The sequence below is a fragment of the Rhipicephalus microplus genome, chromosome 10 (assembly GCF_043290135.1).
Source record: "Rhipicephalus microplus isolate Deutch F79 chromosome 10, USDA_Rmic, whole genome shotgun sequence".
NCBI classification, from domain to species: Eukaryota; Metazoa; Arthropoda; class Arachnida; order Ixodida; family Ixodidae; genus Rhipicephalus; species Rhipicephalus microplus.
The window spans coordinates 47151479-47223567 of record NC_134709.1 but is presented as its reverse complement, the minus strand read 5'-3'; the positions used below and the strand labels follow the sequence as shown (position 1 = coordinate 47223567).

The following is a 72089-nucleotide window of genomic DNA, read 5'->3' as shown; positions in this document are numbered from 1 at the left end:
TTAGCTCTTGGATGTGCATTCATTGTTAAACATAAACCACAACTAGCCTACCTAATGTGCACATATAAATATGGACTATCCTTCTTGGCAAGGCCGAAAGGAGCTCAGTCGACAGCTTATGCTCTCACGAAACACCGAATAAATTGCATTTAAAGCTCAAAACATACTATGCAACATCAACTGCAGTTGCTGCACAGGTGGCTTTTTGTGCAGCTCTTCGGAATACCTCTGAAAATTCATATATTCGTGGTCTATTGTCTGTCTTTGCAAAGCAGCCCTACAAAGTTTGCGTTCCGGTTCTTTTCACGGTTGACATGAGCAGCTCATTGTAGAAATCAGGCACCTTCGTCATGAAGCCATATGGAAAGGACCGAACATAATATGTTGGTGATTACCAAGTCACAGTTGCATTCAAGGCAATTATATAGCGGAAGCAGATGCCCGATGCGCCCACTATGACTTCAACAGTGTCGCCATGCCGTTGTCAAAAACAGACGCCGCAAAAAAATACTCTGGACTATCAGTTTATTTAACGCCGGACCACTAAGATTCGCCCAATTACAAGCTCAGGGCTACATATCTTAGACATGGGTCTCGGATTACAAGTCCTATCCAACCGATTACGTTTGATTATATCCTGCTGGTTCATGCCTAGCTTGAAGCTTTTTTTTTTCGATTGAACATTTATGCACTATTGGAACGCCTGATTGCCCATTGGGTAACCTTTGCGAAACCACCGAAACCATCAACCAACATTTCCTCGACTGCACCCCTTTGACTCTCAAAGAGAAGCTCTTTCAGCTGGATTGTGTCAGCTAGGCAGACGCCCTCTCACAGACAACAAAATACTAGAGCTCTGGCCTACCGAGGTATCAACGTAAGTGGTTATTAGGCAGTTGCTCCAGTTTTTTCGAAAAGTCGGAGTACGTGACATGTCATGACTATAGTCTCAGACAATGCCTTTACACCCCGGTGTAACGGCTATTGGCATGCTTTTGTAGTGTCGTTAGAGACTGTTACCTCCTACTTACTTTTTCGCGCCCTCTTTCCCCTTTTCAAAAGGTAAAGTAGTTCCTCCTCGTTAACATTCAGTATTGCCTCTGCATGTAAGTGGATTTTATCTTCAGAGGAGGGTGAAAATTCGAATGCCGCGAAAGAGAGACAAGACGAGTATCTCTCCTTCGTGGTGTCTAAATTCGCATTCTACTTTCAAAATGTTTCACCATTAGTCTCCTCACGAATTATATGAGCCCATTTCGTTGTCCTCCAACCGCCCCTCATGTCGGCTGGTGTTTCACTTCCTATGGGATCAGCCTACCTTTCACAATGTGACGGGTCACGTGAAAATAGAGTTTGCTATAAGTACACTAGAGGGCACTCTATCGCTAGTGTCTATAGGAGCTGCAACAGCCGGCGCTTCAGGCAGCGTGATAATGATAGATAGTACACAAATTTTTATTTGTCTAATCTTCTTCATTCGGCTCGCTTTTGCTTCGCGTTGCCTGAATCGGCTTTTCAGCAACTATAGGTTGAGCAGCTACTCTGCACCGCCTTGTACTTATCAGGCTCACCGACTGTAATAAGGCACCGAAGGTCACAACGGTTCATTTTTATTCGAAACAAAACTGAAACACGGCAATAAACTAAACCACAAGTGCGTTTGAAACCGCAAGCAAGAAAACTAACCAAATTAGTGCACTAACCATCTTTCTCATGGCGGCAGAACAATCGCTGCGCCCGAGTCCCCTCTAGTTAATTCTCAGAAACTATATGGACGACGTCATCAGAGGACGCCATGATATCAGGTCATAAGAACGCTTTTAAATAGTGGAATTTATCGCGTCATGCTGACATCACAGCATGTCCTAAATGATGTGTACTCATGTGACTTTTAAGTTTTATTATCAATTTGTGTGTTACGCGTTGATTATGATGCCGCATTTGTTGTTTTTTTGTTTTTTTTTGATGAGTTTAACACGTTTTTCGTCTCGTTCGAGCTATGAGCATTTATTGCATCAGGTTAATATATACGCTAACAGACCCAATATAGTCAGGCGCAAGAAAAAGAAACACGGTGTTGCAAAGCAAGTTGTCTGGTACAAGCTTTTAACTTGCTCTGTTAAGCATATGACGAAATGGTAAAGTATGCTGTTGAGATTACAAAAACGACTAACATCGACCTCTCCAGCTGCGGCACCCTTTGATCATCTGTCGCCGAAACGACGAATACAGTCTAAGACGTGTCGCAGGTGTTCGTGACGCACAAGCAACTGTCCAGTGAGCCGGCGAGTGTAAACAGCTATCCATGATTCTATAGCTTCTATTCCCGGCGCTCCATCTACGCGACGAGACGTTCAAGTTCGGGTAGTAAAGGAACACGAAATCAACTCTTATACGTTGGAGATGGAATTGGTGCAAAGCTGACAAGACACTACATAGAAACTATGATCCGTCTCTCTTGGACACCTCCACGCTTTAGCGTACATCGCAGAAGCGTAGCTAAGTGCCTTCCAAAAGCTTCCGTCCAGATTATTCTGTGTATTTGCATCGGAATCTTCACGATAAGTGTCACAGTCGACAGACACAAGGTTCTGCTAATACGACACGTCCCGGACAGTTTTGTGATGCGAAACTATGCTAACGTCACAGCCAACGGTTCTCCGCTGATCAACGACGGCACGTTGATCAACGACGGCACGTGTTACTCCACGACCATATCTAGCGTAAGTGAGATGGCCGGGACAAGTACGACTTCATCGTACCTAATATCAAAGAGCACAGACGTGTGCAGCCCTCCAGGTGGGGCCAATGACACGCTGGCTGTGGTAGCAATTTTGTCGGCGAGTGAGCACTACGAGCATCGCTCGGCTGTGCGGGCCACCTGGGGTGGCGTCTTGACGACGATGCCTGGCTTCAAAGTTGTCTTCATGCTTGGACGTCCCCACAGCGACACCATCCAGAATATAATCGTTAGAGAGGACGCCGAGCATGACGACATTGTTCAAGGAAACTTCTTGGACACTTACAAGAACCTCACTCTAAAATCTCTGATGATGCTACGCTGGACTAACAGCTTCTGTCCGAACACCAGGTACCTGCTTAAGATCGACGACGACGTGTTACTGAACGTGTGGGACTTCGTCATCACTCTGTACCGCCTGGCGGCCAACGAACAACGGCGGACGATATGGGGAACGGTAATCAGCCATGCGAGACCGGCTCGAAGAAAGAAGGGACGTTACGGAAAGTGGTACGTCCCAACGTGGATGTACGCGAAGGCGACTTATCCGGACTACGTCAACGGACCGGCTTACGTAATATCTGGCGACTCTGTACCACTCTTGCTTCGAAGCTCGAGTGAAGTGCCGTACTTCTACATTGAAGACGTCTACCTGACTGGCTTGGTGGCAGAGAAGGCCGGAATCAGGCGCGAGAACGACCGCGGGTACGTGCTTTATCCCAAGCGCAACATCCGACCCTGTCAAAACCCTCGAGTCGTAGTGAGTCATGGTTGGAATCCGCGTAACCTGCGGTTGGCCTGGAGACAGATGGTTGGCAGGATCAACAGGACTCGATGCAGGTCCTTGGGATTACAGCCTTGGCAGGAGGGTGTGAGTGAATGAATTCGAAATCATCTCAGCTTTCAGACACTGTAAATGCAGGGAGATAAAAGTACCAAGAAAGCAAGGATAGCGAATGCCAAGAGATTAAGCTGACTAGCTTTCAGTTTGCTGCCGCCGTAAAGTGGAGTGAAAGAATCGGAATTGAATATAGAATAAGATGGAGATGCAGGCGCTGCAGGCACACTGCATGAGAATTTTTTTTTGTTTACTGAGCCAGTGTGTCTCTGGATTGCGATAGATCAGCGCACTGGCATTTTTCTGAGATTACTTCCTGCAGACGAAGACAGAGTCTGCAGGAAGAGACAGAGCCTTGTGATGATTTCCAAAAAGTGTCCTGTGAACCTTAGATAAAACAATACAAGTGATGTGCGGTTTCTTGATCAATAGACCCCAGCGCAAATAGTGTCGAAGTGAAACTCACACATAGACCCTTTATTAGACCGCTCTCTGACCGCCACATCATCCTCTCTGGGCTGCGATATGGGCGTGTTTCTGAAAACACACTGCCGAAATAATGACCTCGGCGTTTGTACTCCTTCGTGCCGCCCAGCACGACGGGCTTATATACGCTCCTTAAAAGTATAATCACGGTGCGGTTTGGCAGCGAGCTATTACCGCAACGTCACCATCAGGTACATGGGAATTGGTGATAGTAATCACCACTCATCCAACACAGCATGCTTATCGAGGCCCCCGTGAATACCAATTATACAGGTATTTATAGCTAGACCTAAATAAAGCATACCCGCTTAATAATAGTCGTAAACTTACGTTTCTTCGAATCCTCTCTGTATGGTTACCACAACCACAATTGGGCAAGTATTTGTCACAAAGCTTTAAAAGACGATTCAAAACAAAATTCAAATATAAATTACCTTTTACCCTTTTGTAACTGTTGCTTTTTATTCGAAAACCCGTCATTGCTGTCGAGTGGTTGTGGTGCTCGACCCACAACTTTGACAGCTGGACGATTCAAGCACGTTGCGCCAACTTGAAGGACGCATAAATTGAACACACATCTACGCAGTATAAGTGCGAACTAACAGTGGTCGCAGTTGTCACTTTTTCGTCTTTGATCAGCCCGCTCCTTTCGCAAACTCCGCCGCTGCAGCGAGTGACGTCACCTTCGTGCGCTTTTGTAACTTCCCGCAAACATTGTGGTCAAGACGCAAGGCGCACAAACCACCCCTCTTAAGAGATAAGCGCCGGCGCACGGGCGACCACGCCTCGTAAAGCAGAGTACAGGCGTCCACGTATCGCATTGAGCGGGACTAAACCCCGTATTCTAGAACGCCCCTTCCCTCAACGCTCCACCTTCACTTGAGAAAGCCGATGGGAGCGCCATCTCTGGGCAGGGCAAGTCACTACATATCAGTGATAATTTGCTGCTATTTTTGAGTAGCGCCGCATCAATTTTCAGCCGAGCAGCAGCGCAGTGCGCGACTCTGTCGAGTGAGGGGTGAAGGTCGAGTCGAGGAGCGTTTGTAAATACGAGGGTAAGACCTCTAAAGCGTGCACTTCGTGAACTGGATATCATCTTCGTTGAATACGGCAACGTGCTTAAGTGCCCTAGAACTGCGCGTACCGCAAGTGGTAAATGGTGTGCGGGGATAGCTCGCCATTACTAAGCCGAGTCCCTTAAATCCACGTGCTATGCAGCAAGAGGTCATGGTTTGGATTCCCGGCGATGGAGCTTTTTGTTCTAGAATTTTTTTTTAATCATCGGCAAGTATATATTTCGGAATGTCACATCCGTGAAAGTCTTGGTGGACCCTGACATAATGGAGCCTGACTGAGTGTGCCTCCTGCTAAGGTCGTCTCTGTCGTTGTTGTCAAGTTTGTAACTTTTCATTTGGAAATTTCAATGCCTTTAGAGAAAATCAATTTTACGAAGCATTCTTCACTATACCATTTAATAAACGAAAGGGCTACCTCTTATGGACGTGTACATTGTTTTCTCATCCGAAACATTCACTTTATTTGGATGGATTTACCGTGGAAGTATATGAAAAGAAAATTTTGATAGCTGTTTTCTGAGAGCAAATTCTAACTTTTCTTTTACGCTGATCGTTGAAGAAACTATCGCTTGAAAATTATTCCTTCGAATCAGCATCAATGAAAAAAAAACCTTATATTTAGTTAGGCTGATGAACAGCAAAATAATAACGTGGGTTGCTTGTACGGCGAATACGTCCTTGGTGTTTTCATAGATATGTCGTGCGGCTGGTATGGTATTTTTCATCAAGCATATGCAAAAGGACAAGTAATTGGTTTTTAATCTGAGCACAGAAATGTTCTTTTCAATAAGTACAGGCTGGTTTTCATTTTAGTTTCAATACGGTATTTTTTTTTATGAAACATCTGGTCGAGTCAGCAGCTTAATCGAGGCTATACGATGGTCGCTGTTCCACTCGTTAAACGGTTCGACAAATAACTTTTTTTTACCAATCTCCATGACGTGACCTATTAAAATTTTGTGCTTGCGAAAAATGACAAATCTTATTACGCTATCGAATGACAAAGCATGCCTCCGCACTTTGATTGGTTTGTTGAAGCAGCCTGCATCGGAAGAGATAACGTACCAAAAGGACTTGTTTTTGGGCTAGTTGGTGCATACTTGAGGCAGAAGACTGAGGCGCAAAAAACATGACGTGAAGCAGGAAGAGCAGGAGAGAAGACAGAACAGCGCCGACTACCAACTGTTTAATGATCGTCTAGGAAACAGAGGAAGGGCATTTGCATTGGGTCACGGGTAGCACCGATTTTATGTGACGTCTTTTTATCATCCCTTGACCACGCACTACAAAGTGTTTTTACATCATCTCATTCATATATTCTCAAAGTATTTAGATATGTCAATGATTTTTTAGTTGTTATTGACAATAGATGCCCTTTTCCTTTTCCTGTGATGGTTGAGCAGGTTTTAGATGTTTTTAGAGCAAACGCTAAAGGGCTCACGTTTACTAATGAACTTTCGGAAAATAGCTCCTTGCGGTTTTTGGACCTTAACCTGACAATTTCGGCTGGTCACGTAAGCTGTGCGTACCTCCCTCGGAGTAAGAAGGAGTTGTTACTTTACGATTCAGCGCATTCAAAGACTGTGAAACGCGGAATCGCTCTACTTTGCTTAGAGTAGGCACTACGCAGATCGTGTGAGCATGTTATGCAAGCTAGCTTTATGCGTCAACTTCTAAGACTTTCCAAGGCCGGCTACCCTCAGTCCGTAGTTAGTTTCGTGGTGGAATCCCTGCTGCAGAGGGTGAAAGGCAGAGTGTCTAATGCAAATGTGCGCCCGAAAGCGAGAGAGCGGGTTAAGCCTGAGGTGGTCCCGTATATACACCGCGTGAGCCATAACCTCAAGAAGGTGGCTTCCCGTTATGGTGTTCCGGTTGTTTTTTCAGCTCCCAACAAACTTGCTCAATTGCGCCCACGTATCACATGCGATGAGCAAAGGGGCTGCCAGAAGCAGCACACAAGACTTTTTAGGCGCTGTGCACAAGGCATGGTATATGAGACTCCCCTATAGGCTGTGGCAAGTTCTATATCGGTCAAACGGGGCGTTGCAATAATGACAGACTGAGGGAGCATGCCAATAGTTTAGGCAAGATGAGCATGCGCATCTTACAGCGCACTGTAAAGCCTGCGGATGTGTGCCATTGTTTAAAGGACGGCGATTCTTGGTAGGAGCAAAAAACACCCAGCTAGAGAGTTCTTGGAAGCCTATTTTATCAAAAAGAAAGGGCCCGATTGTATCAGTGATACATCTGTTGTGTTGTACGCATCAGAAATGCATTTTTTTTTTGATAACTTAGTGCCTTGCTCATGACGCTGTGCGATGTTTGTTGGCTGTGCACGCATGCGCGGTTTTGTCTTCTTTCCAGTGCGTTTCCTAGACGGTCATTAAACAGTTAGTAGCTGGCGCTGTTCTGTCTTCTCTCCTGCTCTTCCTGCTTCACGTTATGTTTCTGCGCCTCAGTCTTCTGCACCGAGATAACGTACACTAACCCTGATAATGTGCAATGCTGTAGGAAGACTTCGAAGTGGCGATGCAGGCTATAGCACGAAGAGAGAAGCAAAGTAGTTGTGCTACATTAAGTAAGCCCACAAAAATTCCCACTATATATTTGCACGTTTAGTTAACCAAATATATGATACTCTCATGTTGTTGACACAGGGTCTTATTCAGCGTACTTATTATTAAGATGTACGGAACACTCTGTTTTTGAAGTGGTCCTTGTCAAAAAAAATTGCCCGCAGCTTCCCTCGGGGGAACACTGAGGAGGATGCGGACCATATAATTGGTTAACGGGGTGTTAAAGTGCGACTTACTTGGGTCGATGGCTAAATTGGTTAACGTGGTTGTGAAATGGGGTGTTAAATTGCGACTTACTTGGGTCGATGGCTAAATTGGTTAACGTGGTTGTAGGAGGGGGTGTTAAATGAGTGAACACGTACACACGTATGCGAAAGGGCGGCGCTGGTCGAAGGGACGTCGATCATTGTGTTTGTGGATTCGTTGGAATTCATTTCACCGCGACCTTGGACGTCGACGCGCCGTACAAACCAACCGACGAGCGGCAACTGAGCGAGCGAGCGCCGACCTTGAGTATATATACAGCACGACGGCGCATGCACTGTCAGCTGTTGAATGTTCTCGAAGCGCGACGCCACATGCGCGTCCACTGGAGAATCAGGAGAATTGTAGATGTCGAACGCGGTGTGTAGAGGAGGAAGGGTGCACAGATGGTGGAGGAGTGAAGCGCGCGCGGTGTGTAGAGGAGGAAGGGATGCACAGATGGTGGAAGAGTGGGCGACGGCGCGACGGCGCATGCGCGCGCGTCAGCTGTCGAATGTTCGAGAAGCGGTGTGGACGGCGCGGACGACGCGGACGGCGCACTACAAGGCGCGAGTATAAGATGCTCCGCATCTAATAAATTAATACCACTCACGAAAAAAAAAGAACAGGTATTTTGTAAAGACGGCCGCCTACCCTTACTCGTTGCCACTGCATTCGTTATTGTTGCTTTAAAACTTATGTCTAGGCTGTAACTACGATTGTGCAGAGTGTGACTATTAGAAGCGGCAAGTTTTCTGGATTCATTTTAGTTTTATTTATTTTATTTTTGCTAAAGCAGCCCGATTTGTGCTACCGCAGGACTGTGCCGTCCCTACATCAGCACACTAACAGAAAGGGAATGCAACCCTGCGTGCAAGTGAAACAGAAAGAAAAAAGAAAACAAAAACAAACAAACAAGAATGAAAATTCGAATAAACAAAGTGTCAATGAACGCATTCATTTGGTAAATGTTCGAAAAGCAATCATTTAGTGGACACAGGTTATACATTCTATTTTTATAGCGTGCGGAAAGAAGTTGAATTTGAATGGGTTATAGTAAGTGGATAGAACGATGTAAGGTTGAGTTTGTGGCTACTCTTCATGGGTTTCAGGTTATTGGAGATAAAAATACAATACCAATATAATTTGAAAAAGACAATACCAATTTGAGTGGTCAGTGATTGCTAATATCATACCTATGGCTCCTGTCTGTCAAAATTAGAGTAGGCAACTGAACATAGTCCTGTTAACTTCCCGACCTTTTCCACAGTACTTCACTCTCTCGCTCTTCTACAAAATTATTGCAATAAACAAGATGGTAAGGAGTGAACTCGGCTTCTCTTTGTCATTCACTCTTGAAAAAAAAAAGGCAGTGCTACTTTCTAACCTTGAGGTAGTAAATTGTTGTCACAACATTCACTACCTAAGTAGTAACTGTAGGTAGTACACCACAGACATTTACGACCTCTGGTTGCTTCTGAGGTAGAAAACGTATGTGAACTACTACCTGCAGTTACTACTTAGGTAGTGAATGTTGTGACAACAAATTACTACCTCAAATTTAGGAAGTAGCACTGCCTTTTTTTTAAGAGTGTTCACTATATGCAGGCTGACAGAATAGCCTGAATCTGTTGGTTTTCCTCAACCTTTTCTTGACGCAAGCATACGTGAAAACATCATTTTTGCAGTAGTGGTCACTTTTGCGACATTCGAAACGGTCGTGTGACAATAGTATCAACTGTGTCCGCTTAAACAGGAAACAGCGGAGCGCCAAGCGTGAACATTGATAAGTGCTCTAGTGCCTTGACGGGTGTACCAGAATTCCGGACACCTAACTCCCAGCACAATGCCTCATTGCTTATACGCACGTGTACGTGCACGTTCCTATATTACTTTCTTTTCGAACACATTGGGCACGCTCTTCAACGCGAGAATTCAATCGCTGGAGGCGTCCGTAGCTCTAGAAGATAAGCCTTTATCGTGTATACGGCTGACACTTCACTAAGGAGCCTCGCACCTCGTGGGATGGAATCGCAGAGACATTCGATGGTGAGGCTTAAACTTCTGCATTCCCTCACAAATCCTTTTTTTTTTCATTGGATTATCTAGAAACGCCAACGTATTATTGGCTAGCGTTGCCTTAGAGAATAAACGGCCACGAAAGCCTGAAATTTCGTCGCGGAATCGGGTGCAAAGGCAGCGGCAGCAGAGAGGCCATCACGACTGAGAATTAACAGGGAAGGGCGGGACGCGTTAGCGTGGCTTAAGAAAGTTTGCCGAGAAGACTAAATGCGTCCGACGTTTAGGCATTAATTGTAGTATTCGTATTGCGAAGAAATAGGCTTACGTCGTACACGGAACATCAGTAATGGCCTGCCAACAATGGAACCAGCATTCAAATTGATACCACGAAAGAACACGTTCCATGTATTTGTTTTTTTTTTGTTCTTCTTCGTAACGTGATGAGCGGCGACATAGGGATGCAAGAGAGGTCCTGCAGTAAGCTACCACAATAATAACAAAGCTACCTCAGCAGTTGACTAAATATATTCCCAACACGTTTGTAATTGTCCATATTCTACGCAGCATATCGTCATCACGGCAATAAAAATAATTGAAAGCAGCTTACCATTTTTTTTATGTTTGGTTCATTGGCCTACTTGAAAACAAAAAAATCATGGCTGATTCCTCCGTCACAGGAAACGGTAGTATATATATATATATATATATATATATATATATATATATATATATATATATATATAGCATCTAAGGCGTTATTCGGAGGTCGTAGGTTCGATTCCTGCTTCACGGCAAGTTTATTTTTTCACACATTTTTCTTTTTTCTCATTTACTTTACAGTGGTTCTAATAGCTTTCCCCATACATTCCTTGGCATTATTGTCTATTGGATCTCATTATTATTGTGTCAAAACACGAAAAACCAGCCCTTATATATATCTTTATATATTATATATATATATATATATATATATATATATATATATATATATATATATATATATATATATATATATCGCACAATATGACTTAGATGAATCAGCGATAACGTCTAATGGCACATCTCCAACCAGCGACTAACGCCCCTGATACCTATTTAATTGTTGTGGGGGGCAAATCTGTGAACATAAACCAGCAGGTCGTGATTTCCGCACTAATATAGCATCGAGAACATGATGAACACTGCTACTAGATATGCACTGCTTCAAAGCGTGGCCAGTTGAGGGGAGAAACTGCAAGGTGTGCGTTCTCCAGTAATATGGTTGGGTGAGTTTGTTATCATGTTTACAATACCACACAGCCCCGCCGCGGTGGTGTAGTGGCTAAGGTACTCGGCTGCTGACCCGCAGGTCGCTGGTTCGGATCCCGGCTGCGGCGGCTGCATTTCCGATGGAGGCGGAAATGTTGTAGGCCCGTGTACTCAGATTTGGGTGCACGTTAAAGAACCCCAGGTGGTCGACATTTACGGAGCCCTCCACTACGGCGTCTCTCGTAATCATATGGTGGTTTAGGGACGTGAAACCCCACATATTAATCAATCAATTACAATACCACACACTGCCTTCAGGAACGCGGAAGGCAGACGTTCGCAGCTTGAGCGGTGACAGCGCAAATGCGTATCGCTGGTCTGTGTCTGCCCCCTCGTTCACTCGTGAATGTCGGTGCGTTTCTAGTGCTCTAAATGCAGGAATTCTACTGGTCGGTGCTATCGCAATAACGAAGCGCGTGGCTAAGAAACTCCGACGGCGCATGCGCAAGCTACACTACTCTGACTACGAGCCGTCAAACGATAACGCGACACGAGAGGCGAAGCACTTAACATGGTGTTATTCATTGGCAGATTCGTAGTACTTCCGGTAAAACTTTCTTTTATATGTATTATTTATTTATCATATGCTCAAATGTGTCGTATAGTAACTTGTATCCAGGGCCGGTGGCCCAAAAAAGTCGTTATCAAAAGTAATTGTTAGGATACAGCTGACCCTGCTTCTTGGATAGCATTCTTGAAGAGCTCAGAATCGCGAATGACTGCCGTCTCTACCGAAGCGCCATTCCAGTATTAGGTGGTGCGCAAGTAAAATGACTGCTGAACTGATGTGGTGTGAGCACGAGGTGGAATAACAGTGTTTGTATGAATTGTGCGATGAACTTGATGGACTGCTTGAATGAGCTGGCTGTCACGTCTGGCTGAGTGAAAGAAGTTGCGGAAAACACCGACACGTGCAATACGACGACGAACAGTGTGGGTAAGAAGCTTTTACTGGTTTTCAAATTGAATGTGCTGTAGTAACAGGAGTAATCTGAAGCAATGAATCCGGCTGCTAGGTTCTGGACAGGCTCCGGAATTTTTATTCGATTAGTTTGGTAGGGGTCAAAGAGGGTAGATGCATATTCAAGTTTAGGTCTGACAATGGCGATAAAGCGAGTAGTTTAACCGAAGGTGGTGCCATGAAACTTTTAGGGCGTATCTAACCAAAGGAGATTAGCAGAGAGAACTATTTGATCAGTGTGGTCACTCTACGATAGGTCGCTCGGAAGATGCACACCGAAATATTTCATCGAGTTAGTAGCAGCTATATGCCAGTTGCTGATGGCGTAAGTAGCCGGCTCCATGCTGGCAAACAGCAAACAGGCTTTGCGGGAAACCGCAAGCCACAGAACGTTTCCTAGAAGTGTGGCAAAGTGTATATAATTTTTCCTAAAGCTAGCGTACTTTTTCTCAACATAAAATATAACAAGTGTTTCTGTGCCGCTTCCAAATTTTCTGACTGCGCACGTAGGGACCAACGTTATGGCCTACTTAAAATGCAGGCCTTCGCGTGGTAGTTCAGATTCTTTTTTCCGCTGTATTTGTACTCGTTTGGCCCAGAATCTAATTTTATTCGTCCGACTGTCAACATTGCCTGGGAAGAATCACATAAACAGTCAGCTCACTGCAAGCTTGGCTGAATGTGAGGCCTAGCACGCAGCGAGTGTCACAACGTTTTCCCTGGGCAGTGAAAAGGGAAATAAACGGGAGGTTGCGAAAAGAACTTTATTTACTTACTCATTTGGGAGACGTCTGTTGTGGGAGACATGGTTCCTCGGCCGTTGTGCAAGCACCACTACGGAGTAGGTTTACAAAAACCTCTTTAGCGTGACTGCGACTGTCTGCAGACTAGCCAACTGACTCAGGATGTCCCAAAGTACATATCGCGGGAAATTGGAGGCTGTGTCTGGCCTCTATGTCAACATAAGCCCACGTTTGCAAACTGACCTGAAATCCTTGTGGATGGCATCTTAGCGAACAGTTGCCTCTTCAAAGCTCAGTGACCTTTGACACATGACATAATACGGCAACAGTACCGAATTACGTCAACCGGGTAGCAGTGCCTTATAAAATAATGTCTTTGAACATAGGAGTGTGCCGTAGATTCAGTACTGGACATAAAGCTAGAGCCCTAGCTGAAATAGAGGTTTCCGCAAGACTGAAGCGGTCGTTTTCCACACGCGCCTTCATATGTGTTCTCAGTGATTTGTTTTACGAGTATCAAAAGGTTTTAGCAATACGACTGGCAAAGGAGAGTTATCGGGAGGTGGCTTCTAGAGGTCAAAGTCACTGACCGTGCTATACTTGAGCGAATAACTTGAGGATGCCACGCTTTCTTGGGTTGGGTGGAAGAAGCTGAAAGGGTTTCGACACAAAACTGATTGTGCCGCGCCGACTTTCAATGAGAAGCTTTGCGCTTTTCAAGTATATAGTATGAAATACACGCAAGCCGAAGTGGCACAGATGTTGATTGCTTTTCGGGAGAATTTGTTGGCGATCTGCGAAATCGGATTAAGAGACCTCATGTCATAATAGGATCTCTAAAATATGGTAGGGCTACTCTCACCCAACCTAAAGTCCTGAAGCTTGCAGATGAAATGGCGCTTCGTTACTTCTACAAAGTAAGTGTAGTGAGGATTTATTTTTTAAATTTTGAATTGCTTAAAAAGAATCCGTTAGAAATAAAAGCTTAGAAATAATATAAAGAAAAGACGCATTGAACGAGGCAGGTTGAAAGACTCAATAATCTACTCAGTGTTGATTGACGCGGGATAATGGTTTAGTGATCATGTTTTCCGCTTTGTTGCGTATGACACTTTTTTTGCTGCGTTGCGTTTCTTTTATTTTTTACTGTATCAGCTCGTGGGACTAAAGCTAATTGGTAACTGTTTTTAGGTGTTACTCACGAAATTCACAATTAAACTACAGGTCACACGGGAGCGTACGACTCAAAATTGTATTCAGCCTTTTGGGAGGCCCTTATGATGCGCCCTAAATTCGCTAATCAAGGATAATTCTTTTTTGCATTTAACTAAGGTGAAAAAGCGGCCACCAGAGTGGGGATCACGATCGCTACCTGGCACGTCGCTAAAACATAGCAACTGTGTACGCTCGCTTAAAAATTCAGTCAACGCACGATGGTGAAATCGACTTCGTAAAATTAGCGGATTGGTTTTTTAGCGCTACTTTATTTCTTTGTTATTGATGTAACCAAAACTCTGACTTAAAGTGTCGATTCATTATCATCAGCTTTACTACGTCCACTGCAGGACAAAGGCCTCTCCCATGTTCCGCCAGTTAACCCAGTCCTGTGCTTGCTGATGCCAATCTCTGCTTGCTGCTGCCAAACTTCTTAATCTCATCTGCCCACCTAACCTTCTGTCTCCCCCTAACCCGCTTGCCTTCTCTGAGAATCCAGTCAGTTACCCTTAATGACCAGCGGTTATCCTGTCTACGCGCTACATGCCCGGCCCATGTCCATTTCCTAATTCGGTTAGGCTATGTTTTAAATGATGCCTAATGACTTAAAGTCAACTTATATTTTTCTCTTTGATCGCATGACAAAAGTATGTGATGTATTACCCAACAGTAAGAACAGTTCTGCTTGAGGGCTCGTCCACAAAAGAGAGAGTTGAAATTTTGAAAATATAATTATATTTTCAGGGTGAAACTGTGTTCTCGTTAATAAATTGAATGCTCTCACTTGAGTAACATGTCTTGTTTATGAAGTGCACCCAAAAGCACTTTCCATTGGCGTGACACGAGCGTTTGATATTCAAGACTGGGTGTGTCTAAACTATAAAGATTGTTGCCGCACATACGCCACCCTGCTATGCTCGGTTACAGGAAACGAGGTTGGCGAATAAGCGCGACGCCCTTTCACTGTTTGCATACACAGGCTCTTGATGACAACAAGCTTCGCCCACCGTTGTGCCTTAATAGCATCGGTGGGCAAGAAGAGCTTCAGAAAATAGCCTGCTGATATTCTACACTTTCCTTTTCTTACTTGACGAAATATACTCATATAAATGTTCTTTTGAGATACCTAAAAATTATATATGAGATTCTCTTGAACATTTTCTTCAAAACCTAAACATTCCTTCAAAAGCCTAAAGGAACACATTACTTATCTTAGAACACTTTGTTGAAAGCGTGCTTTTAGTTCGACGTTAGAAGCTGATAAATGAAATGACCGCAAGTTTTTTTTTTCTTCTTTGAGTACAACGCTTGCAGCCTTGAAACCGCCTCCTCATGACAGTTTCCCTGGGACGTGCAAACGCCTTTACTCTTCCAGATCTTTGCTGAAGTTCGAAAACACGTAAGTAAGCTGTCACAGGTTCGAAGTGTGGAACATTGATTCCACTTCTTTTCTTTGGCGTTTCCTGCAGGTTCGCTATTTTCTCGCTTTCAATGATTCATCGCGTTGGCGCCAAACCTGTTTCGTGTTCGCAATACTCCTTTCACTAGGAACGACAAGAAGAAAGCATACATACAGCCAAGGAAAGGAGTCTCTTTTCAACGTACCGCGCGTTCTCAAGCACGTCATCTGGTCAATATTCCCCTTCAATGAAATAAACTACTTGTCATGGCAACGATTGAGCATTTTCTTGGAAAAGAAGTGTGGACCTGCAACGAATAACTATGCCTGTCGAACAGCTCTTTGATTCTTTGTTTGATAACCGTGCCTGTAGAAGAGCTCTTTGCGTACACACGCATAGATCTGCGTGTGTTTGCGCTCTTTTTTTTTTCTCCCCTTTGCTTACAGTGCGTCGATACTTTCCAAGGGGAGACCTCACGGTCTGCTAGTCTCTGTAGAACGAGGTGGGAAATACAATGATCTGGCTGAGCTGGTTCATGGCTAGTAAACCCGACGAGCCCAATAAAGCAATGTGGTCGCCAGAAACATGACAGGACAGGTCAAGTTTCTTCCGCTGACTCTATTGCAAGCTCAAAAAGAGAGAACAATAAAGCACAGAGGAAAATTACCACACACATACAAGCAAAGGTGCAATCGATGCGGCTTTAGTGATGCGCATGCGGATTACAGCGGGGAACAACGTTTAAGTTGAGCGCCATATGCGGTGCGACAGGAACACAGAACAGATGCAGGAAATTTATTACAAAATATGCCATGGTTGTGTCCTCTTGTTAATTTTATTTTGGGGCTGAGTATGCCGTGATGAACTAAAAAAACGCAAGGCCTGCGCGGAAGGTGCAGCACAGACACATCGAAAGCTAGAAGAGCGGTCTTTCAGAGCCTTTTCTAAACATTCGTTGGCTAACTACTGCACGCACACTTGCTTGATACCTACTACGGCGTTATTATTAAACTTTAAGGGTAGTGGTCCGGCATTCGCTATGCTATTTTTCGTCAGTCTTCTGAGAAGCGTGGTATCCGCTAAACTATTGCGAGGAATTTCGTGCCGATTGTTTATGCAGGGGCGGACGACCATGAGGCAAGATGCCCGAAGTGGGTATACGCCACAGTTAATATCTGAACAAAAACAAGCTTTTGTAATGGGTTGGAGCATGGCACGACCCTCTCATTACGCTATTCGGATTTTGCGACGACTTCTTGTTCTGCGGCTGTTTCGAAACGCTTTAGAAGTCGTATTAACGCGATTGCTTTCCCGACATCACGCCTACCTATGTAAGCCAAGTTTGCCAACAAGTCCTAAGCACCGGCGTGGATCAGTGGTAAAAAATTGAACACAGGGGTTGCACCCCGCGGACCATGGTTCTATCCCCACTGTGTCGTTGGTAGTAGATCTTTTTTTTTCTAACGGCGCGACGTGCATACGGACATTGGTGGTGGTGGAGGACAACCACGGTGCTGTGCGAGATTCGAGTTGTGATCTCATGACAGCTTTCGCTGTAAAACTGTTTGTCGGAGCACGTTTCATTCATGCAATGAGTTACATGAAAATGTGGAAGTTCCGCCTCGTACGGAGAAGTAAACAGAGCCGGCTAGCAGTTCGGAGTGTCGCGGAAGTCCCTGCAGTGGCAATCTTTGAAGACCAGACAGCGAATGCATAACGCACGCTTACACAACAATACCAGACCTGCAGCACAGGCCAGAGGATGCCTTGAGCGATGCAGCCGCAGAAAGTGAGATTCGTCAGGATAGGCACAACACTGCCATGAAAGTGCATGTAGACCGCGGCCCTCAGGTTCTTCACTGCTGTTCTGCATAAAAAAAAATATCGACAGGAAAGTGGGTAAATTAATAGAGGGAAAACCATAAATACTTCAAGTACACGGATGCTCATATTTTGAATCAGTATATATAATAAGACTATGAATTAAGTGTAAAAATGACGTATGAAAAACGTAAAAATGCCCTGAAATGAAAACGAAAAATGCCGGAGGAATAACTTATGTACAACGCATGCGGGACTTTGACCAACGCGTTCTTCTTCGTAGCCTCGACTCAACCTCCCCGGACACGTTGGTTTAGGTGGTTATTGGGTTCGACTGCTAATCCGGAGGTGGCGCGATCGCATCCCAGCCATGGTGGCCAGGTTTCAATGGAGGCCAAATACCAGAAACCCATTTGATTACATTTAGGTGTTCGGTAAGGAACCCCGTGAAGTCAAAATTTGCGGAGCCCTTCGCTACGGCATCTCGCGCAATGAGAATGTTGTTTTGGAACCTAAAAGCTCCAAGACTACAGATAGCATCAAAGATACATGCAGTTTGAATCAGGCGTTTTTACGGTTACCACCACTCTTATAACACTGGGAAATATTGTTTATTTTAGGAGACTGGATGTGGTCATCGGCTCAACTTCAGAACCCATTCCCGGCCCTTTTCACTTCAATGTGAAGACCAACGTGTCACTGTTGACCTCCAATGGGATTCACTATTGTAAACTGTGTTTATAAAATGCAGCGTTCCGACATTCGCCCTGAAAGTAATAATGTATTCTATTCATATTTTACACAGCGTTGCCAAATGACCTAATCTCTTCCTCCTCCTATAGTTTATCGTCCAGGCCCCACCGTAACGGCTTCACGCAGTGGCCCTTCCCCGTAAAGGATTGCCAATCACTCATGTGGTCAATATGGCTATTCTAAAGTAAACTCATCCCTTCTTATGGGCGCAAAGAAATGTTGGCACGTATGTGCTACGGAAATCGGGCGAGACCAACTTTTCACCTCAGGATCACTAAAAAGATAGAAGGGGACGTGGGGTCAGCGAACAATAATTTTGATTTCTGGTCAGACAGAACTAACAATTGTGAAAGATTTTATTGAACAGTTGGGTTTAACGCAGTGATAAATACAAGGGTCGTATGAGGCAGCTTCGCTAGTCAACTTACTTTACGGAGTGTTTTGCTGGTTATTCTTTACAGTTGCTGTGTCTACAAAGTGCTCTAAATATTCATTTAGGCATTAGAGCAAATGCTGTTCGTGATACAAGACCGTCATTGAGGCGACGGCCTGAATAGTAGAGTACCTAGTACTCTAAATTGTAAACCACTTTTTCTAAACACACAAAGTGAAATACACACCTATACGTGGTTAACGCGTGACATCATTCAATACACCACTAGCCGATGTGCGCAAGGACTGTTGGTTTCATTAGATAACGAGAAAGCTTTTCATTTCATAGAACATGGCTACATACTAAATGTTTTACATGCATACGGATTCCCGGATAAGTTAATTGACCTCAGCCACGCGATGTACACTAATTCAGAAAGTACACTTTACTTAGATTCCCGTGAGAGTCACGTATTTAGAGTCACGCATGGGGTCCGTCAAGGGTGTCCCCTCTCCCCAGTGTTATTTATCCTTGCATTAGAACCCTTCTTAAGGGCCGTGGAACATCACCCGCAGATTCGTGGCTTACCTCTACCCGGTAACAGTCAAGTAAAGGTCACTGCATATGCAGACGATATTACTCTATATGTACATAATGAACAGTCGCTGCAGCATGCTGTTGATACATTTCATGATTTCAGTATTATCTCCGGTGCGAGGTTAAACTTTTCTAAAAGCCAGTATTTTTTCATTGGAAACCCCAGCGGTCGTATCAACATCACGTCGCCTTTAAAGTGGTCTCCTGAGATTTCAATACTCGGAGTTACTTTCACTGCATTTGGTATACAAGATAGCATCTGGTCAGCCATTGTACAAACTCTTCTAAGTGATATCAAAGCAGCCAGGCACTTCGAATTCCCCCTCTTGAAACGCCAATACTTAACTCAAACGGTGTACCTAGGAAAATTTTGGTACTTTTGCCATTCTTTTAAACCACCGCTCGACGTCTGCAGAAAAGTGCAAAGCTGCATCAGTTCATTTTTTTGGTCTGGGTGCACAGAAATGTTATCGCGTCCAGCGTTAGCTCAACCGCAAAATCAAGGTGGTTTTGCATTCCCCGACGTTTCCGTCACGGCTTCTACATTGTGCCTCCGCACTCTATTACGAATACTAAGCAATGATGGCATGCCCGCTCAGACACTGGCTCGCTACCATCTGGGGCCATCACTAAGTGTCTTCCCGTCGAATAGCCAAATAAACCAAGGTCCCCAATCAACTGAATTACCATCTTTGTATCGAGCCCTTCTGGCATTTCACCGACGTTTGGAAACTATGTGCCCAGAGATAGAGGTGGCCGATTCTAAAGTGGTGGACACAATGGCCGCCCTTCTACGGCCCTTGGTGCCCCAGCATCGTCAATCTGTAATGAACCGCGCTTGGAAACCAATAACTGCCGCAGTGTTGCCAGGGCATCTCAGAGACTTTGTCTGGAGGCTGGGCTGGGGCTTGCTCCCCACGCGAGATCGGTTGCAGCGATGGCAGGTGGTTCGCACTTCCACTTGCCCCGACTGCGTAATGGTGGAGACCAATCGACATGCGACGTTTGATTGTGTGGTTTCCCGCCTTTTTTGGCGTGTGGTTAATGCTGGTTTTTGGGGACAGGGTGTGCGAACTTTCGCGTCCAACGGCCGATTTCCGCGTAGCCGCTTCTCCGCTCTGTTAATAGTTGCGGGGCTGTTCAGCCTTTGGAGAAACCGATGTGAGGCCGTAGCTGCCAATTGCCGCCGGCGTGCTTTGTGGCCGATACTGGGGAGAATGAGACGAGAGATCCTCGCGTTTCTTTCCGAGGAGCTTTTCTTCCTCGGGGAGCAAAACTTTCTGCGGCATTGGTCGTGCCCTTTCGTCAAGGTGGAACACGAAAGGATACAACTCATTTTTCGACCGACTTGGTGCTAAGCAGCGCCCGTTGAGTAGTTATTCATGATTTCGTTTGTAACCGATTGTGTTTTATTGCATCAACTGTATCGTTATACCATTCATTGTATCATGATCGCATTGAGTTCTTGTGTACATATATGCCAACGTTGTCTTGTATATTAGAGCAAATGTCTTCAAAGTAACGTAGTGATGTTAGTCGTGAAATATAGATGTGCCGAAGTGTATGTGCCCTGTTACTGGAATGGTATGAAGCCTTTGTATTCTGTACATGCTGTAAATTATTTTTTTGTAAACCACAAAGTGAATGGACCATTCTTTTGAGGATCCTATCCATGGGACGGCTTTATGCTCTCCCATAGTCAAGTACCAATACTCTAAATTGTAAACCGCTTTTTCTAAATACACACAAACTGCTCTAAATTGTTAACCACTTTTCTAGAAAAACCCAGATCATATCATTTCTTTATCCTAAGGAGCCAGAATGGCAGCACTGCCACCTGCAATGCAAATTATATAGGAATCAACAAAACAGTTCAGGTAAAGAGACAGTTTTACAAAAAAATGGCCGATTCGTTGCCGATTATTCTTGTTGTAGTTTGTACTATTTGTTAATTGGCCTATGGTGTTGTAACTCACCAACGCCTCCCAAATGAACCTGTCAACTACGCTTTGGTCTCAGACTAATGGATCTCCTGAGCTTTCGCAACTCCGGTGGTGGTATAGAGCATGTAAAGCAGCAGAGGGTTCGCATTGCATGCGATCCCCAGCAAAATCATTTCATATGTCGCGTGTGACACATATCCACTGATCTCGTATGTTCACACGACAACACATGTGATTCATACGTGTTCATGCGAGCTCACTGGATACGAGGGATATGTGCGACATGAGACTTTATTTTAGGGATATCATTGGGAGAGGCCTTGGTCCTGCAGTGTAATTACCCAGGCTCTGAAACAAAATAAATAAATGAAATAGAAGTGTAATGTCTTACACAGGTGACAAAATGCATGGAAATGTAGGCTACACTCTCAAGAAAACATGTTATGAGAAATATGTTGTGGTGAAATAAATGGCGTGCAAAATTTCTTGTCACTCACGGGAAACTTTTAGAAATCAAGTGCACAGTGTCTTCGTAACGTAAACACAATGTCGATTCTCTTTATTATATAGTGGTAGGCAGTGCTGACATATTTCACACCGATTCACTGTCATTCTAGTTTTTTTTCTTTCTTTTGGTCACGTTTCAAATTGAAATAGTGTTAGCAAAGTGAACATCTCTTTTCACGGACCACTTTTCGCTTAGTTCACAAGACGCCCTGAGGTAGGTTAAGCCTTGTCAATTCGGTGCAACTATTACTCAGGTTTATCTTTCCTTTTTTGCAGGCTTGTCATTTGCGTAATTGAGAATACTTTGATTGCTCCTCTATCACGCAACCAACTAGTAGTTGGCAAGTCACTTTGTAAAGCTAGTGAACACTAAATTCAGTGTCAAATTTATACACATCAGAACTGAGAAATTACGCTTAAGTGCGGTAGTGGAGGTTGCGGTGACTAGCATATGCAAAAGGTTGGCTCAACGCACGAGCCATGTAAAGTTGTTTATTTCGTCGTGTATGTAAAGCACAGGAATATTCGTAATCTGTCTAAGACGCTTCGTTTTAAAGAAACACTGCATTCTTTAAGTCATTATAATACAAAGTGCCCCGTTCAGATATCTTCAATCTCTCTCGGCTTTCAGGAACACACACACACACACACACACACACACACACACACACGCACGCACGCACACTCACACAAGCACACACACACACACACACACGCACGCACACACACACACACGCACACACACACACGCGCACACACACACGCACACACACACGCATACACACAAACACACACACACACAAACACACACACACACACACACACGCACGCACGCACACTCACACAAGCACACACACACACACACGCACGCACACACACACACACGCACACACACACACACGCGCACACACACACGCACACGCACACAAACACACACACAAACATACACACACACACACACACACACACACACACACAGGGGGGTGAGTTATTGATTGATGATTTGTATGTGGAGTTTAACGTCCCAAAACCACCATATCATTATCAGAGACGCAGCTTCTGAAAATTCGAGCACCATGGGTTCTTTACCGTGCAACCCAAATCTGAGCATGCAGGCCTACAGCATTCCTCCATCGAAAAGACAGCCGCCGCAGCCGAGATTCGACGCCGCGACCTGCGGGTCAGCAGCCGAGTACCTTAGCCACTATAGACCACAACAGCGGGGTATGGGGGTTTGAGTGAGTGACTGTAACAACTTTAAAAGTGCATGGCTGGTGAACTTGAACAAAGGGCCTGTTTGTGCAGAGGGACATAGGGCCCAGGTTAAAATAAGGACGAATAATTCAGGATACTGTTTTTGTAGACAATGTTGAGCTGTTCTGCAATCGCGAATCGACGGCCGAACTCCAAATAGTAACACAGCTTCATGTGGCTTATCGCGGCCGTGTCGTTATTCACTTATCACTATGATGATTTTCGATAGCTTAGCTATAGCGAAGCGGAATGTTTCCTCATATAGTCCATTTTAGACACAGTATATACTTTTGCGACAGCCTGTCATCTTTCATGTTTCATGCTTGGTATTTTAGTATCACAACAGGTGGTCCATTTCGTCATTCGTCGGTCAGTGGTGTACTATTGGTGTCAAATAAAACAGCAACAGCGACAAGCCTTAGTAATGCCACAACGTGCTGTCCAGTCATGCAACACGATTGACAGAAGCACACGTCCGGTTTGCAAGCACTGCTAGATTCCAGTATAGCGCAACATTAAGCCTTATATGTTATCTGATATCTTGATAAAAAACTGTAAAAGAAAAGGAAACGGCTGGTGTGCGCTCTGTGTACGCCCTCACCGGCAATCCTTATGACTGAACCGGAACCAGCACAGTACGTAGCGAATGTATTCCTCTGTAGAAGTATCAAGTGGTGCAGCCTATGCTGTATAGTGTGTGCGCCTTTATATGGCAATGACGTAAAGCGCAATAATCCTCTCGTAACGCTTTCTGCTGTTCGCACTTCATGAGACCCCTCTAGTAGAGAGCCGAACGCGTGGAAGGTGAACAATATTTATTTTATGGCGCGTAATCATGGTATGTGGACAGGCTCACTAGCAGTTTTCTGGATTATCTACAAGACATCGATAAACAGTGATGATGAGTACTATAAGGTGGTTATTTAATATAAGTAGATAGCTCTAACAAAATGTGCAATGAGAGGCCGTTGTACAATGCAACCGTCTCTTTAGTCTTTTCCCCATAGTTTTGTGAGGTATACTGGCTATATTCTCCTGTACAGCACCGTTCCGTTGTGGCTGTTAAAAAGCTACGGCCGACGAAGGCAACGTCGAGGTACTTTGCAGCAGCAGACATTCAGCTGACAATGAAAACAATCCGAAGCACTCTAGAGGTATCGCGGACATGCACTTTTTTTTTTGTCACTCAGAAATCTGCGAGAATTTTCGTAGTCCAAGCATGCACTGGTGCTTGCACGAATCTTGAGGAATCCGTATACTATTGCTCAGCAGAACGTCGAGCGCAGGTAAAAAAGGGTGCCTGCCTTTTTCACCAAATAAGTGGTTTCTTGTATGCGGGGCAATATTTCGCAAAAAAAAAAGCACTCACTTCGCCGAACGTGCTGACGCTCAACGGGGCTTTCGCTGATACGACTCGACGAAGTGGGAAATCGGATTGCTGTTTGGACATTGATGCAATGAAAGGGGGCTGTGCGAGAAGCCAATATAAAAAAAATAGGAAAAGACCTTCCGCGTGGTGGTTAGAAAGAGAAAGTGTAGTCGGAAATAACGTTCGTACTGGGCGCCTCATTTTAGTTTGCTTAGAGCGCATGGAGTCGGATATTAAAGAAGCTGCTTGTAGGTTAAGAAGACTGTCCACTCAAAAATATAGTGAAAAGTTGTAAACAGGTCTTTAAGGTTTCTGAAGCAAGTTTTCATGAAGGGCTTTCTTTTAATGTTATTTCAACATTGGTCAGACTCAATCTTCGTTAGTAATTGATAATTCAGTCACCACCTACTGGGTGTGTGCGTGTGTGCGATATACGTTTGCATGTATGTACATTGCAAACTTATCACTGATTAGGAATGGCTCTAATTCTGAACATTATTGATGTAAATGTGCCCAAGAAAGGCAAAGAAAGATAGGGAACAAAAATAACATGGAGAAAACAATGCACACGTCAAAACAATCTAAGTCCATGCTTGCATGTGTGCGTGCGTGCGTGTGTGTCTGTGTGTGTGTGTCAGCCTGCCTGCGTGTATGTGCTAGTAGTGGGCGTACGCGTGTATCTGTGTGGAACTGTATGTGTATGTTCAGTGTTTTTTTATAAGGAAACCATCGTCAGAACTATTTCCGACGTCCTCTACTATGGCATCTCTCACTATGTTGTCGTGATTATTATTATTATTATTATTATTATTATTATTATTATTATTATTATTATTATTAGTATTATTAATATTATATTATTATTATTATTATTATTATTATTATTATTATTATTATTATTATTATTATTATTATTATTATTATTATTATTATTATTATTATTATTATTATTATTATTATTATTATTATTATTATTATTATTATTATTATTATTATTATTATTATTATTATTATTATAGAATGCAAAGTTACCACCAAATATGAATGTGCGCTATTACAAGGAACTTATTCATATAGGGTGCACTTGAAAGAGAAAAATTTGGCGTAATGACCGCGTAGGGGAAACAACGCACATGTTGATCTAACAACAACGTGTTACTAACTAGCTTTCGAACTGCTTACGCAAGCACGGTAATCTTTGCGTGACTTCTATTTTGCCCACTTTACGGTTATTTGTAAAAACGTCCAATATAAGGAAAACAGCCGTCATTGGTCATCTACTAACATCATTCTCGAACTTGTGTGCATTCAGACTCTTCGAATGGACCCTCTTGTTCTCCTAGGCTGATACATCTGGTACTTTGCAGAATTTTTCTGAACCGTTTAGCACTCGTAGTAGCGTAGAAGAGAGTGTGTTGCCGCCTTCCAGAATGCCATGGACATGACAGTGGAAGCTTTTATATTCCTTCTAGAACTTTGTGTGAAAGCCACCTTCGTTGATATTAAAGAAAATCTTTATGTTGAAAGAGAAGGAATTTGCATAGGCTCTTGCGTCACGCTTGTGTTTTGCGATTTGTTCTTATGTTCTATTCGCCATGGCTTGCACGATCATTTTTATGGAAGAAGGGGTCAGATTGTTTGAGGATGTTTACAATTTATATATAATTTCAAAGCAACTAACCTCCGCTACATATCAGCCGATTGTTAACGATGTTTTAGCGGCCTTTTGTCAATTCATGAAGGGATTGATGTTAACTCACGAACTGCCGGCTTGTGATCTTGCAGTTTTTGGATTTGCGAATTTGCATTGCAGAGTCGTCACGCCAGTTGGCTTCATTTAGCCTTGTGTCATCAGAGTTGCTTCCATACGAGTTGGCGCGTTACAATACAATGAAAATGGCTATAGGTAAACGTTGCCTAGAGCCTGCGCTTCAAAGGTCGTGCTGACACGTTACGCAGAAGGCGTTTCAAAACCAATTGCGTCGGAAGTCAGAGGCTGGTGTCCCTCGCACGCTTCTTATCAGCGTAGCCGAGCCGCTCCTAAAGAAGTTCAAGAGAAAATGCCACGCTACTGGGGTAGAGGAAGAGTGGAAGACAGTGAGACCTGCTGCCGTACCGTATATGCACCGGCTTGCACACCACCTAAAAAGGGCTGCAAACTGACGTGCTGTGCCGATTGTCATGTACGCGCTGCCAAAGCTCCCAGCTATGCCCACGCACTTTGTCGTGATAGCAAGATAGAGGGGATGGAAACTTTTAATGCAGCATATCATGAACAAGCAGACAAAATTGGCAATTTCCTTTACCCCTTCTCTTGTATTGTCGACGTGCAAAAAAACAGCCTTATCTTTGTGGCTGGTACAGGAATTTTAAACACTCTGCCTTTATCACATATTAGGGCAACCCCGTGACGACAGCTGCGAAAAGGCGTCAATGAGACCTTCTGTTATTTTTTGCCCCGATGTTTTACGCGAAGAAATCTTCTATGAGATCACTCACCATTAACGCAATACATCTTCTTCAAGGAAAGAAGGATTTAGTGACAAAGAAGTACGTTCAGCGCGAGAATGTTTTTCGGCAAAGTCGCGCTAATTCGTTAAATGCTCCTTCAACGCATCTTTGCTTCCCAGGTGCCTGAGAAGATGTGCAAAAGTAAAGCGAACCTTAAAAAAAGCAAGAGGCTCTTCCCGTCTTGGCTCCCTTCATTATGCACGGTAAATCCACACGCCACAGACGTCGTAGGTGTCAATACGCTATGCATATATTCCTGAGAAATGCGGCGAATAAAGGATGAGTCAAATATGACGACAACATGTTCATTGTGTCAACGTCATTCCGCGCTGCTTATGTAAATGTGCGACAGATAGCCTTGTAGAGGCATTGTTTGGTAACACAAGTATGACCTGCGTTATTTTCAGCCGAGTTTCATAAGAGTTGTTCGAGGTATAGCGCATCCAGGACGGGACGGGTCTTCTTCTCTGTCCCGTCCTGGATGCGCTATACCTCGAACAACATGAATAACCAACAAGCCCGCCGTGCAACCTTAGTCGATTTCATAAGAGGTTTTGTTGGTTTGAGCCCTGTGTCGTACACGACACAAAGCCTAAGTCACCTATTGGCTGATGAAGTCCTGATGTTTTTTTCTACGTACTAAATGCCATTGGCGTGAAGTCCCAATGCGTCGAATCTCAATGCGTTTCTCAAAAACGAAGCAGTGCGGTAGAGGTTCTTGCTAAATAAGATACAAGGTCGAAGAATGCGACAGTTTTAAATGAAACAAATAGCTTCATTGGCAAAAACATTCTTTGTCTATGATGATAATAAAAATACATAAAATTGAACGAGGCCAAATGCCTGCACTTGTTTACAGTGTAAATGTTATTTCGTAGCGCGCAAATCCTTGTTGACCGATAAACAGGTATCGGAAATTTTCCGCTACGTGATGACACTGTTATGCCCAGGATGTTTTCACAGCTTCGGCTGTTGATGCATCTTTTCTTCATTGTCAGTGGGTCACGGACGCCTACGTTGCTTAAGCGAAAAAAATCGCCCAAGATATTCCCTTACCACAAGAGAGGTCAGCTTAGAGGAAAACCTTCCTACTTGTGCTCGGGTTTTCGGACAACACTACTGTTGTGGTGATGCCCGCGAAAGCTCGAGTTATTTGCCTCACGTTTGACGGCAGTGGGCTTTCCTTCGCAGATGCCATGCTACTTTCAGTAGCGTCGAAAGACAGCGCTGAGATAAAGATAGTTTTAAGAGAACGCACAATGTTTATTTAACGGCGAAGAGAACTGGACGACGCAAAGGAGCAATAATGAAAGTCATTACAACTCTGTTTTCAAGTCCACAGTCTTCGAGACAATCCAGCATATGATACTGAACGATATATTGTCGTCATTGAAATGAGACATCATTAAACTCAGCTTTCGCGAATGATAAGGCTTCAACTTGGGCTACTTGGTAGGATATTCTCAATGGGGTGCAGCAATCTGAATACAACAGAGTGTAAAAGAGACAACAGCACAAGTGTGCGCGCAAATAATGGTCACATATTCGAGTAGATGCCTAGTCTACAAGCTAAAGAACATTAGCCTCATTTCAGGGCTTATTAACAAACTTTTATTCATAAGGAGCACGTTTCACTAGTGTAGTTTGAGTTGTTTTGTTCGTGTCTCAAAGAATTACTCAATATTGCAGCAATTTACTCATCTGTACTTAACATGATAACTTTGTGGTGATATTGTGCTGCTATTGGCCTGCGTGGTCCCAAAACTAGCAGTTTTTCCAAAAGTCCTGGCCACTTCACCTCACCGACCCATACACATTTGCTAATAAAGCGGTAAGTAAAAAACTAGAAATAAATCACTCTAGGTCTTGCGTGAAACACACAGCACTCTCAATGCAAAAGCTAGAGAAGAGGCCTTTGAAGAGCATATACTTTGTAGACCCTCTTGGGCTAATTCTCTAATTATAAAGTTTCAAGGAACATGACGTGCCGTAAATGATCATATATTTTTTTAGGACGAGGAAGTACCCTTATTGTTATAGTTCATTATTGTGCCGTCAGTTCTCCCCAAACGAGGGATTGGCCAATTTTTTCACATCTGAAGCACGCTATACCACATCTGTTAAGGCCATTCCTTGACCGACATGTCACCTGTGGAAGGTGCTCTATCGATGGAGTTTTAAGCACTCACGTGGCTTTGTTGAAGGCGTTGCAAGCTCTGTGGTAGAACACTCTAATGCCACGCCGACATTTTTTCTGGTTGTGCACTGTAGTGGTTACGGACCACCAAGCCACTAAAAACAAAGATTAACGTAATCCTATATTAGCTTCCTCCTGTAAAACTGTTTGCAAAAACATTTCACCTATTACGTATTGCACAGCTCCTTACGTCTGGCAAATGAAAAAAAAAGAATAGCGTCGGTTAACTTCTCGCGGCACTTAGATCATTGTTATCGTGCCGGAGGGCTTACAGCCACATGGCACATGTCAACGACTGCTTGACGCGCATCAACGCTGCGCTGAGCACCTGATGTTTTGTCTATGCTTGTCCGTTCTTGGCGCTGGCCATGGCCTATCTTCTCCAGCATTACGCACGTCCAAAAAAACTGCTGCTCCCTGCATCCGCAGCGATTGAGGCGGAAGTACAATCGCACACCATGCATTCGAGTTCAGTCGTCAGCCTCATAGTGCGTATTCACTTTAGGACACAGCGCTAGCGAACACCGGTTGCATAAGGAATGCCACGGCTTGTGAGCCGCGAATGCTTTCGTAACACCGTGGACGAATGTACAAGTTTTCACTAGTGAGTATGCTGGTTCAATTACTTTGTTCACTTGGTTCATTGATTCATATTGCGTAATCTGCCTGAGCTACTTAATATCGCATGTATATATTCCAATGCCTACATTTGTTGAGCATTAGGTACGCTGCTTTCGGCAGCGTGATTAACGACTGTGTTGCTGACAAGACGAACAGTCTTTCCTGCCAAGTATATTTAACATTGTTGTGTAGATATATCTTGTCTCCTAATTAACTATCGGAGTGGTAGTCACTCTCGATTTGCAAATGCCCATCAGACCAAATTTTAAGGAATCAAGAAAATGATGTTTTTCGTTACGAAATTTGAGACAGGCCCTCTGTGGGACGTCAATAAAAAGGCAAAAACCAGGTCATTTATTAAGAGTTTCGACAGTCATAGAAAAAGAGAAACTTACATATTGACTAAAACTTAAAAGCAGCTAAAGCTACAAGCAACATTACCGTCTAAGTCAAATTACAAAATATTTCCTCTAGCAGGACACATTGCCCTAGTTGCATGTGTCTGTCGCAATGCATGAAGTAATCAATAGCCTCATTAAGAAACTAGATGGATGGTGAATAACATGAAATAACCACCTTCTATTTTTCACTTGCTCTTTTCGGCATCAGCGGTATAAGAGAAATTCGAGGCTGGTATTCGTTCTCACACAAAATTTCCTCGGTACACTAAAGCAGCATTACGTACCGCTCGTGTTACACTTGTCATGCTCATGGATAGGTGCTATCGCGGGGGTAGCGTAGCGATTGTAATATAAGAAATTATATAGAAATTATAGACATGACTTGTATGTTGAAAGGTGTAGATGCTTAAGTACTTATAGGTGTAAAATCATGTGTGATAAAGCCTTTATTTAGACACCAAGCACTGGCCTCTTTAAATATTCTCGTTATAGTTTACACAAGCTAGCAAATTATGTGTAAGCTCATAATACACATACTACAAACATAACCCTTACTGGATATTTTTAGTATTATTACGCATACTTAACACAAAAGCATAGTTTTTCTGTATTTTGGGCGCTGTTAGAATGTTGTATATGAAGTGAAGCGATGTATTGTTGGAGACGTTGGCAAGCAATCAGCAGTCATAACTGTTTGTTCAACTGTAGTGAATACTGGCTTGCAGAAGATTACGGTAATGGCTCCGACTTTAAGCCTTGGCGTGTCTATAAGAGATAGTATATATCTGCTTACGTTGCGGGTATCAGGCAGGACCTCTCGTGGTGTTGCCATCTAAGGCTGTACTATTAATCTGTGGCTAGCAGTATGTTCAAACAAATAAATAGGTAAATAAATAAATTGCAAATAAATCAATATTAGTAAAAAAAATTTGAGAACCCTACATCACGCTGAGCAGCCCGAACGAATCCGAGATGGGTTTATATACATTTTTGTATCAAGCTACTTTATTCTAAATATAACAATCGCTAACGTGTGACAACTGACATCTTTGTTTGCTTTTCATTGAGATCCTAACCCCTTCACTATAAGCCCAGACAATAGTCTCTCTACAACTAGGAGAATCTTCCAATCAAGTATTAGGTTAAACAACCAATTATTTGATATCATTATGCATTCAGTTATCAAAAAATAGTAAAGCCCTTTCAGCAGCAGGTGGTGTCATTTCGATCAATATGGCCGTGTACGCATACGTGATGTTATCGAAACTAACCAGCAGTCAGATTTTTTTTCTCTTTAAGGCTACGCCTAGTTTGTACAATAGAAGTGTACCTTGTTCTCCTTAAGTGACAAGTCGAGGTCAGCGCACGTCGAGCTAACCAAGTTGACGCCGCATACAGCAATTGTTGCGCAATAGATCTAGGTGACAATTCTCTACGTCCCGGAAGTAACAGGAGGACACTAAAACTGAATATCTTCTGTATAATCAGCATGCGGCCTTGCGGAATGTGCGGAAGCATTCAGAAGATATATTATTCGAGTCTATAGATGTGCTCCACATACAATGCGCCAGCATATCAGCAATGCGAGTGTGGTCCCACTGAGAAGTAGAAAATTAACATTATATAAGAACCAAGAATTTCGCAAGTAATGCATTAGCTTTCAGCCGGAGGAGACAACTTTTCATTTTATAATGGTCTCAATAGAACAATTTTTATAAAACATCTTAAAAGTGGCACTCATCTATTCATTGTAACTACCGAGGTGACTACCAGAAGCATTGCTAGACTGCACTGCATCACAAGCTGTGTATAAATGGGGGACATAGTTATTAACAACTTTATACTAGCGGACTGAGCTTGTACTTCCTAATAACTCAGAGGATGTGTTTGTCAACTCATTGATAGTAGTGATTTGAACCCTCAGTCATTCTACTGCACAACGGCTATTCAGTTGGGGCAGAGTGCACCAGTCTTACAAAGAATCATGCACTACATCAGCAAATTTCAGCGTTGGTCACGTGTTCATCCGCCAATACTTACATCAGTGGTAACGTTAGCTCGTACTAATTGTAAACGGTCCCGCCCGTCTGCAATGGTTAAATTTTGTTTCTTCCTTTTCTGAGCTAGTACTTTTATACTCTAGGAGTGCTCGAGCAGTTTTGCGAATGGTTTATATAAGCTTGTTTATCGGAGGTTCGTTGCCGTACACGAAAGTCAATAGCGATGGAGGTCAACGAAACAAAGAGATCGCTGGTAGAGACGTGGCACGGTGCATCTTTGTTGTAAGATATTCGCTGATGCTTTCGCTCTTACACCCTCTCATAGTTCTCTCTAAGCGTTTGGTAGTTAAGCGAATATAATTCAGTTAACCTTCCTGCTTTTTCTGGTATTTCGCCTCGCTCCTCTATTTGTTCACTCTCACGTTCATGTGTTCTTTTTTACCTTGTTTTTTTCGCGTAATGAAAAAATAAAATAGCATACTGTAATCCAACAGAAAAAAAAAACGCAATGGCTGCAGTACTTGTTGATTCTTTAAACGACGCGATTGGTCAGCGACTAGTCAATGATCGCACGCGTGTGAGACAATCATGATCACGTACGCTTTACACTCGCAAGCAACTCCCAAACCTCCCTTATTTCAAGAATAAGTTAACAATGTTATTGCTCATGTGGTTATTTTGCTTCTGTAGATATTACCGAGACCACAGGTATGGCCACACTGTTAACAGCGTTCGTCTACCTCGTCTTGATAGCAGCAACGCAAGGTGAGTGCTGATGTGACTTCAGAAGAATGCTATTGCGGCGAAATGTGTGCCTGTAGTATTATGTAAGAGGACCCTATCCACGGAGGTCGCGTTGAGACGAGGTGCGGCGCTTGGGGCCCGCGCATTCCTCGATGTCAGTGCGCGTTAGAGAACACCAAATCGTCGAAATTTCCGGAGCCATTAATAAGTCATGTCTCGCATAATATCGTTCTTTTCGTACAAACGACAGTGTACGTTTAAAATATTTACAATTTAGTCGATACCTTCACTTACTGTACATACTCAATTACTACATCGTTTGTTGGTAACAACTATATTACTACTCACGCGAAATACTATTCTCGGTGGGCACTATCCTTTATTACCTTTTGTTTACCCTAAAATTTTTTTATTACTTAACTTTGACTGCCCCACCGCGATGGTCTAGTGGCTAAAGTACTCGGCTGCTGACCCGCAGGTCGTGGGATCGAATCCCGGCTACGGCGGCTACATTTCCGATGGAGGCGGAAATGTTGTAGGCCCGTGCGCTCACATTTGGGCGCACGACAAACAACCCCAGGTGGTCGAAATTTTCGGAGCCTTCCACTACGGCGTCTCTCATATTCATGTGGTGGTTTTGGGACGTTAAACCCCAGGTATCAATACTTAACTTTTATCTTTATGTTATTTTCCTATGGGATATTCCAGAAGGGTTGAGATATTATACAATGAATAAGCTTATAACGATTATCAACGTCAAGTTGCAGCTCGTGTAGCATACATAAAGCTTAGTAGGCAAGAGACTGTGATAACATCGTGGCTAAAGCTGTTCTACTCTTTTGCATCTCTGAAAAATAAAGAAGCAGCAGAGATTTTCGAATGGGCACATCATCAAAAAATTTATTGCATGACCAGTGCTGTAAGATTTTGAAAGTGAAAAACAAACACAATGGTTGAACAAAGCCACATAGACACAATTTATGCATTTACAAGTGTTGAGTTTCAAGTATGCACGGTGTTCCTGTATTTGACTGTCACATACTCTTTAGGCATAACCTATGCATGCACTTTATCTGTGTTAGCGTGCATTTTCCAACACACAGAGAACACATGCTATCTGCGGTACACTCTAAGCCAAAAGGGAGCAACAGGGGTATAGGGGTTGCTCCTTTCAGGGAGCAATTGCATTGCCACTCCCATTACTCCCCTAAAAGGAGTAACTGCAGAGGGACGAACCGTTGCTCTCCTTTCAGTTCCTCCTTCGTGGGATGAACAGTTACTCCATCCAGTTCCTCCCTGCGGACCAACAGTTACTCCCACCAGTTGCTCCCTGCGGACCAACCATTACTCCCACCAGCTGCTCTTCTAAGAGCAACAGTTACTCTTTACCGTTTTTTATAACTTCTCGTCTCTGCATAAACTACCGATTGTATCGCCGAGCAGGATGCGGATGGAATCCTGATCGCTCGCGACCCGTTCCGTCGAATTCAGACATGGACGACTGCTGTCGTTGTCCCACTGGTTGACGATAGTTATAGCGCGAGAACAAAACAACGACACAGATACAAGAAGGACACTCGGAACGTGTTTCTGGGTCGTCGTTTTGTTCTCGCGCTATAACTATCGTCATGCCATACCAACTAGCCCAAGCTTCCACACTTCTAACCCACTGGTTGCTGTCGCGAAGGTTACCGCTGCGAGCCCAACTCCCGCGCTTGCTTGCACGTGACTGTGCTGCCGAGGCCGAGTGGGTCAACTAAAGTACTCATACTGCCCGTAGTCAGCAGGCGCAACCAAGTAACTACGGACTCCGGTGCGTACGCTTGGCGGCAATAGCTCCGGTGTCATGTCCTTGCACCCCGACCCACAAGATCAGCACGTTGTTCCTCATCTGAGAATCAACATTTTATTGCAAGTTAAAGGATCACTAGAAAGAACCAATGCCTTGGTTGAGGTTGACAAACTGCACTTTGAGAACTCAGAGGCCATTACTTTTGTTACCATAGGTTCATATTTAGAAAAAGGAAATCAAGGTTGAAGTTGAGAAATTTCGCACCTAAGTCACCGCACGCGAGGTCAAAATTTTCAAAAGATTTGTTTTTTATTTTCACGACATTAATTCGATAAAATGTTGTGAAACTTCATATACAATGTCTATTGTACCGACAGATGGAAGTTTACTTCATTTGTGCCTATTATAAGCTACGTAGAACCCAATAGACACATTCCGAATCTATGACGTCATGGTGCTTGGCGTGGGAATCTCGAAGTGGCGTCTTCACCCGCATTTCCTTTTCCCGCGTTTTCTCGCCTTCCAAGCGTAGTCTCGCGGTAGGAGTGGCGTTTTTGGCACTTTGATGTTGTGTCTTATAAATACGAGAAAAATCATTTGTCTCTTTTATGCCCCCCCCCCTAAATAAAGCGGGGGAGACGTCGTGCTTGAGAAAACCACTATCAATGATTATAAGACACAATGTAATGGAGGACTCCACAATTTATTTTGACTACCAGGGGATTTCTCATTGCGTGCCTGAATAAGTGTATGCTCATGACCATGTATATCGCCCTCACCGAAATTCGCATGATGGTTCATAATCTAAATCACAATTTCGCTCTCAGAAGCGCAAGATCCTGGTAGCACGCCTACTTGGCACCACATTGAAGTAACTTGCTCGATGTAGCGGCAACGTTGTGGGAACAATTGGGGCTACTAGGACATTTCATTTCATTTCATTGATTTACTCTCAAGGCACTGGGCATTACGGAGAGGAGTGGGACAACAAATGTCAATAAGAAGTAAAACAAAACAGCAGGATTAGAATAAATTATAATGCACTTTCAGAAATGATTGCTTTGAACGCGTTGGCGTCTGTGATTGAAGCGATCGATGCGGGAAGGTGGTTCCAGTCAGTACATGTTCTAGGGATGAAAGAGTTGAAGTGCTGGTTCGTATGGCAGAGAGGAACGCCAACCTTGTATCGATGGTCATTGCGTGCTGATATGTGGACTGGTGGAAAAAACAGTGGATCAGAGAGGGTTCTGTTAGTGTCGTAGATCTTATGAAAGAGACAGAGAAAGAGACAGAGACAGAGGAATAAAGACAGAGAAATAAGGTAGCTTTGCGGATATTAGCAGTAGGTTACTTGCGCCGCTCGCTTTTTATGAGATATGATGAATATATGTGGCTTGCTGTTGAATATGGGTCAAGTGCATTCGACATAATGTAGAGGTGCTTTTTTAAAACACAACGTTTAGAATGGCGAAGTTGCAAGGCTTTGCATTTTTCTCGTATTTTGCAGGTTACTGGGTTGATATATGGTATGGGTGCTCCAGCAATATCTAGCCAGACTTTAAATGTACGCCAACGCTATCTATGACGACGTGACGAAATGCTAGTTGGCAACTACTGCTAGCAAGTTCGACTTCTTTTTGTGTTGTCCCTGAGCGCCTAATTAGGCATTTTCAATGAGTAACCTTCAAGCAGTTAGTCTGGGGTGAATATTTTCATGAGAAAGCTGAATATCACTTTTATTTTCTTCCTTAGCACCCAATTAGACATTTTGAGTAAATAATATTAATAATATTAAGTGATTAACCTGGGCAAAATACTCGCACGAGAAAGTTGTATATCACACTTCCTAGCGTCTGATTACATTGTTTTTGACTTGATATGTATAATCAACTAGCCTCTTACCACTTACTACCAGATAACCGCAAAATACAATAAAATATACCACGTGAGAAGCCCACTTGCGCACCTCTGAGCACCGTGACTTCAGTATAATATATAACGTTTCACACACACGCAAACGACCGTGTAAAGCTCGACCGGGTGCTATCTCGTCAGTACAATGATCATGGTGGTCACGGCGATAATGCTCGTTTTGCTAGCCGCTACAAAAACAAAACCGCTGCATTTGTTTAGAGAAATTTATTCTCACAAACAGTGAACATCGATTACAATTCAATAGAACATCGTGACGGAACACAACATCCACAGACACTCCAAAAGTTTTTACAAAAGATATGTGTACATATGTACATGGAACAAACATCAACAGACACATCAAAATAAGTTACAAAAAGATATGTTTACACATGTACATTACATGGTAAACGAAGAACGCACAAACGAAACGTGAATATCTTTATGCCAGGTACCTAAATGGGATTTACGAGGTATTTGTGCGAGTGCTAAACAAACATTACCACACCACAACCAGGCAGGCCTGAAAACAAGGTTGACACGTCTCTCGCAGACGAACACAAACTGGCAGGACCAGTGTAGAAGGAATCCCTCCTCGCCCAGAAAGAAGAGTTCCTCCGACAAAATAGATAGTAGTTCTTTGTACAGTCGTTCCAAAATTGGGAATAGATCACAACGGCGACGACCTGCTGCAACCGCCTCACAGCGGTTGCGCCAAAGACAGGATCGGCACCAGCAACAATTACAAGGCAGGCGAAGCGGCCTCGAGAACAAAGCCATAAGGAACAAAGCCACTTATTCCGAGGCGCGAAATCCACAAAATAAAGGCTTTCCAGAAAACTCGAGCAATGACGCATTGTCTCAAAACATGTTTATTTGTTTCCCGTAGGAAGTAGTTCAGGCATGTTGATGATTGGACCATTCTTTACCTTTGAGGTGGTCAAGGGTAGGAAGAACACCCCACGACAGCCGCCACATGAAGTCCTGGAGGTGGCCAGGCAGAAATGATGCCATCAGCGCGCTCCAAGACACACGACTAGAGAAGGTACGGCGTGCCGGAGAAACTAACGGGAGCAACAAAGCGGCTGTTGTATCAACGACTGGGTTGTCCAACACATCTACCCTAGGACAAGTGGACTGGATATGGCGAAAAAATGCGACAGCTGTTGCATAAAACGAAGGAAGTGTTTTTGATTTTGGGCTCCGATAAGATGCACATTAGGCAACAAATACCGAATGTGAGTGCCTAGAAAATAATATGCCACAGTTCGCGCAGGCGATTGATCTCCTTGTACAAGGTGCAACAAAAAGTATAGGGTGTTATGCCAGCGAGTCCGCAGCAAACGTCCGTGCCTCTGAAAAAAGCAATCTGTGTCAAGGCCAGTCCGCCTGACGCGATCAACAACTCAACGGCGCCTCTCTGGCGTGCACGTGCAGTGAGTCAGCCTCGGCAAGCGACCCGTCGAGTAAACAACTGGCGTCTTCATGTCTGGGGGTCTGACGCATTGCGCGGCGACCCCATTGGAGGAGTCTGCCCTGACGACCAGCGGCGCTTCTGATTGGACATTTTGGTTGGACCCGGTGCAAATAAAAGAAGCCCTGCGGCGCGTCACGATCAGCGGTCCTAGGGAAAGCTGACCTGTGTGTCAGAGCGAACCCGTTTGAGAGCAGACCTATGTGTTAGAGAGGAGAGCTCGGCTCTTCGAGTCTCTGTCGGCCCCAGTGCCGAATTTGTAATGCCTCTGTATATATGCTGTACATAAACCTTGTTTAACTCACCGTCGTCTCGTCCGCTCGTCTTATCAGCTCTGCGCAGAAGCAGTCGCGAGCTGAGAAACATACGCTACCAAACGGCTGGTGACCTTCCCGGCGGAGTTGGAAGCAGTGGCGCCTTCGGGACCGTGTTGGCGTCGCCGTCTTTCGCAACAGTGGTTGGCAGCTGCGGGATCGGCCGGCGTCAGCGACATCGATGCGGTGAGTGCCTGATGTTTTCCCCTCAGTTCACCAGACTACTCTAGCTCAGGTTGTAGTAGTTTAGAGAAGGGCTGTGTGAAGCATTGAAGGGAGCTTTGATCGTTTCAAGCCAAGTCGAAGCGCTTTGAAACCAAAGTTAATGCAGAGGGGGTAAACACGGGAGTGTGAAAAAATTGCTTGCGCGTCTTGCTAGTAGGCTTATAGTGGGTACGGCAAGTAGATTCTTAACAGGGGCAAACAGCAAGAGGCTAGTGTGAACGATGGAGAACCTTAAAGTGAAGGAACTCATCGAAATTTGTGAGGAACCCGGCATTACTTTGGGCCGTGCGAAACGAAAGCAAGCGATCCTTGAGATCATGAAGGATGAGGGAGTGTCGGCTGAGGAAGTCGATGAGGCCTGGGAGGATATCAAAGCACGCCGCGAGGAGGCTGAAATGCGAGAAGTTCGTGAACGTGAGGTAGCCGAGAGACAGGAGCGCCTCGAGTTGAAACGAATAGAATTGGCAATTCTACAGTGTTCGCAGGCGCCTAGCGTAGCTTCTCCGACGATTCAGGTCAGCGGTTTTAGAATTCGGGACCAACTGCCACCGTTCGTAGTAGGCGAGGACATGGCGAAGTATCTCGTCAAGTTTGAACACGTCTGTGAGCGAAATGCTTTGGAGCGGTCTCTTTGGGCGTGGAACCTGTTAGCTCTTCTTCCCGGCGAAGTGTCCGACGCGATAACTTGCTTGTCGAGGGAAGCGTTTGAGAGCTATGACGAGGTTAAGGAAGTGCTCTTGAGACGTTATAAGTTGTCACCCGAGGCTTTCAGTCAAAGGTTCCGGTATGCTAAAAAGGGGAATGAGTCACATGTTCACTTCGCGTTTCGTCTTAAAGCCGATTTAATTGAATCTCTCAAGGGCGAAGGGGTTTATGACGACCGCGATAAAGTGGTGGAATGTGTTGCATTGAAGCAATTCTACCGCTGCATCGAGGAGGATGTCAAACTTTGGCCGCAGGACAAACTTGGTGAAGTACAGCTAAACAAGGCAGCAGAGTTAGCTGAGGAGTATTATACTCGCCGAAAGTTGCACAGCAGAGCAGTGCGCGTTGAAAAGGATGAGAGAAAAGAGGGCTTTTCAAAGAAACCTGATCAACGGAGACCCGCTCCGCACCGTAATTTCAAGAAGGACCCGTGTCTTACGAAGGACAGTGTAGGGGAAGGGCAAACAGAAGCGGAGAAATCGAGTGAGGTTTCTACCACACGGGCATTTGAATCACGGAAGCCGCTAATCTGCTACAACTGCAAAAAGGAAGGACACATCGCGAGAAACTGTCAGGAAAAGTTTGCCTTCGCAACAATCCGAGAATCAGAAAAAAACATGCGGTTGTTGGAGCCGTATCTCCGAGAAATTAGGGTGAATGAGAAAACGTGCCGAGCACTTAGAGACTTAGCGGCAACCATGGACGTTGTCCATCCTTCATTGGTGTCTCCGGATGACTTTACAGGAGAATGCGTGTGGATCAGGCAAGTCGCCGAGGAGCAGAGTGTTCGCTTACCAATCGCCACGGTTGTCATTGAAGGCCCGTTCGGTAAGCTTCGCAACGAAGCGGCTGTGTCTGCCGCGCTAAATGGTCGTTTTCCTTATCTTTTCTCCAACAACTCAGAGCAGCTTCTCAAAGAGCAGGGCAAATTGTTCTTCCCCAACTTAGCGTGCATGGCCCTCACGCGATCGCAAGCGCGGAAGCTATCGCGGCAGCTTGATCTGGTTCAATGCAGTGAACTCTCAAGTGACCTTGTCGGCGGGTCGACGGAACCCCAGAAAGTCAATTTTCCGCATGAGTCATGTGAGTGGTCACGCGAGCGGCCCGTCGCGGAAGCGGCCGGCGAGGTATGCGTAGAGGGAGACGACATGGCGCCATTGAGTCAGAGCGAGAGGGTTGCAACGCTCTCGCCTGTAGCGGAAAGTTGGAGCGAGCTGTCGAGAGTTCATCGAGAGACGCTCATTCGAGAGCAGCGTGAGGACCTCTCGATTGAAGCGCTAGTGGAAAGCCACAAAAACGCAGCACAAGTGCTGTCGAAGGAGCTCTACGAGAAATCGGTGAAGAAGCGCGCTTTTGAAGTTGATAATCAGGTAATGCTGCTGCAGCCGTCCAAAAGGAACAAGCTTGATATTCATTGGGAAGGGCCCGCCAAAGTGATATCGAAGCTTCCCGATACGAATTATGAAGTGAAATTAGGAAGGCGGCGGAACAAAATTTACCACAGTAACTCGAAAGCAGCCGTAAATCTGCATTTAAGTGCTTCAGAGGAAGAGGAAGCAGAAATTTTTAGTTCTAGTGATATAATCGAAAGGGGATCGGAGGTAACGTTGGAGCAGTTGAACATAGATCCTAGGTTAAGTGAAGTCCAGGAGGGGGACCTGAAAAGGATTGTTTCCGAGTTTGGATACGTGTTCTCGGACCGTCCCGGAGACACGACGGTGATCGAACACGATACCGAGCTAACTTGTGAGGAGCCAATCCCTAGCAAGCCGTATCGTTGTTCTCCTGTGGAACGTCGCAAGTGTGAGCCGCTCTTGGTGCCGCATAGGTATCGTCGCCTAAAAGTGACCGGTTACTGAGTTGGAGCTTGTTGCTCCACAGCACACCTTCGACGTGCGCAAAAAAAAAAAGAGGGAAAGCTATACGCTAATGCAGGTGCATTGAGCAGTGCGTTCTAGCTAGTACCTTCTCAACCTTTCGGTTTCTCGCTGGCGATTCGGGGCAAAATTTTGACCTCATCACGACCTGGGCGGAGCGCTCTCGTTCAGAGTGATCTCAAGGGGCCAACTTTATGTGGTATTCTAATTCGTTGCGTTGTTGTAAGTGTGAAAAATTCAAGTTCTTTAAGAGTCTTGTGTCCCACATGTGCCTCTTGATGTAGAGGGAATGAAATTCCGATAGACACTTAGCTAGGTATATGTTGTACTATACTTTGTCTGGTGTTCTGTCGGGTGACCGAGGGCACTTGCGCGTGTCGTGTGTTGTCTGTTGTGGAACCGTTCTTGCCAAGTTGCAGAACCATCGACAAGTGCTGAAACCGAAGATAGTCAGAAGAGACGAGCGAAGCTGGCCGGAGAGTTGTGGCGACAAGCCAGTGGAGCTGGGATCCGTCGTCAAGAATGGAATGTGTTCCTGGAACAGTCTGGAGCTGTATTCTCCCCATGGCCCTGGAGGCGAACCTGGAGGGACCTGGCGAACGAGCGCACCTGATATCCGAGCCCCGTGGAAGCAGCTCGTCTTCCCGGTGCATTGTCTGGCGGCGGGGGTGCTGTTACGCCAGCGAGTCCGCAGCAAACGTCCGTGCCTCTGAAAAAGGCAATCTGTGTCAAGGCCAGTCCGCCTGACGCGATCAACAACTCAACGGCGCCTCTCTGGCGTGCACGTGCAGTGAGTCAGCCTCGGCAAGCGACCCGTCGAGTAAACAACTGGCGTCTTCATGTCTGGGGGTCTGACGCATTGCGCGGCGACCCCATTTGAGGAGTCGGCCCTGACGACCAGCAGCGCTTCTGATTGGACATTTTGGTTGGACCCGGTGCAAATAAAAGAAGCCCTGCGGCGCGTCACGATCGGCGGTACTAGGGAAAGCTGACCTGTGTGTCAGAGCGAACCCGTTTGAGAGCAGACCTATCTGTTAGAGAGGATAGCTCGGCTCTTCGAGGCTCTGTCGGCCCCAGTGCCGAATTTGTAATGCCTCTGTATATATGCTGTACATAAACCTTGTTTAACTCACCGTCGTCTCGTCCGCTCGTCTTATCAGCTCTGCGCAGAAGCAGTCGCGAGCTGAGAAACATACGCTACCAAACGGCTGGTGACCTTCCCGGCGGAGTTGGAAGCAGTGGCGCCTTCGGGACCGTGTTGGCGTCGCCGTCTTTCGCAACAAGGGTCAGTAGCCGGCAGCGTATTGACACCGAAGGTAAAGTGAAGCCTCCCTCGGCACGCTGCTGTCCGAACGCCGCATGAGAAACCAACTCAGTGCCACCGCCCCAAAAGAAGGAACACAAAGCAGACTGCAATGATCGCACGATGCGTAAAGGTGGCTGATCCACGCGAGAAAGCTACCAAATGCGACCGAAGAACACAGTCTGCGCAAGGTACCTTCGCTCAAGAAGCGGGAAGTCAAAATCAAGTGACTTCTCAATTTTTTGTTTTACTTCGTCTGACCAAGCGGAATCACAAATGTCGTAGTGGTTGTACAGAATTCCTAAAATGCGAAGAGACGCAGATGGCTGAAGAAGAGACGTGGAGCTAAGTCTAAAGTTTGGACAGCCGATGAACAAACACCGGGATTTAGAGAGGTTTAGCGCGGCACCTGAAATGTCACGCTACTGAAACAATAAATGCAGTCTATGTGAAAGACAATATTCCTCTAAAAGGTACAGGATAATGTCGTCAGCAAAAGATGTGAATTTTACGGCACCGCTGTGCGCAAGCGCAAGACCCCGGACATGTGAATCCGCTTCTACAGCACACAAAAATGACTCAAAGCTGAGGACAAATAGAACAGGAGACAATGGGCATCTCTGACAGACCCCACGTGTAATACAAAAGGTAGCACTCTCCCAATCATCTAGAACTAGTATGCCTTTATACCAGAGTATGTATGTCTAATTAATTCCACAAAAGTACCAGGAAAACCAAAGGCTCTCAGCACGTTGAAGATATACGTGTGCTCTAGTCTGTCGAATGCTTTCTCTTGGTCCAAAGACACAAGAAGACCACGCGCAGATCGCGACAGAGCATAGGCTATGATATCCTGGGTAGTAAAGGACAAGCTGTGTATTTCCCGTCCAGGCATAGATGAAGCCTGGTGATGACCCACCACACTTTTCAACAGAGCCCTCAAACGTTGAACAATCACCGTCGCAAATATCCTATAGTCAACGTTAAGAAGCGTGATAGGTCTCCAATCTTCACGATTAGCAGAGGAAGCGTCACCATTTGGAATAAGCACAATGCGTACATTTCGAAAACTTGACGGAAAGACATCATCCTAGAAAAATCACCTGATAACCGCGGTTAGGGCAGTACCAAGCCCATTCCAAAATGGCAAATAAAATTCAACTGGAAAACCGTCTAGCACAGGGGCTGTCCCCCGTTTTAGGGGCGAAGCTCCTGATGGCGTGGCTTGTGCGTCCCTCATAGTACGTAACCACCAGTGGCACATACCCGAAATAGTGGTTCTTACGATTTTGATCTCCAAGGTGGTTCCGGTGAGAGATTTCTTCTGTGCGTTGTTTAACAATAAAAGATAGTGCTCAATGCACATGTTAATGGCTGCTAAGGGGAATGAGAGACAGGAGCATTTGGCCTTTAGGTACGCGCACGCTGCGATCCCCATTAGCAGCTATTGGCATGTACATTGAGCACGATCTGACAAGAAAGGGTTGCTACGTTATACTCGCTGGGTGTAACCTCCTTGGTTTTAGAAAGGTTTAGCGAGCGTTGGGCCGCATAGCTATGAATACAGAGAACTAGTGTATACCATGAACTCGAGGTGGTTAAAGGTGGGAAGTAAACCCGAAGCACAAGCCATAAGAAAGTGTGCATGTGCCACCTCCCATTTAGTCCTTGAAATGTCCGCTGGATGGCGATGCGTCTATATGGAGAATATATGATGAAAAGATGCGAGATGGTGGTACTTGGAGTGCTCAATAGATGGACGAACGGACACACAGACAGATGCATGGATGGACGCATGAACGGACGCAGGCGCGGATGCATGGACGAACGCAGGGACGGACGCATGAACAGACACACGCACGGACGGGTGGATGGACGCATGGACGGTTACACAGACGTACGCAGGAACGGACGGAAGCAAGAACGAATGGACGGATGAATGCTTCGCCCCACTCCCCATCATTCACTCCGTGGATATGCTGCCATTTTTTTTATAGACTGTAGTGCTCTCTTTACCTCTTCGACTGATTGAGGGACGTGCAGAGAATCAGCAGTTTGTTGAGCAACGCCAGGCAAACCTCTAAGCATAAGTGGTAATATATCACAGCTTGTCCACACGGCCGAACATGACATGTCTTCAAAATGTGCCAGAAAAAGAGATCGATCACGTGTAGTAAGCGGCTGTGTAGGTACTGTCTGCGTGGCAATAAAAACAAGTGATTGTAACTGCCCAAAACACGATTGCCTAGCATAGGGTAGCACCTAAATGTGGGCACAAGGGTTGTGCCTACAACGCCATGCAGCCGCTGCCAGACAAGAGACGGCAATCAAACGCTGGAAGCGTTCCCGTAATTCATGTTGCCAAGCTCGCATCAAAGGAGACGGCGTTTCGGCGCGCAAGGCGATGCGTAACTTCGCTGCAGTATCGGCCAGCTCCTCAGAAACGCCCCGTCCCGCCTACCGTGATTATCCACACGTACACGATACGCCTCTAGATGAGGACATTACACAAGCAGAGGTTAAGGCAGCTTTGCAAAGCATTAAGCGCAACACAGCACCCGGTACAGACGGGATTACGTACACACTTCTGCGTAATTTAGATGACCAGTCCATCGAATATTTAACCGCTTTTTACAACGAACATTGGAAAAACGGCAGGCTACCACAGGAGTGGCGACACGCAGAAATCATACTTATTCCAGAGTCCTTCAATGCTTTTATTGAAGGACTCTGGAATAAAAGTATTGAAGGACTCTGCTTATTCCAAAGCCTGGCAAGCCGCTATCCCTCCAGAATCTTCTACTATATCCTTAACTTCATGTGTAGCTAAACTCTTTGAACGCGTTGTTCTCTCTCGACTACAACCATTTGTCGAAGACAATCACTTTTTTCCTGATACACTATTCGGCTACCGTCCTGGTATCTCTACACAGGACGTATTATTACAGCTTAAGGAGGACGTGTTGGATAACCCCACTTCAAACCAGGTCCGAGCTATTCTGGCCCTGGATCTGAAGGGTGCTTTTGACAACGTCTCCCACGACCTTATTCTTGACAATCTCGCTTCATCTCAGTGTGGTTCACGTATCTACAATTGCCCCGCCACGGTGGTCTAGTGGCTAAAGTACTCGGCTGCTGACCCGCAGGTCGCGGGTTCAAATTTCGGCTGCGGCGGCTGCATTTCCGATGGAGGCGGAAGTGTCGAGGCCCGTGTGCTCAGATTTGGGTGCACGTTAAAGAACGCCAGGTGGTCAAAATTTCCGGAGCCCTCCACTACGGCGTCTCTCATAATCATATGGTGGTTTTGGGACGTTAAACCCTACAAATCATCATCGTATCTACAATTACGTCAGGTCCTTTCTTTCTGACCGCACGGCCACTATTGGGATTGGAGACCTCCGTTCGGACGTCATTCGTCTCGCAGGCAGAGGAACACCACAGGGCTCGGTTCTCTCGCCCACTTTGTTCAACGTGGCTATGGCTAAACTCCCTTCCCTATTACAACAGGTTCCCAACATCCAGCATGCCATCTATGCAGATGACATTACAATTTGGGCGACCAAAGGATCAGACGGAACCATTCAGGACGCCCTACAGGAAGCTGTGTCTGTGATACAAGACTATGCTGCTGCCGGCAGCCTTACGTGTTCAGTGGATAAGTCGGAGTTGTTATTAGTATACAAGCGGCGCGGCAAAACCGCTGATCCTCCTGACATTTCGCTGTTTCTTGATGGCCATCCTATCCCTCTGGTACCACGAATTAGCATTTTAGGCCTCTACCTTCAATCCGATGGCAAGGCCTCGTACACTACACACCTTCTGGCTCAGCAGATAACTCAAATTACACACATGATTCAACGCATCACCAATCGCAGGAGAGGCCTCTGTGAGAAGGATGTCCTCCGCTTAGTACAAGCACTCATAGTTAGTCGGCTCACCTATCATGTTTCCTTTCACAATCTCACTCTAGCTCAAATAAAAAAGATGGACATCCTTCTACGGACAGCTGTGAAGACGGCTATCGGCTTGCCTCCACACGCATCTACACAACGCCTCCTTCAAATAGGAGTCCACAACACCATAACCGAACTCATCGAGGCCCAGCACAACAGTCAGCTCCAACGGCTCAGGCAGACCCGTCAGGGCTGCGCCATCCTATCTCGTCTTGGCTACCCGATTCCTCAAGAACCCGCACAAGTACCGCGATATAAACTTGCTTCTACTGTCCGCGCACTGATGAAAGTGCCTCCGATTTCACGCAATATGAATCCCTCCCGCCACGCCGGTCATCGACGTGCCCGAATTCAGGCTATGACACGCGTGTTTGGTGATGGTACATCAGACCTACAAGTACTTTACACTGGTGCAGCCCGCTACCCAGAGAAGTCAGCCATGTGTTTAGCCGTGACAGATGACACAGACGCACTTGTGGTGTCTGCCACACTTCGCCCTACAGACAGTGGTCTGGCAGAGGAGGGAGCTCTCGCTCTGGCAATTGTTTACGCTACGACACTGTCACATGACTCCCCTGTCACTATTGTAACAGATTCACAAGCTGCTTGCCGTGCTTTCGCTCAAGGACTTGTGGCTGCACATACACACAATATCCTCTCTTCTGTCTCACCATCCGCATTACGTCCTGTGTGTATCGTCTGGACTCCTGGACACGCCTCTCTCCATGGTAATGAACGCGTTCATGCGGTTGCCCGAGAGCTGACCGGCCGGGCTCTATTGTAAGAGCTGTTCAATCCAGACGACGCATCGACAGAACCACTAAACTACAACGCTACGTTGCAGTACTATCGACAGAGCCGTTATACGTATCCTCCCCCTCATCCTTCACTTAACAGAGCAGATGCTGTCGCTTGGCGGCCACTACAGACCAATTCATTTCCTTGCCTTTATATGGTAAATCGCTTTCATCCGACTCTCTACCCCTCCTACTGCCCCTTCTGTGGATCCGTACCGACGGTGTACCACTCCACGTGGGAATGCTCTGCCCCACAGGGCGTGCCTCCCATTCCCAATCCCACCCCTTCCTCTTGGGAGTCTGCACTGCTCAGCTTACGCCGGCAGGAACAGCAGCAGCTGGTCCAGCGGGCTCGCAGGGTCGCGCAAGGCAATGGAGCCCTGGACTGAGGGCCCCACCCAAAGAAGGCTCAGTGTGCATTTGTTATTAATAAATGTTTATTCTCTCTTTATTCTCTCAGAAACGCCACGACGAAGTGAACACCCTTGAACTGAGCAGTGCAGACACCACTTCGTTTTAAGCGCATTCCGATCAAATGAATCAGACGCAGCGAGTGACACCCGTATTGCACGGGATAAATTTGACCGAGAGCATGCGTCCAGGAGGACGCGAACATGAAGACACCATGGTTTCTCCGAAAACTAGAATAGAATTTTTAGTTCTAAGAGGATCGGACGATGCTCAGAGATGTAGACGGCGAAGGTGGGATGGGCAGAACACGTAAGTCGGAGACAAACGCCTCTAAAGCATTTGGAATATAAGCCCGGTCGAGTCTGCTGGAGGATGGTCCGCGGCGCCATGTCTAAACAAAAAAATTCCTGTGCACGACAATATGCGCATCCAGCAATTAAAAATGCTGGACAAGGCGTTGCAGCTCACGTGAATTCCAAGCAGACCAACCGCCGCCAGGGCATTGTAGATCGCATTTAGCACACAGTAAAAGTCTCCCGTTAGAATTACGTGACGACAGTCTAGAAAACGAACATCCAAATTTCAAAAAAAGTTATTAGGCTATCCGGCTTGTGCAGACGCATACACACGGAGTATCCTCATTTGACAAGAAAAGTAAGTAAAATCTAGGGCCATAATTCTACCAACGCCGTCAAAAAGTGTGTGGTGACCTCTCAATAAAGCCCGAATAAATATAATGATGACTACTCCCGTAAAACGAGATGTAGCGAAAGAGAAATAGCAATATAAGTTTAACTTTTCTTTAAAAGCCGTTACGTCAGATAGTGAAAAAACTTAGTTTCCTGCAGGCACAAAACATCACAATTTGCAGCACGTGCCACACTAATCACCTCGGCCTGCTTTACCGGACGGCGAAAACCTTTTAGGTCGAAGAAAATAATATTTGATGTGGTAGCCATCGTAAACAATACAGACAAATTTCGATACTAAACTCACAGTTCTTACAGACGCGAGAGCAGGTGCCCCGCAAGCAGCTCAATCACTTCTTATGAACAGGTGACCCACCGGAAGCGCGGGGCTTCCGGCGCTGCATCGAAGTCCGCTGAAAACTTCTGTTTCTGCTGGGAGCCCTCGAGTCGCTGCTGGATATTCGGTGGCGCTTGGTGCCGAGGCTCTTGGGCGAAGATGGCATAGGTTCATCTAAACTATCCTGGCTGCTTGGAGTGCGGTCGGTGTCCAACTTCAGGGCCTTGTCACTCCTAGTACTGCTCGAGTCCTCGTTGATGGAAACCTCGTCCCCTTGGGACAAAGTCTTTTCAAATATAGAAGGACTAACAGAATACTGGGCAGCCATGGGGTGATCATCAGATTTACCGTCATCATCTGCAACGTGTTCACCGAGAGGCACCTCCTCTTTTGAGGGCTCGATCTGTGGTTTTGTGGGAATCACCACTGGTCACGGGCCCTTAGATAGATCATTTGCACCTTGAAGGGCTGCCTAGTCGGGCAGGCTGCAGACACTGCGGGCGTTTGGTGTGGCGTGTGGTGTGGCGTTGCAGTACGCCCAACTTCGTTCTGGCAAATATCTGGGTCTGGCGTCGATGATACGACGTTCTTGTTCTTGGATTGCGTTCCTGGTTGAAGTGGTGGGTAATTCTTGAAGGCTGCCTCAGAATATGACGGCCTGATAGTGCAGGCGACAGTGGCATACGGGTCACCACAACGGCGACACGGCAGCGAGCAGCCCTCCCCGTCGTGCCCGTCGTGCACCTTCCACAAAACGGAGCTGTGCAGTTTATGCGGAAGTGCCCACTGTCTCCACATCGATGGCACACTCGCTGGATCCCTTTATAGTCACAGGTCACTCGATGGCCTGCGACTTTGAGGTAGCTGGGCACCGGTGACGATGTCTTCATTTCTATCCCGACGAATCGCGTCCCAGTGGTTATGGTTGGGCGCGACCCCACGAGTTCTCTGCTGATGTGCAGCACCTTCACGTAGGGAGACAATGCTTGCGCGAGGACCTCACTGGGGACGGGGCACGGCAGGAACCGAATGGTGTTTTGAGTGACTTGAGGTCACAGGGGCACGACAGAAACGCGCTCTCCTCTGACGATGAGGTGGGACGCGTCGATGATTTGAGCCAGAGTGGCTTCACGGTTAACGGTGGCTTGTTAATTCCGGCCTCTAAAGTGCTGTACACAGTAGACCTCCTCGATTCCTACTATTGAAGACGTCGCGTCAACAACGTCTTCGGGACTAGTCTCCTCGGGGCTGACTACTGCCCCCGAAGTTTGGACAGCCAGCCCCCGAAGAAGGCTAGCGGGGCTGGCTTGCCCTTACGGGCGTCCGCCAGCGCAGGGACGCCCTGAGACGTTATCGCCGACAAGGATGGAAGACGAGCACGAGCACGAAACGTTCGTTTCGTGGATGTAGTTTTTGTGATTAGAAAAAAGTAGTTAACAATTTCGAGTACTCTGTACTCTACTATACGAGAGCACAAGGCCGTCCCGTTTGCCTAGCTAAAACCTATGAGGTTACGCTCAGCGAGTTTCAGTTAACGTTCAAACTATTGTGAGGGCATTGCAACGTTTGTAACGGACCGTTATAGAGAATAGAAATCGTGGCACGCTTAGGTGCGCAAGTGAGCCCGGCACTCGGTACTTTATTTTATGGTATTTCGTGAGCATCCGTAGTGAGTAGAATAGACTAGTAGTCGTGAACAAGTAAGAAAGGTACAGATTTTTTAACCGGGGGTTTTAGTATGTGAGCTACGTGCAAATATGCGTACTTCACACGGATGTTGTTTTGGTGAAAATCTCACAAGTTTCATTGGACGCTTGTGGGCGGGCTGGTCCGTACACTGCTATTTTGTTTGCTAGTTTACCGAAGTGTTCGACGAAAATGAGTCCCGGGATACTATTTCATGTTTATTCGATGAATGTGGGCCCAACAATGCTTTAATTAAACGGCTATGAAAAGCTATTCAAGCACGAGAGGTAATCTATAGCCGTGGAAGATTCGGCAACGTTGCGTTTAAATCGACAAGTAATTCGCTTGTTATAACATAAAGCTGAGATATAGTTGGTACGTATTCAATCTAAACAGACCAGGCGTGCAAACATGGTCACAAGATGAACGTCAGGCGTTTGTGGCGTCTTGAGGAGGAGGAGTAAAACTTTATTCATCCCAAGAGGGAAATGTGCGCTGGTGAAGTGTCAATGGAGCCTACCCAGCGTAGGTCTCCGCTACCCTCTTGGGCCAATCCAAAATCTGGTCCTGGACCTCGGGCGCCGAGTTGCACATAGCAGCCTCCCACGGCTCCTTACTATTAATGTGTAGAGAATTAGGTGGTGGGTTTTGAGTACACCCCCACATGATGTGGTCTAGGTTAGCTCTTTGTTGGCAGAAAATGCACAAAGGGGAGGAGTATATGGCAGGGTGTATAAGATGGTGAAAAGATGGGGTAGGAAACGTACGCTTCTGTAGCTAGTGCCATAGTATTTGATGGTAGCGCGAAGCTGCATGATGTAAGGGGGAGTATATAGTGCGCTACAGGAGGTAGTGATTTGTTATATCGTGGAAGATCAAAAGACGATCTCTCGCACTGAAAAAGGCCGTGTAAGCTCAGACGCCATCAGAGGCCTGTGCTCGGCCAGTCATTGCTCGAGGACAGGTATAAGCCGCCTCATTGCCACTCAACCCCTCAAGCGCGGGCGTCCATATGAGAGCAACGTCTTGCGTCGGAGGATGTTTCTTAAGAATTGAAAGGGCAGTTGATGAGATGCGACCTGCGCTGAAGTTGCGTATGGCAGTTTTGGAGTCACTTGCAATTGTAGTCATATTGGGGATGGATCGACCTAAAGCGATGGCTGCCTCCAATGCAATCACCAAAGAGTTGACAGTGATGGATGCCATTGTGAGCGCCTTGCCGTTATAATCGACAGCAGAGAGGGCATAGGATGAGGAGGATGGGTATTCTGCCGCATCGACATAGAGCACGTCATTGGCTCCATGCATTTTTTTCTGAACAGCTTTTGCTCTTTGGATTCGACGCTTAGTGTGATATGTTGGATGCATGTTTTTAAGAAGGGGCGGTATAAGTAATTGTTCATGTATGTTTTGGGGAATGTTGTATTTAGCATTGGTGAGTGAGGTGAAGTTAATTCGGGTATACGATAAAATGTGGCGACCTGTGCTAGTGGTCGCAAGCCTTGCGTATTGAGCTGTTAAATGGGCTGCACGGATTTCACATAGGGTATTTATGACACCTGTCTGGTGGAGTCGTGCGTTAGGGGTATTTATTGCAATGCCTAGTGCGTATTTGTGGCGTCTTGAATTCCTTCTTGCGTCCGAAGCAGTTCGCAGTTCAACTCGAGTTTGGTATCGCCTTTCGTTCTAACAGGAGCAACTTCTATCGGAAGCTGCGGTGGTGGCGGCCACTACTGCTGGGACCACCATCGCTGCTGCCACGTATTGCAGTCGGGGGCCCACCTTCCCACCAGCCTCCACCACACAACGTCGTGCTGCGCCCAAGGCAGCCACCGCCAGTGTCCTCGCATCCGCGGTTGCTATAGTAACCTCGGCGGCGTCGGCTCGCATTCGGGCATTTACAATTCCCCGGGCACTTACATTCAGTCTGGAACCTACAATTCGCCGGGCGTGCACGCTCAGTCTGGCATTTACAACCAGCGCGGCAGTTACAATCAGCCCAGCGTGTACAGTCAGTCGAGCTATCGGTCCCAGCAAACGTACAACAATCCGTCCCTGCACGACCGTGACCGCGAACATCAAACGGTTACGCACAGGCGAACGGTTTATTATTCCCGAGCCGCTGCTCTGCCTAGGCCACCCATTGCCGCTTTCGCCTTGAGTTTCATTTTCATATGGATGTTCCGTACGGGAAAGTTTACAGTATAGTTGATTGATCGTTGGGGACATGTTTTCTATATTTAATAAATATATATGACTTCAATTTAGGATGGTGTCGTTCTTGTGCACGTTGTGTCGCATCGCGAAAAAAGCTCCGGCCGACGTACACTCCTACTATGCTTTATGTTCTGAAAGTGGTAGTGACACACAAATTTTCAGTTATTGTTTTTTTTTGCTTGAAATGATAGGCTGGGCTTCTGAGAGCGTCGGAAATGCACACGTAAGTGTGAGTGCACCCTCAAAAATTATTTACAACATGCCCTTAAAAGTTAGTTCCAGTTCCTACTGTGTATGCCTTCACGTCACGACATGTTATGCGCAGTGCCATTAGGAAGTGTATGTGCACGCGCACGTTGTCGCGGTGTGTCCTCGTCCACGCGTTGATTGATTGATTGATATGTGGGGTTTAACGTCCAAAAACCACCATATGATTATGAGAGACGCCAAAAAATAACCAGCTGTGAGCAGGAAACACCTTGTCCACGCGTAACTTCTTCGAACAGTTCCTGTGCCTACTGATAAGCGCATATCTCGTATTCGCGTGCACGTGCACTCTTAATGCCCAAACTCCATAAGCGCGAAAATGCACGCGACAGCGACGAGCGACGCTATGAGCGACGAAACAGGGCGTTCGCGCGACGTGTCGCGTGCTCGTTTTCGCGCGATCGCTCGGTTCTCCAGATTTGGAAACCATCGCTCATCGCCCGGAAGTGCTGGGCTCAAGCAGCCAATAGCGAAAAACCGGAAAAGACGAAGACTACATAGGTGCACGTGACCCTGCCCGAGTCACGTATGCGCAACAAGAAATAACGCAATGTTTATTGCGCACGCGCATATAAAAAATGCTGCAAGGCAATAATAAACACTTTCCGTTCAATTACACAACAATATATCTTATTTTTAAATTGGAAACCGCTCGCTACGCGGTTTTCTTGGTGCGAGCTGACGGCCTCATGCCAGCAACAGTGGAGTTCGCTCGCCGAAGCCGTCGCGTGAATGAGGTTTGCCTGCGCTAGCGACTGATCGCGCGACGCCGATATACGTCGCGTCGCTTGTCGCTGTCACGTGCATTTTCGCGCTTTTGAGGTTTGGGCTTTAAGACACAGCTTTCTCGCTTAACAGGTACGCTACATGACTGTGACCACACGATCGCAAGGCGCGAGCAGACGATCGAGAAAGCGACATGCAAGCTCCCGTTTTTTTTTTTTTTGTGCTTGATGTCATCACAACTATAGTATACCAGAATTAGTACTGTAGCCTGAAGTCAAGTTAGTGACGTTGTCAGTATGTGTGCCTCGAGAAAATTGTGTTTATTTTCAAAACGAACTATAAGTATTTGCTGAGCATCACACTTCCTCAGAACTCTATATGCCTACAGGAGACATATGGCAGAGTAAACTCACCTTAGAAAAAAAGGTGTTGGTACCCCTTTAAAGGCCAAAATCTTAAATGGCTCATTAAACGTACAAAAATGACCATTGATTTCGGCAGCGTCAACAAGTATTGCGAAATGTGGTTATCCGCCTATGACATCATCCTATGACACTGCCGTGACGGGACAGGTCGCCAACGTTTATCAACTTAACCTGACGCCACAATGACGTCATATCAGGCCATGTCACTAGAACACGTGACTACATGAATCTTCGTTTGGTCAAAGGTGAGCCAATCACGCAGACACTGCGGAACGGAGCTTGTTCTGGTTTGGCGTTTTGAATTAAGATGAAAATTGAATTTCTGACTTTATTGCATCATCCACAACTCGTCATTACAGCGCCGTACTACATAGCGAGTGTTTTTGACACCACGATCATTTTGTGACTGTGCACGCGCACTTTGAATTCGCAACCTTAGATGTTCATAGATAGCGTAAAAATGTTTTGATTATTTTTCTTTTTGAACTCGCTTGTTGCGAAGGAGTTGGTGTTATATCTTCTCGGCTATTGTTTTGCTCATGTCTGCGATTCCTGTCAGCCGTATAGCTTTCTACGTGGCTCAGCCTGATTTGCGTTATCCAAGTATTGGAAATAGTGGTATTCAACTTTTACCTGTAACGCTGTCACATGTGTGGTGCCAAACAAATAGTTTATAACTATATTATAATAATTATAACTATACTATAACTATATAATCTATATTATAACAATTAGGTTCTTCTATTCGCTGTTTATTTTCTTTTATCCATTTTTTCTCTGCATTCTAAATCAGTGTATCTTCTTGTCGCATGTTTTGTGTTATTTTGTACTTTGCGCAAAATATGTATGTTATTGCGTTATTTTGTACCCTGCACCTTTACTAAGATCTAGACGTGCACATGAGCATTTCGGAGCGTTATGGGCTTCTTCAGTTCTTATGCATACGTAGGTATAGAAGTATGCGTACATTCCCCCAACCATGCGACGTGCAAGCTATTGCAATACCTTAACTCACATCATCAAGCTCGGCTGCGCAACATCATGTTACTAAAGCCCCAACTATCATTGCGGTTTCATCCGAAAGACAACCTTATAAACAGGACATGCAATATAACATTTTTTAATCAATATACAAACACATGAATTTAAATGAGCCATGTGCAGGCAAGTAAACATTTCTACCATGAAGATGTGCTACGGCACGCATTATATTAACTTGTGCCACGGCATACAATACAATAAGCTTTATTTTTGGGAAATCTGTGTGACGTTCTTTGTGAATTTCTGCTTTAAATGGCTGGTTGTTATTTTCGCTCTCTTAACCTCTGCTTCACTTTGAAGCATTTCATAGAACCACCTTACGGTACAGTACACTTTAGTACAGTAGACTAGTGGTATAAAATGCAGGCAGAGCGCAGACGTGACGCTGCAGCTGCATCAATTTCTTTTAAATGCGAAGCATTTTTTAGCGAACTTCAGCAACGTTGAGCGTATCTATCTATCTATCTATCTATCTATCCAGCCGCTTACATTTGGGTGCTCTTGTGGTCACCCCCTTCACTTGACGTGAACTAAAAATTACCATGAGAGGGTAAGGTAAGATGGTTTGGCGAATATGGCGCACTGGCCAAGACATGAATAATGTCACAATCCCGTCGCGTACGTCATGAAACACTTCCCGCCATACAGTGGAACATACGCACGGGTGGGTATGTGCCGCCGGTATGGGTATATGTGCCACAGGTGTTTGACACTTTGTAGCTACCCAGGAACGACGAGAACACGCATGGGCAATTTTAACGCGCGAGCGTAAGAAAATACCCGACATCGGTAGCATCAACCCAATGAATAGAAAAAATAAATGTCAGGGTTTCAGCTGGAATTGAACACAAGCATTCTGCGTGGTAATAGAGCATTTTACCACAGAGCTACGCCAGGTCTCGAAATTAGTTTTCAAATAGATGCTAATCTTCGTGAAACTCAGTAGTGGTTGCAGTGCTGCCTACTCAATTTTATAAACATTACATATGTACTCCTTTGTTACAGCCGTCACGTCGAGTCAACATCAATTGTGGTTAGTTGCCTTGCGATTAAGTTTATTCATGTAGCAGTACCCAGCGCCAGCATCCTCACGAGCATTAGCATTTCATATCAGCTTCTGGTGTTGCTAATACGCATGTTCCAGTTGGAATCGTTGCGCATGTGCAAACAACTGCTTATATAAATATCTGCAACTCTTCAAAATATGTCTGTGCGTGCTACATTTGTACATATATTTAGCATTACTTCATGACGTGTCGCTCATTAAAAAATAGCAATATGATAAACTTCGCTCCACATGCTTCGCAAAACGTCTATTCCTTGGTACGTGGGATCTGCCAAATTTTTTATGAAGGGAGATTTTCGCGCATAATGGTATCACATTGTGTACACTAGAATCAATGTTCCCCATTGCCATCACGTCTTGTGCAGAAGAGGAGGACTGTATTGGGAACAAGGTTCTGAGAGAAGGAAGACGGTTGGGAAGTCTTAGTAACACCAAGCACGTATAGCGGAGAAAACACGGAAGAATGATCAAAGAAATGCGCGCGCCCGTCATTCGGAGAACGCCCTCATGTTGTCCTGATACCGGAAGTTGTGAGCACAACCGAACAGCACATATCACAACAACTACATTTTGGTACACATAGAGCAAAAAAAAAGTTTTTAAGAAGCGGACCTTGCTGACAAGCTCAGAATGAAGCGCCTCGTTTTGTATTTGCTGTCGGATACGTTTCTCTTCTCCTTTAACCTAAATTCCTACCTATTATATAAATAATCCCGTGCGAGCAGCGCAAAAATAAAAAAACCGCGTGTGGGCCATCTATAGATGCAATAGCATCACCATAGTAACAAAAAAAAATGAAAGAACAAAAAAACCTGCTATATGCGTATTCAATTGAAGATAAAAAATAAAAATGGAATCTGTGCAGAAAAAGAAACTCTAAAAACGATCAATTTCTTGGAATGAATTGCGTAGCGCGAAAATCAGATGCGCCAGTCAGCAGGCTATTGGTGGTTGATATTTTATATTATCTGCTATGCAAATTGCAGTTCAATGAAAACTCGCAATCCCACAACATATGGCACTGTTTCTCGTGAAAGATGTTCACACCTCTTTCTCATGTAATTCAGCACATCTTATACCGTTATTGTGTTCAATATCAGCGACCTAACTGCACTCAGTGCACAGCGGGGAAAAAGCGCCCCCAACTTTAAGTAAACGTTTACTAGTGTATTCCGACCGTATTCTTATTCTGTATAGCAGATTTGATTCGGCTCGACTATAAGGCGTCTATTGACATAGGAATGATGGGGCTAAATCCATAGATATTGAAAATGGCATCGAATTGCTGTGCAAACGTTTTTGCGTGAAAGAGAGGCACTAATGGACAGCATGAATAAAGGAGGGTTCCCTTCCGGATGCTCTGAAGACATCGTGTTTCCGACAGGTGCGCAGTTGATTCGAAAACAAGTGACTAGCATAACCGCACGTTTTTTTCCGGGAGACTGTTAAGCGATGTTTGGTGAGCTGAACTATGCTTGGCAAAGGTCGCCAGACAGACAGACAGACAGACAGACAGACAGACAGACAGACAGACCGACAGACAGACAGACAGACGGACGGAAGGACGGACGGACGGACGGACAGACGGACAGACAGACAGACAGAGAGACAGACAGACGGACGGACGGACGGACAGACAGACAGACGGACGGACGGACGGACAGACAGGCGGACGGACGGACGGACAGACAGACGGACGGACGGAGGGACGGGCGGACGGACGGACGGACAGACGGACAGACGGACAGACGGACAGACAGATAGATAGATAGATAGATAGATAGATAGATAGATAGATAGATAGATAGATAGATAGATAGATAGATAGAGACAGACATGCATACCAAATATTGTGCGTTGAAGGTCCCTAAGAAGGACTTTTGTCTTTAAAATGCGGAGCAGAACTGGTGCTGTCACGCTGCTAGGACATTCTCCTCATGGTGCATCATCGCGTAATACACTTGCGTACCTTGTTATAGGTCGCAAAGCACCCCGGTTTCGGGTTGGCTGTTGTACAGCCGGAACAGCGTGAAAATTAAGTAAGACGTTTCGTGCACACTGATATATACAGCATGTAGTCCGTTGCTGCTGCTGTCAGTGAATATGTAACTTTCTTTCTAGTAATGTAACGTAATAATCAATCATTTATTCGACGTGCCATTGATCACCCATAAGGTCTCAGTGCAGGCGCGCGCAAAAATAAATTAATGCAAATAAACATAAATAACAATGAATAAAACAGCAAAACAATTCAAATAAACAATACAAAGCAGACATTCTTCAAAAAATTAAAAAAACAGGAAATTTAAAAAACAGGAAAAATAAACAGGTAGATAGAAATCGGTGCAAAATGAGTGGAAAAATATTACAGGACGAAAGTTAAAGAAAGGAAGTGAAACATAAAGGAAAATATACTCAACTAGGTAGAAACCATCCTGAAAAACAGAAAGAGAAGAATATGTACGCATGATAGGGTAGACCTGAGATAAAAACAATGACAGTGGACTGTGGCAAACATCAAGATCATGAAGGATAACATTAAATATACTTTGTATTCAGTGAACAGTGCAGTGTAGAAAGAAGTTGGCAGGCACAAGAAATGCTCGATTCTCCCAGGTCAAGTTACGCGGATTGCGATAATTTACCTAACTGAGTAGTAAAGGGCAGATTAGGATGCCGTGAGCTAGTTTGTAAATAAATAATAGGTCAGCGTGATTTCGTCGGCAGCAAAGTGATGGCATCGATAATAATCTGGAAGTGTTAGAACGAGTTCCAGAGTTTTCCAAGCGAAATGATGATTGTAAATGCTTATAAACTTTTCTGGACTTGCTCAGTGGCGTCACTGGCAGATTTAACAATGCCATAACAGATCAAAGATGCATATTGAAGTTGAGGAAGACATATGGCGGAGTACAATTTGTGAAAGACAGTAGGAGAAGTGAATTCTCGAAAGATTTCACAAATGCCGCCGAGAAAACGAAGTCCATGCATGGCAGCACGTTTAGTGAGAGCAGAAAATTTTAGCACGTTATCAAAGAGAACACCAAGATTTCTGAACTTGTATACTTTACATAAGAGCATGGTATTGACAAAGTATGGAAATGACACGATGGATATTTTGCGAGATATACTCATGAATTTCGTCCTTGAGGTATTCAGACAAAGGTTATTGTTATCACACTATTCGGAAAAGGAACACAGATCTGACTGCACCAAGCGACAGTCGTTACTGAATAAATTTCCGTAAATACTCTAATGTCATCAGCATACAAGAGAAAATAAGAATAACGAATTGCAGGACAAACATCCTTAAAATAAATTTAAAATAGGAATGGGCCTAATACTGACTCTTGAGGGACTCCACCAGTCACTTAATACAAGGACCATTTACGGCGACATAACAAGATCTATTAAACAGATAGCTGTGCAGCGGGTTCACAACAGACGAGTAAACATCAAGGTTTGAAAGTTTAAACAGAAACAGTGAATGGCTGACTACGCCAAAAAGCCTTCATAAGGTGACAGTAGACTCTGTGAGCCTGTCCTCTGTGAGAAATAGGAGAAGAAATTTGCGTCAAGAAACTAGCAAGATTTTTGCTAGTTGAGCAGCCAGGGAGAAACCCGTGTCTATAAGGAATCAATTAATTATTCACGCTAAAATACAATACGTTTGAAAAGGCAGTTCAAAGATCTTCGATGTAGCACATGGTAGTGAAATCGAGGAACAATTAGAAACATCCATTTTGCAGACCCAAATAAATACTAGAAAAACGCGTGCAGTTTTCCACATGCTGAGAAAGGTAAAAGTATTCAAACAGTTGTTCAAAATTGTAGTGATTGCATGCTACCACAAGTCGTTAGTATGCAGGAATTGAGACAATCTGGGCCACACGATAAAGACGTTTTTAAGCACTTATTGCATAAGCAGATGAGCTTTTCACCCAGCGATAAACTACATGTGCTAGCTATCTTGGGCTGCTGTGCTATCTGTGTTTTACCCCGAATGCAGAGATGTTACTTGACTCGTACTTGACTCGTTCTTGACTCAAGACAGTCTTGCCGGTCACCATAAATCGTTCTCGAACTTGCGGACGACTTGAAGGTGACTTGGCTCGGTCGAAGTCAGGACAAGTTTCAAGTCAGCTGTGGGCCTAACTTGAAAGCGATTTCACGCGTTATTCCAGCATGGCCACCTCTCAAATAGACGTCGCGTGGAGGGTGGCCGCTTTTGAGTTTGCTTGCCTCGCCGTAAGCATAGTATTTTCTGAGGCGCACTGCCTGCCAAAGATTCTTGGAGCCGCTTTACGTGACCGAGGAAATTCGATGGAGTTGTACCACGAGGAACAATTCCACGGTCGATACAGATTCACGAAGAACGCCGTGCGGCAGCTGCTGGGTATGTTGCTGCTCCGTGAAAGTGGGGACAACCGAAGACAGCCTGTGCCTTCAGTGTTGCAGCTACTGATGGCTCTCAGGTTTTACGGCACTGGCACATTCCAAACAGTCACCGGGAATCTCGTCCGCATTCCGTAGTCGACAGTTTGCTGTGCAGTAAGAAAGGTTACGCTACTCATCGCTAAGCACGTGTACGCAATGCTGGTGCGCTTTCCGCAACCAGCAGCACTTTCTGTGTAGTTATGCGGCACTTTGATGAAGTGGCTGAGTTCTCTGGCGTTACAGGTTGTGTCGAATGCACACGCGTGCGTATTAATAGCCCCGGTAGTGACGACGCCGAAGTGTTCTGTAACCACAACGGCTTTTTCTGTTTTTTTTTTTAAAACACGACGACATTTTTCGTCTCTTTCGGTACAAAATTGACTCGGCACTGTGTCTGTGTGCCTCATGTATCCTTTCGTCTCGCCTCGGGCGCTGTTTCTCGCTCAGAAAAGCATCGCTCGTAGCACAACGCTACGTAAAATTCCACCCAAATAAAATGAGGTGCCCCTATAACGGGTTTTTTGATCCCCTTCACCATCATGTAGCGAAACATGGCTGCATCCCACTAGACAAAATTCTGCTCAAGGCAATGGGCTGACTCCCGCTTTTTCTCTTGTTCACCAAGCTCAACAAAAGCATACGAATCACATTTGTTCCCAGAACTTGTTTTTTTTTTTCATATATAACTACGACCTAGCCCGCTACAAGCATGTCCACAGGCGAACATAAAGGCAAAGTATACCGTGAGAATCGCGTTACCTCGTGAGCCAGGTCAGCACAAATACACGCCGTGGCGTTCGATTGAAAAAAAAATAACGACGAAAGAACCCAGCGCGATGCTTGTTTCTCCTCCAAGCAAGCAAGCGGGGAGAAACGCCCCGCATTTGAGTGGCCACTAAAATCAGCGGGCATGAACGCTTTACAGAAGGAACACTGCACGCATCGCTTTGGCGGCAGGCACAACGTGCCGCTCGTTAGCCATAAAATGGCAAAAATATGCCTGTGGCCCTTCGTTTTTATAGTTATTTTAAAACTAATGGTTTTTTTGTGTAACACATGCCTTACGTGAACTACTCATTACCCTCGTTAGCAGGCGAGCAGCGTGTTTCTGCTTTGAAGCTCGTTCTTGACTTGACCAAGCAAGACAGCCTGAGCATCTATGAAACGAGAAGGCTGACTTGGGCGCTTTCAAGTCCGCTGCTTGCTTCACGCCGACTTGCTCAAGTCAAGTTGAAGTCGCGAGCCAAGTAACATTTCTGCATTCGGAGGTTAGAGTCGGGGGGCCTTATAAACGGATTGGAAATGCATGTCAAAACAGTCAGCGACAACATGCACTTCGGCACGATCCGCGTCCAGCAGCCCGAAAGGCTCTCCACTTTTGCTAGGCAACTTGTGTACATACTTTCAAAACTCAGCAGGCCCATCAGAACGGCTTTTTTTCCAATGATTCAATATACGAACTGTGGCCCCATTTATATAGGCGTTTAGAGAGATCCCAAAAAAAGCTGACCTTTTCCTTCGGCTTGCTGAACGGAGAAAATTTAGCCTTCTTGTGCGCGCGATCTTTATGCTTCAGTGCGCTTAGACGTTCAGCAGAAAACCAGTGGAGATATTTACGATGTTAAGGTGTATATTGAGGTATATACTTACGAATGCTGTCTAATACAAGCTCCGTAAACTGTTCAAATTGTTCATCAACGTTTGGTGTGTCAGCAACCTGGAACCAATCAACGGCTGACAAGTGATAATAAGAGCCCATGTAATCGCCTTTCTTGAAAACAAATACTTTGAGATGAGTTTAAATGACTGTTGTAGCTTGCAGTTTCGGCCGATACAGATAATCTTACATTAAGTAGTGGGTGGAATTTGTCAGGACAAACAAGAGATATGTCAGAGCGTGAAACTTCTACGGGTTGATTGTTTCACAAACAGAGGCCCAAGACGTTGAGTTTGCAATTGACGGCTGTGTTATTTGCAGAAGAGAAATAAACACCATAAAATCCGTGAGCAGGCTGCACTTTTGAGCACGATAGTCCTTCTTGGGGACCTTCGACACAAAAATTTTGATCTAGTTTAAGAGAATTTTATTTCCGGATATATCTTACACAGCTTAAGTGCGCACATAAAAATGAAAAATGATGATTAAAGCGTATGTACAATGCAAGCTGTTATATACAGCAAAAGAACTTATAGCGTATGCAGTGACGTACAATGCGAAAATTGTACAACAGAGGCAGGACATTCTTGCCATCGAGATGACTAAACTTATACCCCTGTCACACGGGCACTTAAAAGTCTTTTAAGTAAGCGGTCTTTTTCCGAAAAGGAGTTCCTGACAGCAGACACACGGCACAGAGCGAACGCCTTTGAAGAAGCGGTCTTTTTCGTAAACGGCGTTTGTCGATCTCTTTTACGGCTCCGAATGAGTAGCCTCGAAACCAGTGGGCGCCAGCAATTTTCGAGTGGTGGGAAAAAAAAATCGAATGCTAATTTTTTTGTCACCAAAACTTTTTGTGAAAACAAATTTCATATACTGCAGAAAGTGTAATGAACTCTTTTAATGGTTATTTCCTTTTCTACTCTCGTAAGCAGCTACAACGCGTCGGCAATATCACGTGGTGACGCTCGGTCTCGCGCCGCGCCATTTTGCACAAGCGAGGAAAGCGTGGCAGTTGTGTGTTTGCCCGTCATTTAAGCGGTCCGAGTCGGGGCGTCTATGGCCAACTCCGGAGATCAAGCAGCCGGCGCCCCACGGAAAAGGCAGCGTCTGCAATGGTCAGAAGCAGACACGTGGAGCCTAATCAGACTCTGGGAGGACAACCTGCACTCGTTGCGAGCGCAGAAGCACAACGGCGAGGTGTACACCAGCATCGCGGCTGCACTCACAAGTGCGGGTGTCTCCCGCACGAAGGACCAAGTGCACACAAAAATAGAAAATCTGACACACACCTACAGGTGAGGCAAATTATTTGAGTAAGCTTGACGCGTCTTAGCGGCCTGTAAGCGTGAGGAGGGAAGTGGGACGACAACAGCGATCATGGGAAAAAATGATTTTTTAAAAATTGTATTGCAGGTATGTTATCGAATGCTTCCAGTAAGTTTACTGGCGATTTGAGCAGCAGAATTTTTTCGCGAGCAGGTGAAGCGCATTTGGCGTGGAAAACGTCCGAACAATCTTTTCGAAACGACGCCCCACCGTAGGCAAAACGTTGAACACCAAGTGAATGGCCACGTGTGGAAGCATGCTTATCGCGCGTTTTAGCCGCACACAAAGTTTCTTTTCGGCGATTTGCAGTGGAATTGCTTTACAATGACGCGATGTTGCAGTTACACAAGTACAAACGTCAAGAAACGCGTCTTTGTTGCTTGTTAAGCGTGCAAACCTGTCATGTAACAAGAAGGAAACGCGCACTTGATGTGGCGTAGGTTTAACAATTCGCTTCTTTCTACTTTTCGCCGCGCGATTGTACAGTTTGCATGTACCAGTGGTTTTCTCAGCGCGCAGTTGTCAGTCTTGTAACATCTGTTTAATCATTTATTTTCGTATTCTTCAGGAAATGCCTTAAAGAAAAGACAACGGGCTCGTCCCCACCAAGCTGGACCTTTTTTGTAGAGATCCACAGATTTCTTGGAAGCCTGCCTGTAAACGACCCCTCTTTAATGGAGGAGGCTGGGATCAGCTCGAGCCCAGCAAGCAGCAGTCCCTCAGTTGAGGAAGTAAGTAACTTCTAGTGGCAGCTACATTCTTTATTGCAACGAAATTGAAACGAAATGTGGACGGGTATACTCGAAAAGATTGTTTGAAGTTCTGCTCACCGAGGTGAGGTACAGTTCCCTCGAACCACCTCTCGTTTCGTCTGAAGGCCCAGATCGCTCGATCGCAGGCTTTCTCCGACAGCTCCAGTGCGCACAGCAAGGAATTGCTGAACAGCATTTGCTGCTTTATCCTCTCCTTGGCGGCTTTTGCAGCGTCTGCCTCGCTTTCCAGAGCGAGAAGGCAGGCCATGAGGCTTGCAATCCTCGCTTTTTCTCCCGTATGGTCGCCCATAACGTGTCGAGAGCAGTCGAGAGCAGCGAAAAACAAATACGGTAAATAAAAGCCCAGGGGTGCCAGACGGACTTGCGCACGTCGCTAGTTATGGGAATGCTTTCTTATATAGTGCAAAAAACATTCACATTGGTGTTTCTTGATCTCTTATTCTTAAATTTATTTGAAGAAACGAGCAGTGCAACAAGTCTTTAATTTGTACATCGTGATACATCGTTTAATTTTCATTGCTTCTCTTTTAACTGCTAGCGCCACGCTTTCGCTAGCGTCTTCGAACGAAAACACTAAAAGGAGATCGTTGCTGCCGTGTGTCTGCGCCGCAAACACCTCTTTGTTAAAAGTCTTTCAACTTCGTAAAAGACCGCTTACTTAAAAGACTTTTTGCGCGCCCGTGTGACACAGGTATTAAATACTTAAGTAAACGGTAAGGCTCTATGAACAAACAAAGGGAGGTCATTCACAGTGAAGGGTGATGTTTTGCATTCACCACGGAAACAAGTATGGATGACTAAATCTTCAAAGAACTTTGTCTCCACTGAGAGGCTCACTAAAGAAAACTAGTAACTTTAAGACGCACTTCGAGCACTATATGAACCGAAAAAGTTCCCACAATAAACCCGTTGGTCGTGCGAGCGAAACGCTTCGTTTTTAATCGCTGAACGGTGATACTTTATTATTCCCCTAGTAAGATGGCCGCCACAGCCACCATCTTGCCAGAGGAACGGCTTCACTTCTGCGAAATTATTTTCACTCCAGCAATTTTTTTAATCTTCCTTGGCCACCACCCACGTACTCCGTGTATATAGATATAATAAAGTTTTTTTTCTCTTTCTTTACGTGTAGTACCTTGCAAACCAAGTAGCGTCTGCGTCAATGTAAAACGCCGATTACGCACAGACATTCCTTTTCACAGTGGTACAGAGCACACCAATGAGGATGCAGAAGCTCCGCCTCTGTAGCTTTCCCTTCATTGCCAAGATAAGTTGTCCATGAGTACAGTATACCTACAAACAACATTGAGCAATATATCACCCACTTTTCTACCATTCAAAGCTTTCATTACATATAAGGGCCAATTGCATAAATTGAAAGGTAACAAACGAAGTAGTAGAAGTATGCCACGTTTTCAATAAAAGGTAACGCCAGCGTATTGATTCACTCAATTTGTGGTGTGATTACTCAGACGGGCCTCATAATTCAACAACTGGTACAGACTCTTGCGTCTCGAAACCAGACAATATACGAGGGCTTCGTTCCTTAATGAGTGCCCACTTTTCAGTTGCGAATTTGGCTCTGTTGCAGACAATAGTAAGAATGTTATCCGGATCGTAGCTCTGTAAACACTAAATGATCAAAAATTTGCACTCATCACAATCTTTTAAATGCCCCTTTTTCGCAAAAAACCGTGAGGTTGAAAACCTTGTATTTGCCACCGGCATCATTCATCACGTCTTTCTAGTGCAAAATTTCCGACAGATGCCATATATCTTGAGCATCGATGTTATGCGAAGCGTGAAGACAGAAAGTGACTGTGTTGTGATTTTTTTATTGTGCGAAACATTTCGAAGTGCGCTGAAGATATGGAAAAACGCACGCTGAGACATAAGGTAAACAGTCGCAGATATTCGACATAAGATAAACAGTCGCAGAACAGTCGCAGCACCAGAAGAGGTAAGGCGATGTCAAGCGCTGGTGCTCGCGAGGATGGTAGCCCTGGACACTGCTACATGAATTAAGTTCAGCGGTTGGAACTTAACTACCATTGACGTTAACGTGGAGTGACGGCTGTACCACAGGAGTACATATGTAACATTAATAAAACTGGCACTACAACCACAATTTATGTTTCACGAACATTAGAGTCCATTTGAAGAGTAGCCCCTCCGTGGTGGTCTAGTGGTAAGGTTGCTGACCCGCAGGTTGCGGGATCGATTCCCGGCTTCAGCGGCTGAATTTTTGGTGGAGACAAAAATGCTCTAGGCCCATATGCTCAGATTTGGGCGAGCATTCATAACCCCCTGTGGGTGAAATTTCCAGAGCCCTTCACTACGGCGTCTCTCATAATCATATGGGGGTTTCGGGGCGTTAAACACCAAAAATAAATAAATTTATTAGAAAAGTAGTTCCGAGGACGGGCGTGGCTTTGTGGTGGAAAAATTGATTGCCTCGCAGAATGCTGAGGTTCGATTCCTGCTGGGCCTCTTTATTCTATGTATTCATCAACTCAACGCAGCCGATGTCAACTTTTTCTTAACGTGATCGCAGTAAAGTTACCCGTGTGTTTTTTCACCATTCATGAGTTAATGGTCTGTGGCACACACCCACCCGCGGGAATGTGCCACTGTCTGGTGGAAAGTGTTTGATGAGATACTCTGCGGCATTGTGGCTTTATTTACGTCATGACCAGCGAGTTTTATTCGTAAGACCATCGTATGCTCTCATACTAACTTTGCTTCACTTCAAGAAAAGTAATGACGCACACAGCAAAGCTGGATAGATAGATAGATAGATAGGTAGATAGATAGATAGATAGATAGATAGATAGATAGATAGATAGATAGATAGATAGATAGATAGATAGATAGATAGATAGATAGATAGATAGATAGACAGACAGACAGACAGACAGACAGACAGACAGACAGACAGACAGACAGACAGACAGACAGACAGACAGACAGACAGACAGACAGACAGACAGACAGACAGACAGATAGACAGACAGATAGACAGACAGATAGATAGATAGATAGATAGATAGATAGATAGATAGATAGATAGATAGATAGATAGATAGATAGATAGATAGATAGATAGATAGATAGATAGATAGATAGATAGATAGGATGAAAGCGCCTGCAGTTACCTAAGAAATACTCCGAATATAAAATCGCATGGAGGCGGAAGAGAAAGTTAAAAAAAATAGGGCAGCATCGCAATAGCGGTTTCAAGCCTGTTGGAAGTGTGAAACTGGGCAGTCTTCTTCATTTCTCTTCAGTTGTTTTTCCGTCTCCCTCACTCTTTTCCTGTTTCTTTTTGTCCGTTTTTTTTTCCGTCTTTATCCCCTTTGGGTGCTCGTTCAAAACCCCACGAGTTGTTTATTTCCGGATTCCGCGCCTACAGCGTCTCTTATAACCATATGGCACTTTTAGGATGCTGAACGCCACATATAAATCAATCAATCTGTCTTTCTTCTTACGTATTTTTGATACGCGAATGCATTTCTTAGTCACGCTTTGCCGGGCGACCATCGCGATCTGTCCACCACCCTCTCCCATAGCAACAGCTGCGGGCACGCGCGTCTCTAGCAACCGGAGCCCCAACCATGTGACGCTTCGGCGTCGGCAGCTGTCAGCAACAGCTGCGAGTGCGTGCACTTGTCCTCGCCCCCTAGCAACAGGAGCCCCCACCTCCTTGACTTGAACGTGACTTGATACCACCTCGATGCAGTGCGTTCGAGACGCGTTTGTGTTGCCAGCGTTGGTGTAGCGTTTGTGTTGATAGGACGCTGAGAATACCGCCCTTCAGGTACAATGGCAACACAAACAGGGGCTAATGAGTGTGTAGGTAAATTGTTACGGTATAAATCCTCGTCTCGACATGAATTTACGCCAATAAAATGAGTACGCCGCGCTATCCCGGCGCAGGAAGTGCATTCGCGTTCCCTCACGATTCGCTTCGGGGAGGTGGGGGCAGTTTTAAGGACTATAGACGTCGAAAGACCACCGGCTTGTTTCCTCCTTAAATTGCGTTTCACGGTGGTTGCGAGAAATCAAATTTAGCATGAAAGCACCATTTGGACGTCAAGAGAGAGGGAGAGGTCTAATTAAGGAAAAGCAGAGAGGCCCGCCTGAGCGATAGCATGCTCTAGCATGCTACTTCCAAGTGAACAATTTTGTTGTGACGAACAGATTGCACATGCTTTGTGCACACTTTTAAATATTGGCACGAGTTCTCGCGCGTCACCATAAGGAGGATGAGGATGAAGAGTGGGGGAAAGGAAGGACAGGGAGGTTAGCCAGTTCTCAGACCATCTGGCCACCCTGTGCTGGGGAACAAGATAAGGTAATAAAATTTGACATAAAAAAGAGGGTGAAACAAAAAGGACGGCGAAACTGTTTACAGCCTGTCTCAGAGACCACTTTCCCGCAAGAAGCGCGACAACGCTGTCAAAGCCTTGCGCGCCGAGGACGACTTCTGTCAGTGTCCTAAGAACCTTTCTTCCGACAATTGGCGATTGTCAAGTCCATGTGGAAATTTCGAAAGATCTTTTTTTTTGCGTACTATATTTGAGTTTGAGCATATAGTGACAAATCCATGCTTCAACGCTGGACTTTTCAGCCATATTTGTTCGTCTTATTCGTGTTCCTTATTACATCATGTGCGGGGCCAACATTGTGTTATATTAGGTACGTACTGTTTTTGCCACTGACCACCACTATAGTTAAATAGTGAAGGGGCGATATGCTTAACGAAAGCTTGTGATCGATCCTTGACGCGCAGATGAACGCTTGTTACTCCCCCATTATATAAGTTGAGGGAATAAAAAGTACGTGACCTCAATTTCGCGCATCGGCCACAGAACAAAGGAGTAAGCTTGATGGAATGACGATATTGAATAGATTGCCATTATTGCAATTGACAGTGACAATAATTATGCGGCCGTGATGGATGCCCGCAAAATGTGTTTTATCGCATTTGGCGCGAACGTGAGGGTTGAGGTGATCGATGTTTGGCGCATCAAATGGATTTTACTTTGGAGGCTCTAGCAATTTGCAGCAGAAAATCCCAATGCTTTTATTGTGAGCGCGACTTACGAGGTGATATACTGGATGTCATTTTCTGTGAAAAAAAATCACAGTTACGCCACAACGTCAAAACAGCAAATGCGATAGAAACAAATTAATATGTCACTCGCCGAAAAACTAAGTAGGAACTTTGTCTTACAGTGCGCAGCTCGCAAAAAAAGGAGGACGAGTGAAAATAGTATACTAGTATGCACAGGAAGCCAAGCTCGCCTGGGCGCTATAATACTTTCACGAAATCACACGGAATTCGGCAATATTCGGCGTTGAAGGTCGAACGAACGGTATACGCAAAAACGCAGTGAAATGCTTGTCGTTGAAACATGGTGCTTTCCCAGCCGTTCATCTAATCTGGAACACCGTGTGACATGTGTGCTGAGGCAACTTGCATGAACTGGAATCCTAAAGCGGGATGACAGCCACATGCGTGCATTGCATCACCCAAGATCCCGTGTTTGAAAGTGCCACTATTGTCAATCGACAGTATGTCAGGGGGGCTGGCTGTGATGGCTCGGAAACAATGTAATATTTAAAAAAGCCTACGTCGCTCATGTGTGTTACAGTTTATATACCTTTTTCAGTGCCACAAACTGATCAGTACACCCTCTTTAATGCCTTATGTAACGGTATTCTTCGCCCAAGTATACGGACACTATTGAGTGGTCTGGAAATGATGTCGCTATATCAGGTGAAAGTTCTGCAAAATCGGCTTTGTTTGGCGCTAGCGCAGGTAAAACATATCGTGCTAGTGCTACGTTCGGCCATCGCTTTCGTAGATAGGAAAGGTCCAGTAAAAATATCAGGAATATTATATAAAATCAAAATTTTTCGGATACATAAACGAAGATTGCATACATCAAGAGTACCTATCATTTACAAAACAAAGTCAATTTAAAGTTGTCCTAGTTGATTAGTCGCATGCATCTGTTTTGCATAGTCGCACGCAAAACAAGCCTTTTTTCATAAGGAGCGGAACGAGGTTACATTGGCCTTCAAAATCGGAGTTTACCGAATCAATCAAAATTGTAAAACATTTCCTTATTGGCGGGTGTTTATTGGAGTTCTTCCGGATTTTTCAAGCCGCACAGGCTACTAGTTATCTCAAACTATATGCTGTACTAAAGGTAACAGTATCGCTTTGCGGTATGTGGCAGTCAGCGGTACCTATCTCCTTAAAAGGCATGGGAGCTCGTGGCGGAAAATACATATGTGTTCATGGTGAAACGGGTTAAAAAGTGCCACTTGCCATGCACCCTATTCGTTTTCTATCATCTGGTTTATTTCCCGCACATTTCAGCACAGAAAGTGATACTAGTGTAACAGAAATAAATGACGTGGGAGTTTTGTCATTTTATGTAAAGACAGAAATAGCAACACAATGCAAATGCTCTCGCATACAACTGGCTGGGACAGGCTGCCGAAACTTTATTGTCACAAGAGAAGTCAGCCAAGAGCATACGCGCGGTCTTTGCCGAACAATGACGCCATGCATGAAGGATAAAGAAGTGCTCGACAGCGAGTGGACAATTGCTATTCATATTTCGTTATCATGCGTAAAAACACAATGGGAGGCGGTAAAACGCCTATAGTTGCGCCGGTAGTTTGATCTCGAAGGCAAGCAAGAAAACAGGTGGCCCTTTCTAAGAGAAGTGAAAAGACGAGGAGCTTAGAGCGACAGCATATTGAGTAAGGTAGAGCTCATGACAAAAGAACTTAGGGCTGCTGACAAAGATGCACGAGAACATATCAAGTTGGTGTCTGGTAGTCCATGTTTGTCTTTTCTTGCACTCTTCTCTAGTGTTTATGTTCGCATTCCTAACTTCTTTTACCAAATGTGCATCTTCATCTCAGTGATATACATCCAAAAGAAGCTCAGTAACAAAAGATGAATGCGGAACAAAATAGGAGAACAAATGGGTGCGAAAGTCCACTGGAGATGTTTACAACCTAGGGGATCGTTCTACTTGCTCATTTCAGTCAATCCAGGGATCCTGCAAAATTGGAAAGATCGGCGTTAGAGTTCCGTACAACACGCAATCTGAAGGCACAGGGTTCGGTCTCCTATTTCGCTCGCTGGTCTGGAGCCCGATATATCGGTCTATTGACCACTGAGCCCTCTACTGAAAAAACGTCGAGGGTTCAACAACACGCATTTGTGCCCTGATAAAGGGTACAGGGCAAGAGACGAGATGAAAGTGATACAGCAGCGGGGTCTGTAACTTTCCCCTATAATTCATCTTAATGAGCTCCATCTTTTGCAGCTTTTGTATAATAATTTACACTCCGTTTTATAACATTCGCTCAATTTAGGCTCATCTAAAATTCTCAGTATGTGAAGTTGTTCTCTGCCCTCCCATCTCCCTCCCCCTATCCCAAGTTCAGCAGAACACTTCTGTCTGGAATAGGGGCTTTTTGATCGCAAATAATAAAGAATACATTTGCGGCCACCGACGAGTCTGGAATAGCGTGAAATTGTGAGAAAATGTTCCCTGATACATCAACTGGTATTGAAACGTTACACCAGAACCATTATTGAAGGTACTTATATGTTGTTTTCATAGAATTTACCTTTGTAGGCTCAATATTGTGAAAAGTTCAATGGTGACTAAGAATGAACGATTGTAAGCTGTAAATATTGTTGATGTATTTAGAGTATATTGCCGAACAATTCTCACATTGGAACTGTTTTCCGTGCAAGTTGACTGTATGGCTTGGGTGACTAAAACGAAACGCTGAGCAACGTGCCTGCCGTGAGTTTGGCCTTTCCTGAAGGATCGATAAGTCACGCATCATGCTGCACCATTGCTTGCGTGCGCATTCACTAACCGAAATTTGATTTTTTTTTTGCATAGCCGGAATCGGATGGCGTAACGAATCTGCA

At 45.1% G+C, this 72089-nt stretch overlaps 3 protein-coding genes across 3 annotated transcripts; all 3 read left to right on the top strand.

Annotated features, from left to right (window-relative positions):
* Positions 1–2624: 2624 nt before the first annotated feature.
* LOC142774228 (beta-1,3-galactosyltransferase 5-like) lies at positions 2625–3623 on the top strand. The gene has a single exon (XM_075874619.1). It carries the CDS (start codon positions 2625–2627, stop codon positions 3621–3623), a length of 999 nt encoding a protein of 332 aa, XP_075730734.1.
* Positions 3624–29402: 25779 nt separating this feature from the next.
* Positions 29403–52443, top strand: LOC142774374 (uncharacterized). Its single transcript, XM_075874758.1, has 3 exons — positions 29403–29537; positions 32646–32720; positions 51870–52443. The coding sequence occupies exons 2-3, from the start codon at positions 32666–32668 to the stop codon at positions 52382–52384; spliced, it is 570 nt and encodes a 189-aa protein (XP_075730873.1). The 5' UTR covers positions 29403–29537; positions 32646–32665; the 3' UTR covers positions 52385–52443.
* Positions 52444–62913: 10470 nt separating this feature from the next.
* On the top strand, positions 62914–64098 carry LOC142774373 (myb/SANT-like DNA-binding domain-containing protein 1). The gene is made up of 2 exons (XM_075874757.1): positions 62914–63310; positions 63910–64098. Exons 1-2 carry the CDS (start codon positions 63072–63074, stop codon positions 64085–64087), a joined length of 417 nt encoding a protein of 138 aa, XP_075730872.1. The 5' UTR covers positions 62914–63071; the 3' UTR covers positions 64088–64098.
* Positions 64099–72089: the final 7991 nt, after the last annotated feature.

What these genes read in the sequence shown, in the direction of transcription:
- LOC142774373 (XM_075874757.1), top strand. Translation starts at nt 63,072, where the DNA reads ATGGCCAACTCCGGAGATCAAGCAGCCGGCGCCCCACGGAAAAGGCAG. An exon ending in AATCTGACACACACCTACAG is followed by an intron (nt 63,311 to 63,909) that starts GTGAGGCAAATT and finishes CGTATTCTTCAG; the next exon opens with GAAATGCCTTAAAGAAAAGA.
- LOC142774374 (XM_075874758.1), top strand. Translation starts at nt 32,666, where the DNA reads ATGGCCACACTGTTAACAGCGTTCGTCTACCTCGTCTTGATAGCAGCA. An exon ending in CTTGATAGCAGCAACGCAAG is followed by an intron (nt 32,721 to 51,869) that starts GTGAGTGCTGAT and finishes TCGTTCTAACAG; the next exon opens with GAGCAACTTCTATCGGAAGC.
- LOC142774228 (XM_075874619.1), top strand. Translation starts at nt 2,625, where the DNA reads ATGCGAAACTATGCTAACGTCACAGCCAACGGTTCTCCGCTGATCAAC.